This window comes from Silene latifolia, chromosome 7 (genome assembly GCF_048544455.1).
Source record: "Silene latifolia isolate original U9 population chromosome 7, ASM4854445v1, whole genome shotgun sequence".
Taxonomy (NCBI): domain Eukaryota; kingdom Viridiplantae; phylum Streptophyta; class Magnoliopsida; order Caryophyllales; family Caryophyllaceae; genus Silene; species Silene latifolia.
In genome coordinates this window covers 13,997,246-14,058,193 of record NC_133532.1, presented here as the reverse complement: position 1 = coordinate 14,058,193, position 60,948 = coordinate 13,997,246, and the positions used below count along the sequence as shown (strand labels likewise).

General features: G+C 40.8%; 5 protein-coding genes across 7 annotated transcripts; 2 read left to right on the top strand and 3 right to left on the bottom strand.

The window, feature by feature from the left end:
- The first annotated feature begins 1,990 nt into the window (after positions 1-1,990).
- Positions 1,991-3,263, top strand: LOC141589751 (uncharacterized). Its single transcript, XM_074410377.1, has one exon. The coding sequence runs from the start codon at positions 2,039-2,041 to the stop codon at positions 3,005-3,007; it is 969 nt and encodes a 322-aa protein (XP_074266478.1). The 5' UTR covers positions 1,991-2,038; the 3' UTR covers positions 3,008-3,263.
- Positions 3,264-5,476: 2,213 nt separating this feature from the next.
- Positions 5,477-9,919, bottom strand: LOC141591805 (ubiquitin-conjugating enzyme E2 28-like). Of its 2 annotated transcripts, none has more exons than XM_074412284.1 (5): positions 9,770-9,919; positions 9,069-9,142; positions 7,433-7,560; positions 6,314-6,418; positions 5,477-5,786 (listed from the first exon to the last, which is right to left on the bottom strand). In XM_074412284.1, exons 2-5 carry the CDS (start codon positions 9,136-9,138, stop codon positions 5,643-5,645), a joined length of 447 nt encoding a protein of 148 aa, XP_074268385.1. In that variant the 5' UTR covers positions 9,139-9,142; positions 9,770-9,919; the 3' UTR covers positions 5,477-5,642. The 2 variants fall into 2 exon arrangements, with proteins under 2 accessions (XP_074268385.1, XP_074268386.1); XM_074412285.1 differs by having other exon boundaries at positions 9,069-9,143; positions 9,774-9,877.
- Positions 9,920-10,467: 548 nt separating this feature from the next.
- On the top strand, positions 10,468-11,034 carry LOC141589750 (uncharacterized). The gene has a single exon (XM_074410376.1). The coding sequence runs from the start codon at positions 10,468-10,470 to the stop codon at positions 11,032-11,034; it is 567 nt and encodes a 188-aa protein (XP_074266477.1).
- A 3,879-nt stretch (positions 11,035-14,913) lies between these two features.
- On the bottom strand, positions 14,914-21,153 carry LOC141591804 (CBS domain-containing protein CBSX3, mitochondrial-like). Of its 2 annotated transcripts, none has more exons than XM_074412282.1 (6): positions 21,031-21,153; positions 19,256-19,507; positions 19,066-19,147; positions 15,663-15,736; positions 15,512-15,572; positions 14,914-15,332 (listed from the first exon to the last, which is right to left on the bottom strand). In XM_074412282.1, the coding sequence occupies exons 2-6, from the start codon at positions 19,502-19,504 to the stop codon at positions 15,190-15,192; spliced, it is 609 nt and encodes a 202-aa protein (XP_074268383.1). In that variant the 5' UTR covers positions 19,505-19,507; positions 21,031-21,153; the 3' UTR covers positions 14,914-15,189. The 2 variants fall into 2 exon arrangements, with proteins under 2 accessions (XP_074268383.1, XP_074268384.1); XM_074412283.1 differs by having other exon boundaries at positions 19,256-20,454; positions 20,502-21,126.
- A 2,691-nt stretch (positions 21,154-23,844) lies between these two features.
- LOC141591803 (DExH-box ATP-dependent RNA helicase DExH8-like) lies at positions 23,845-35,068 on the bottom strand. The gene is made up of 14 exons (XM_074412281.1): positions 34,648-35,068; positions 32,922-33,099; positions 32,140-32,313; positions 31,518-31,665; positions 29,822-30,145; positions 28,275-28,421; positions 28,010-28,190; positions 27,042-27,322; positions 26,826-26,948; positions 26,574-26,718; positions 26,241-26,497; positions 25,986-26,159; positions 24,949-25,473; positions 23,845-24,317 (listed from the first exon to the last, which is right to left on the bottom strand). The coding sequence occupies exons 1-14, from the start codon at positions 34,811-34,813 to the stop codon at positions 24,090-24,092; spliced, it is 3,051 nt and encodes a 1,016-aa protein (XP_074268382.1). The 5' UTR covers positions 34,814-35,068; the 3' UTR covers positions 23,845-24,089.
- Positions 35,069-60,948: the final 25,880 nt, after the last annotated feature.

The following is a 60,948-nucleotide window of genomic DNA, read 5'->3' as shown; positions in this document are numbered from 1 at the left end:
GGTTACTGTTAATTGATTTAAGATTGTGTTTGTTTTGTAATTGTTGTTATCTAGCTGTTGATCATCGGAGTATGGGTGTTGTGGTGACGGTGGTGATGTGGTTGTGTTGTGACGGTTGTGGTGTTGTGACAGCTGTGATGTTGTGGTGTGTGTGATTGTGGTGGAGTCACTTGCGGGAGTGGCTTCACACCCTAGTTCGCCCTCCGTGAAACCCGTCACGGGAGGGGATGTGCACATTAACGGACAGGGATTGTTAGTCGCTCGTTGAGGAGCTGGATTTGGTGAGGATGGGTTGCGGTCTCCCACTAGCGGTGTGGGCTACCTGTTGCGATGGGTAGTCTGGCAGGGCTGCACACCTCGGTGTGTAGTCGGTTACCGTGTGAGATCGGGAGACCGGGGTTGGTGGATGATCAGCTGGTTATTTATCGTACTTGTCTTATCTTAATTGCTCGGTAACTGACCCCGTATTATGTTTTCAAAACTGTGGTGATTCATTTGGGGATGGTGAGTAGTTGGCTTAGCAGGTACAGTTGGTTGTTGTTGTTGGGCATGGAGGGAATCGAGTCACCACGCTACCGGCATAGGTGTTCAGACGCATGAGTTCTTTAACAGTCATAGTTATCACTTGTATTCAGTTTTGTACCGCGGTTGTAAAGTGTTAAAGTAATTAATTATAAATGTTCTTTTATTGTCTATTTGATCTACTACCTCGGGTGACCGAGATGGTAACACCTTCATACACTGGGATGGTCCTTGGTAAGGCGTCCTGGTGTGCGGGGGTGTTACAGAACTCGCCATACTCGATCGAGTATGGAGCCTACTCGATCGAGTCACAAGACTACTCGATCGCGTGGCCTACGCTAGCACCAATATCAGGAAAGACTGGAACAGGCCCTAGATCGAGTTCCCATTCCCCAAGATCACTAAATTTCAAGTCCGTTTGTACGAAAGGTTCCAAGATGTCAAATACGTATATAAGGTCAGTCAACAGGTCCCCGACAGGTCCTGTGAATAAAACGTTCTTCAAAAACCGTACGTGGAGTAGGAACGAACAGTGAAAAGGGGCCTAAAGTCCGTTTTGAAAGGTCAAATTGGCGAAGTAAGAACTGAATAGGCTCGATAGGATTGTCTTCCGCTCGCCCAAACGCCAAGTTATTTCTCTATCTCCATATCCACCAACACGTAATAGCGAATTTCATCGACACTTGTTTATGGTGTGATGACATTTGTTAGTGTATGTCCCTTTCACATGTTTACCTTGAATGGTCATTTGTGATGATCGTTCAAAGCAGCGGCTAAAAGATTGAATCGCTTAGTTCAATTATGTTAATTAGTCATTCTAATTTGTTTGATTACGTTGCATCATGATGACTTTTTTTTTAAAAAAAAAAATTCAAAGTTAATTGCTTGTAGAAGTAAGTTAGTGAAAAGTTAAGTGAATAATTATAAAAGGGCAAAGTTGAAAGTGCATTACTAACTGTCGACGATATGTAGTAATGTGTCGACAATACTTAGCACCACCCTTTTTTCCCATAAAATCACACTCAAATTTTGAAGTACTTAATTTTCTTTTCAATATCTTTCAAATTGTAGGAGGTTATATAATCAAATGTTATCATCATACAAAAACGTTTTCATATAAGAAATTTAATAATAATATAATTTTAATTTTTTTTACGAACGTATATAAAAATTAAAGTGAAAACTCACATAAAAACAATTTAAACAAAACCGCCAAATTACAAAACATCCCCAATCATAGAAGCAATTTTTTTTAATCTCTGCTCTGCATATTTAATTTAATTTACCCAAACAGAAAGACAAGGTGCTTGAACTTGTGAATCATGTTAATATGTTCTTGTTCAACCTCAAAAATCACGTGACTTCATTCAATATCCCTACTATTTCTATTCTATAATCATACCTCAACTCTCCTCATTCAATCCATGCACAAATAATTATAAAATCTCTATTTCATTTTTTTTTTTATAAAATTCATAGGCTAGTGTTTTATTCTCTTGCATTTCCCATATTAATAATGAAAGATATCAACTTCTTCTTCCTTAAGAACTTGATGGGTGAAAAGATAAAGATGAGTTTTTCGAGCTTTTGCAATGGCGATATATCCACTTCAACTCTCGCCCAAATCGAAAAATCCTTGGAACCATTTCAGGCACCTAGCTTGTCGTCCAACATTGAAAGTGACGTTAACAATGATAGTTCAAATGTCGTGAGAAAGAGCGTCACTTTAAAAGAATTCATGCTACATCTCGAGCCAAAGGAAGAAAAGTCGAGGGAAGAGGAAGTGCCAAGTCTTAAAGATGTAGATAATCAAGATGTGGTCGAGCTTGATTTTCCTCGTAGGATGTCGTGTGTGAACCACTCAGATATCCTACGTTCAACAAGGAATGCGTTGAATGAGCACCCTCGACTCTCACTCGATGGCCGTGGTGCAATGCAAAGACTATCTTCTTGTTCAGTAAGGGATGCATTGAATGAGCACCCTCGACTCTCACTCGATGGTCCTAGTGCAATGCATAGACTATCTTCTTGTTCAGCAAGGAATGCATTTACAAGGAATGCATTGACTGAACACCCTCGACTCTCACTCGATGGTCGTGGTGCAATGCATAGACCATCTTCTTTCCATAACGACAACACAAGCCGCCAACAAGACGGGCTAAAACTAGGGAGAATGTTGCAGTTGCCTAATAGTGTAGGTGGAGAAAGTGTGATATGGTGCAGGCCAGGAGTGGTGCTAAAATTGATGGGCTTAGAGACTATGCCACTGCCTATTAGTAGGCTAAACAATTGTATACACAAGAAAAATAAGCCTGGAAAAGAAAATTTGTCCAATGCTATTAGGAGTCGAAATCTGAGGAGAAAAGTTGGAAAACTCGAAATGGAAAGAACAAAAATCACTCCAAATTCTACTAATAGTTGTCGAAACAAAAAGAGAACAGAGCACGGTGGTAGCGCCGGTTGTAGTACCAAATCTTGCTCGTAGCGGCCGGGTATTATGCTACAAGCCTATAAATCATAGTCTGCACTCGTTTCAAGGAGAGCGGATAAACAGATCGAGTCGTGTCGGGTTTGTGTTCATGTCACATGTAAACAGATCACAAACCCTCCAACCCAAACACGACCCAATTAAATTTCACGCCGTGTTCGTGTCGACCCACTTACATAAATGGGTTATCAAACGTCAACCTTAATCCGTTAATTTCGTGTCTGGTTGGTGTCGTGTTTTCATGTCGTGTCATTGTTTGACGGCTCTAGTTTTAAGTGTTAAATTCATATTTTTCACATTATTTTTCATGTCGTGTCATTGTTTGACGGCTCTTTCACATACGCATTTTACTCTTTCGTATACTTTTTTTCATAAATTTTTCATACTGTGCCCTTCTTCTACACAAAAACCCCCAAATTGGTCTCTTCTCCTTCCTCAAAATATAATCAAATTACTTCTAAAATCTGCAATTATAGGTCACCAAATGCACCATTATCGTACATAGATTATCTTTTGATACTTATTTAATCAATCAATAGAACACTTTTTTCCATGGCTATTTAATGTGCAAACCCTAGACTTTAAAAATAAAAAAATGCGTACATTGCCTTTCAATCACCATCAATAAAACACTCGAGGCAGACAAAAAATTTCATTGCCAATTAGAATTAGATAATAGGAGTAAAACATGTTTATATAATCATCATTAATAATTCTGAATAAATTTTCTCTCTTTTTTACTGTAATTTTGTTTAACAATTTGAGGTTTTCAAGTTTATTATGGGTAAAAGGTGGTTAATTTGTCAGGTGACGACATACAAGGCCTCAGACGGAGAGTGGGGTTGTTCGTCGGCGAGACGAAGGTGGCTGAGTTTTAATTGTTGTGCACAGGTGCATGGTGAGGATTGTGCGCGAATGGAGTAGTGTGCTATGTTCATACGCATAGGCTTTTCGACGATTGACGGTCGAAGATGGCAACCGGTAAACAGACCTGCGGCTGGTAGTGGTAGCCGGAGTTGGGGGCGGCTGGTTGGGTAAGGGTGTTTTGGGAGGGTGGAAGACCGGAATTGGTGGTAAGTCGTGGTGGGGTTATTGGTGGCAAGTATTTTTTTTGTTAGTGTATTGTAAAGAAAAGGGGAGAATGGAAAATTGATTGTGAAAATGAGAGGGTCAAAAGAGTAAAATGTGTATGTGAAAAAGTAAAATGCGTATGTGAAAGAGCAATACCGTTTTAAAAGACCTCACTGGCACCATGCGCGCAGTGATACGTTTTAATAAGTTAAAGACGGTGAAAAATCTTCTAAAAATCTAGTTATAATTTGCTCATATTCGTAGGGCTGTTCATTGGTCCGGACAGGACCAAACACCTTGGACCAAAGACCAAATAAGGCTGAAATGGTGGACCGTGGACCGGACCATATTAATAGGCTAGCCCTATTACCACGACACTAATGGTTAATGCCACGAAAGTAGTAGAGTAAGTGGATGCCTTTAATATTGTTTATTACTCTAATAGAGCCAGTGGCATATTCATATTTTTCGTGGATTTATGCCTCCCCTATTAATATCGGTCCGGTCCGATTTGGACCAGAAAAACACGTGGACCGGACCAGACCAAATGGACCATATTATCTTATAAACATCCAAGATTAAAACTCATAGTATGGTTCAAGGAGTACTAGTGTACTACCATCCCTATTTATAATCAGATATTCAGATGTAGGGTTTAATAATTTGATGAAGATTATAGAGTAGCCGAGAATACCAATCTAAAGTAAAGATTTGATTATATCTTTTAACTGGATTTAAAAAGATCATATAATAACAAACTAGGAAAAAACAATACTGGTAAAATTTTAAAACAATTTAGGATAAAAAAGTAAAGATTTTGAGATATTCTCTCGTGTACCCCTAAACTTTTTCGTTTTCTAAGATGTACCTCTCGTTTTTCACAAAAAACTTTGACCGACAATAATTCTCTGTTACCAGTTCAGAAAGCGATAATTTTTTATTTTCAAACCAATTATCTCGTCAAGACCTTCAATTTGAAAAAAAAAAAATTCATCGCTTTTTGAACTCGTAGCCGGTAGTTATGGTTGGTCAAACATTTTTTAACCAATAAACTTTGACCAAGAGTTGTTGACGGTCAAAGTTTTTTTGCATGAAAAAAGGGGTATATCATGGAAAATGAAAAAGTTGAGGGGTACACGAGAGAATATCCTATTTTATAATCTTATTCTTACTAGATTTAAAAATATCTAGTGAAATTATTGGTTATAAAGTTCGGTCCACGGTCCTTTCGGGTTGGTCCAGGACCGGACCGAAGACCAAAGTAGTGAAAATTGGTGGACCGTGGACCAGACCGTATATTATTCGGACCGGTCCGGTCCGGTCTTTGGTCCGGACCAAAGAGTGAACACCCCTACATATTTGTGGGTGCAAAGGATAAGGGGTATGCAAAACGGATGCAAAGGAAACTCCTAACACGGAATCGGATACATAACTTATCAAAGAAGTGACCAAGTCCTCACACAATCAAGTTGTCTTTATAGTATTCACAAAACATGGCATCCCAATTCCGATTATGATAATTAACAAAGGACTGATAGAACTGTTTACTTTAAATTCGCGTTCAACCCATGGCATACTTCTGAGTCCAGCTGCGAGCATTCTGCTCATACTTGGACCTGTCGGTCTTGTACATATGGGCAATTTCTGGTACCAGCGGATCATCCGGATTTGGATCCGTCAAGAGTGAACATATGGACAGAAGAACCTGTTGCATTTTGCAATTATTTGGTTAGAACTACTAATGGCAAGTAGACTAGTGACGAGTACAAAAAAGCATGTAAAAACAGAACGTGGACTATAAACCGAAAAGAAAACTTGTGAAAACCACGCTATTGGATTACAGTATCAACTGCAATAGAAATGCAATCGGATACATTGTGATTGCTTTAATTCTCAATCTAAGACACACAAATCGGTCAAAATCCCAAACTCCAGTCACAAGAATTGATATTAGGTTTTTAAAAGGGATTATACAGAATATTTTGGAGCGGCAAGTTGAAATGCAGTTTTCAATTCCAAGGCGAAAGTAGCAAATCAGTTTAAAAGACCACCATTAAAGTTAATTCCATGTAAAAATACCTTAACATTTGTGTTTCTAGTGTATAGGTCATTATAGCTTATGTGAAGCCATTTAAAAAGAGTTTTCTTGGGCTCTCAGTTCACCGATTTTCTCGACGAATTGCACCTATTTCTATTTTCGGGAAAGCGCAAATCACGTCAGACTAAACTAACCTTGGAAATTGTCAAAGCGGGGCTCCATTGTTCTTTGAGAATATCAAGACATATGCTCCCGTTACTGTTGATATTAGGATGATATACTTTGGTCTTGAAGGATACCTGCATAAGGAAACACAACAATTGTAGAATTAAAGAACATCGACCTTAAGAATATAAACTTCCAATAGTCAGCCAGTCACTTTTAGAGACTCTTGAGCTATAACAGACTTTAAAGTAGACGGGTTGGACAGTAGCAAATAGATATGTAGTGTCGGACACAAATGGGTAACAGCCAGTGATGGATCTCATGAACGTAGGACACCATATTGAAGCCATGCAATCATATTAACTTTAATCAGTGGTGATAGCTACCCACCCTTTGATGTCAAATATTACTTGCCTTTACATAACAAAATTTGTTGCCCCATTTTACACGGATAAAAACAGAATTTGCACTTCACTTATTAAATTACAAGTTTTTTAGAAAGTTAGTAATATAGATTTAAATCGGGTAAAGTATTAATGATATTTTGAAATATGGGTTGTTGCGATCAAAATAATACATATTTGTTTTACTATGGGCTTATGGGATTTTATTCAACGGAATAGAATGTAATTGTAATATTCAATTTTGTTTATGTAACAATGCGTCAATATGCCTATATCAAAAAACCATAATGATGGAAAATTCCCACATCACCACTTAAAAGTTAAAATACCAAAACTCGAGGACAGCCCTGATAACTCCCCTATATCAGGCCACTGATTACCAAATCAACAAGTCGCTCTATCAATAAATCTAGCGCTCAAATGACATCAAACAAAAACCACCTAACAACATAAAAGGAATGGGGAAATCTAGTTAACCACTGCAAACTATCACACATTCTTTAAACAATAAATCCCACAAACAAACACCCTTTTCTCCGACAGTATCAAAATTTTATCTACCACAACATTAACTTATGCCTTATGAGTGCTAAATCAGATACATGATGATAAGTCTTTCTCCAATATATGGAGACTTCACAAACAATTATGTTCTGAACAGTTGCAACAACCCTAAAAAGTAACTGGACCACCATAAAATTTCAGGGATCACAAGTCACAACTGAAGTTGAAAAAAAACCTTACCTTGGGAGGCTTGAATGGATAGTCCGGAGGGAAATGGATAGACACAAGAAATACACCTCCGGTGTATGGGCTGTCGCTAGGCCCCATAATTGTTGCTTGCCAATGGAACATGTCTTCACCAACCGGCCCTGTTGCAAGGAATTAACAACCATTACAGAACAGAACTGTGAAAGACTAAATTAATTAAACAGAGCCCTAAGCACTGCCAAGCCTACGGCAAAACCATACAGGTATATAATGATTTCTCCTTAACCAAGCTCGAATTTTCAAAAAAAAAAATCCACAGCATTCCCTAAAAGGCACATATTACAAAGATGTCATCCGAAGATGTAATCCTTCAGTTCCAACGGACCAATTAAAATTAAGGACTACCGAGAGAAATGTCAACTCCCAACTCTGCATTGACAAGAAGTCCGATAACACATGAAATACCAATAGACGAAGCCTATCAAAGAGCAACCCCACAGAGGTACAGACCAGAAAACAAGAAGACAGGATACAGAATGTGTTTTATATAGAAGTTAGGACACCAATAAATTTGCTATGCTAAATAGTAATTTTTCTAGCACAAAAAAGGGGCGTTCCGAAACTGATCCCACCGGCCATCTATTGTGCACGTACCTCAACAACAAGGAGAAAATCTAGAGAAGCTCTAAAAAACAAAAAAAAGGCAATGCAGTAAAATCTTATAAGTGCATTCTCAATAGAAAACAGGGGGCGTTTGGTTCAATAATATGGAATGGAATGGATTGGAATATGAATTCATAATGGTATGGGGTTCTAAATCCATTCCCTCATAAACTTGTTTGGTTCATCCTAAAATTGTAGATTAGAGGAATGGAGTTTGATACCAAGGGAGGAAGTTGGGTATGACATTCTAGGGGGTTGGAATGGAGTTAGAATCCATTGGGTATCTAACTCCATTCCAAAAGACTCCAACCAAACATTGGAATGGAGCAAATTCATTCCAATCCATTCCAAGAGAGCCAATCAAACACCCCCTCAGAGCAATACAAATCTCCAGACTACAAAGACACCACCAAAACTGGAGTATTTGAAATCAGTAAAACAAAGTTCAAAGATGAAAACAATGTGTTTATTTTCCGAAATAAACTTTACTGAAAATCTTGATGTTCCATCCTCTTGAACCACAATGACAAAAAGGAGACACCAGCAAGGCAGCAATGTAAAATTTGAACTTGGAACAAGTTACAACGGTCATAAAAGATGAACTCTCAAGCTGGAAGTAATATGCTCAATTCACACTAGGGCTGAAATGTTATGAGTCGTGGTTATTTACAATTTTTTAGGATGAGCTGAAATCATTATTAGCATATTTGGGTGCAGTGAACTAGAAGCCCTAAAGATATGGAAGACACAAGATAGCTACTGGTTAAATAGCAGATAAACACAAAAACCAAGTTCTGAACTTGAAATCGTTTAAAAAAGGCAGTCTGCTATCACTGTCATACGCCAAACGCTCATAAACTGATATGTATAACAATTATAACCATTGACACATTCAATTATTTTAATCTCAAAAACATCATCAACACCTTTAAACACATGAAAAGGGTACAACAACAAAAATCCAGTATAAAATCAATATAAGCTGTTCCTAGGTTACTAACAATACCTGCACTACATGAAGTAGGTGGGTCCTTCTGCAGATCCTTCAACTCCTTCAAAATTCTTTTGGACGCCATGGCACTGCATACAAAATCACCAATTCGTTTTCAAAAACTTGACCGAATAGCATAAATCCGACAATAAAACAGCCCATCAAACCCAACGCCTCAAACTCCGCCTAAATCAACAAAGGGCAAAAAATCAATTCTTTTGAACTCCATGAAACTACTTACGGAATCACCAATGCGATTTCAAAAATCGGCCGAATATCGAAAATCCAACAATAAAAAAGGTTATCAAGTGCGACAAATCAATGTTATCAACAACAATATCACCCCAATGCCTCAAATCACTGTTTCACTCGTGCTAACAAAAATTATCATTCCATAATTAAAACCCAGGCAAGGGTATGAGAAACTCAATACTCAGATCACAAAGCTCCAAACTTTCATCCAAAATACAACAGAAAAAAAAACCCTAAAAAATTAATACAATTCAGTAAATAGAATCAATTGCAAGACAAAAGATCAAAATTTTAACCTAGAAAATCAAATAAAACAGCAAAGTCCAATCGTTTCAGGCTATGCGAAACTTGAATTGTATGAAATAAATAAATAAATACGATGATTAATTAAAAAGAGGAAAACAGAAGGTGGAATAACATAATAAATAATAACAAGTGTTGATTAACAATTAGATTAAAATTACCAGAAGGACGAATTCTTTTGATTATGAATGTGATGATAGTAGAATTCTTTTGGATGAAGAGATCTGAGAAATTTGGAAGAATTAGGGTTGTGAATTTTTTTAATTAGGGTTGGGTAATTTGGCGTATAAATAGAGTCAAGTATCCAATTGTGATTCGAGAAAGGTAAGCGTCAAACGCCTAGATTTTTTTTTTTTAGAATAGTATTTGTTTCAAAAAGAAAAAATTAATTCCCATTAGATTTAACTTATGAAATTAGGAGGGGGTTTGGTGTTTTTAATCGCTTTTAAATTATAAAAGTAGGGGTTATGTCAAACACTATAATTTAGGAGATAAAAACTACTTTTGAAAAATCGTTTAATAAAAACTACTAAAACAAGACTAAATTGATGTTTCAAAACGGGTTCGAGGGTTTGACGGGTCTTGCCCGAGGTGCCATGATGTTGAGGAGTCTTGTATCCATGTTGTTCGGGATTGTGGTTGGGACGAAGAGGTTTGGGAGTTACTCGGTATGGAGGTCTTCAGGAGTAACAGTAGTATGCGCATAAGGGAGTGGGTGGAGGGAGTGTTGCGTGGCTTGGGAAAGGAGGAGCGTGTTCTATTTATGACCGCCTGCTGGGTGATTTGGGAGCAGAGAAATAAGTTGATATTTGATAATGGGGAATGGACGGGGGAGGGGGTTGTTAGGAGGATCTCGGATATGGTATGGGAGATGTCGGGATTGGATGGGGATAAGACCGAGGTGGGTAGGAGGGAGGAGGAGCCGTCGAGTGGTGCTAGCTGGGCTAGACCGTCTGATGGTATGTGGAAGATAAATGTTGATGCAGGTGTGAAGGAGGGTATGGGTGTAGGATTGGGTGCGGTCTGCCGAGATGGTGATGGACGGGTGGTATGGGTCGTGTCGAAAAGCTCGGGGATTTGTTGTGTGAAATCGGCTGAGGCGGAAGCTATTCTTCTTGGCTTAAAGGAGGCGCAGAGTGTTGGGATGCGGAGTATTATTATCGAGAGCGATTGCCTTAATGTGGTTGATGATTTGAAGGGCAGGAAGAAGGGTCGTGGTGACATTTTCCTTATCTATGATGAGATTTTTAGTTTAGTTCCGTTTTTTGATTCAGTTATTTTTATTTATACTCGTAGGGTGTGTAATAAGCTAGCTCATTTAGTGGCTCATGCTACGCCATGGACCATAGGTAGAAGATTTTGGACGGATAGGTTACCGCAACCTTTTGTGATTGCTGCAGAGCAGGATTTGATTAATATAAGTTAAACCACTTCGGTTTATTTCAAAAAAAAAAAAAAAAAAAAATTGATGTTTCTGCTTCTACTTCTCCCAAAAAACTCTTAGAGTATGTTTGGCCTCGATTCTAAAAAATGAGTTTTTGCTTTTCAAGTTTAATTTTCCAAAAGTGTTTTTCAAAAGCAGAAACAACAAATTGTTGCTTCTATTTCTATGGCCAAAAATATTTATTTTTAGCTTTTGAAAACTTTTTGTTTAACTTTTAGAAAATACTCCCTCCATACCACACCAATGGTAACATTGAGAATCTTGACACTATTTATGGTCGTAGAGAATCTTTGATATTATTCTTAATCTATAAGACAAAATATAGTCATGTGAGATCTTGTTTGATTTATCGTCATGAATGTTATAAGAATATCAAATTTTTATAATTTTTAATAATGTGTAACTAAAGATATTCACGTTACAAAACGTGGTTCGACAAGTGTTAATAAGTCAATGTTATCATTGGTGTGATATGGAGGGAGTAATATGTTTGGCCAAAAAGTGTTTTTGAGCACAAAAACACTTTTCAAGCTAGGCCAAACACACCCTTAGTAGGTCAAACACATCAATTTGTTAAAAAACTACTTTTACAAAAAGTTAGGCCAAACAACCACAATTTTTTCAAAAAGTAATTTATGAAAAAACTCATTCTATAAAGTAAAAGTTATTTCACATAAACTAGGTCAAACAGCACCAATGGGGTAGTACAATTTATATCTATATAAATTGTACTAGTTTAGAACCCGTGCAAAATTGCACGAGCATGTATAGATAAAGTTTTACAATTTTATATAACATTTTTTACGTAAATGATCTACATTAGATTAAAATTAACTTGTTGTTTCAGTGTGTTAATCATAACCATAAACTGATTCAACATTGACATGCAGGATTGACCTATAAAAAGAGAAAGCTATATTATATTCTTTGTCGTAATAGATTAACCAAAAGAATTAGGTGATGCTCATTCATGGACGCAAATGACCATTTTACCCCTTTTATTTCAATTCCCAAATTTTAAATTCCACCACCTCCCTCCCTCATTCCTGCCACTGTCTTTTCCGGCCTCAGCTTGCCGTCAACCACAGATTGATCGACAACTTCAGGCCACCAACGTCGACCATCTTAGGCCACCAACGTCGACCATTTGCCTCGGACTTTTTGCTTCAAGCCTTGTATCGACCACCACCATCCCCTAGGGCCTAGCACTTACCCACGACCAGCACCCTCGCTTACACCAACCCCACGACAACCACATCCCACGGCCCCACACATACGCGACCGCCGTCATGCCCTCTATCCTCCTGATGACCAGTCACCCCGATCCCAGCCACAACTTATTCCATAAAACCCTAATTGTAAAACTAAGCTCAATCAATTTGAATTTAGGTAATTTTGAAGCAAAAAAGTGATGCGTTGTTAATGGAATTAGAACAATAATTTGTTCAATATATGAATTAAGTACATCATTGATGTATTTGGTAGGATTTTATTAATTTGTTAGAGGTAGAGAAGAAGAGAGAACTTTTTTTAGGTCTCTAGGCAAATGGTATACTATGGAAAAACAATGGAAAAAGGTCCATGATAGAGTAAAACATGTACATCAAAGAGCAAATACGAAAAATTTTCCTATCAATTATTTGTTTACATTTTTTTTAGTCTTTGAGTGGTATTTTAATCAAATGTAAACATATAATTGAGACGGAGGGGTGACACAAATTGATGGATCACTAGAATGCTCCCTTATAAGCAGTTTTAGCTTGCTAAATATTGTAATGGCCGTCGTGATGTTAATATGTTCCAACTTAAACAGAACATGTTGAATGTTTGGGCCGGTTTAACTTCTCAAGCCATAATAGTAGGCCAAGGAACGTCAGTTGTCGTAGGGAATGGGAGAACGACTCTTTTTTGGGATCATCCATGGGTCAACGAAGGCTGCCTATCGGACAAGGCTACGTCGCTTATCCCTGAATCGATCCTAGGTGCTACTGTTAGTGAAATGTGGGATCAATCCTCGGGATGGAAATGGGATTTGTTCTCTAATTATCTTCCACGGGAGGAGTTGCTAAAAATCGAAGCTTTTACCTTGGCCCCAAAACCTTATGTCGAAGATGCTATTTTTTTTTTGGAATGGCTCTCCTAATGGCAGGTTTACTATCAAATCAGCGTTAGTTTTTCTAAGAGCCAACGAGCTACAACACGAATCCATTACTGTGGAGTGGCATCTCATGTGGAAATTACCGGTCCAACAGAGAATCCGTATGTTCTTGTGGTTAGCGGCTCATACTCGTCTGTTGTGCAATTATAACAGGGTCCGACGCGGTTTATCAGATGATCCTTTATGTCCCAGATCCTTGGCAGAAGACGAGACCATCGACCACCTACTGCGTCTTTGTCCGTATTACAGCGAGCTGTAGTCATTACTTAGAGTTGCAATGCCAAATGACTCCTTCTTCTCTATACCGTTCCATAGTTGGATATCCAGAAATGTAAGTAATAGTTCCCCTCGTACTTCAGCAGATTGGCCTATGAAATTCGCCATTACTTGTTGGTGGATTTGGAAGTGGAGGAATAATGTCGTCTTTGGTAGAGGAAACGAAAACCCCGCTGATCCCATTCGATTTCTTCAACAACTACTTCCTTCTTTAAAAAATGCTTTTGATCCTTTCTCTTTATTTATCTCGTCTCCTGGTTCGAATTATGAAGAAATCTTCATTAGATGGCACCCTCCACCCTCTAGTTGGTTTCTACTTAACACGGATGACGTGTCAAGAGGTAACCAGGGTCCTGCCGGGTGTAGGGGCGTTATACGAGATGACACGGGTAATTTTGTCTCCGCTTATCTTTTTTCATGTTGCTCTTGTAATTTCATACGCGCTGAAATGCGAGCTCTTTTGGCTAGGCTAGAGCATGCTCTTGTTCAGTAATGGTCTCCGTCCTCTTGTTCTTCGTTGTAAGGAGCTTATCAAGCTAGATGGACGATTAGTTCATATTGAGCACACTTGTAGAAAAGCCAATCGCGCCGCGAATTGGCTCGCTGATCAAGGAGTTGGTTCATCGTGTTCTATTACAGTTTTATCAGTGCCACCACCCGCTCTTTGCTCAGTTCTTAGGGAAGATGCTCTAGGAGTTGTTTTACCTCGTACCGTTATTACTTAATTCCGGGGCTTGCCCCTCTTATCAAGCTAGATGGACGGTCAGTTCATATTGAGCACAATTGCGCCGCGAATTGGCTCGCTGATCAAGGAGTTGGTTCTTCTATTACAGTTTTATCAGTGCCACCACCTGCTCTTTGCTCAGTTCTTAGGGAAGATGCTCTAGGAGTTGTTTTACCTCGTACCGTTATTACTTAATTTCGGGGCTTACCCCTCTTTATGTACCCGAAAACAAAACAAAAAAACTTTTTTTTATCAACATCCCATCAAAAAGTAATTAGATTTAATCTATAAGATTTCATTGCGATTCATAAAAGCTCAAAACAGCCTTGCGAGCTAGCAATGAGACATGGACAAAGTGCAGAAAGATTATACAAGCATTTGTTGTGATTGAAGCCAAGGTCGTCTCCGGATTTTCCAAGGATCACGAATCCGGAAAATCGATATTTCTATAATTCATTTTATTAACTGTTAATTTCATAATTTGTTCCTAAAGAATTCTATAACATTGATTTTAATGCGTTCCGAAGTTTCACTTAACTTTGCGTCAAATTCATATTTCCTTGCTAGTTAACGACGTGATATATTAGTTTCTCTCGTAATTTAATGTCTTGAATAAGGAGACAAACACGAACACCAGGAGGGCCGTCGAAAAACTCTACTGTCAAGTTCACAACAGTGGGCTGGGAGCCTGGGCAATTGGATATGAAGCGAACTACACAATACTAAATGCATTATTGTCAATCAAAATTCTGCAACCGAACATAGATAAGGAGCGATGATGCAATTAGTTTCACCCTTATTAGCAAAAACCCAGTTACATGTCTCATCACTCGAGACTAATGCCCAAAAAGACGAGTATTCAGGCGTACAACATTAGGAAAAACAGTACTTATATTCACAAGCACGGTTGCACAAATCTCGACTTCAAAGGTGCTCGGGAATAATCAAATAGGACACACAAGTTCATTTTCGTCATCATCTAGTAACCTCCTTGTATATAGGCGTTTAAGCGGTCCAGTTCATCTCGGTGCTCGCTGACTACTGCACGAACTACATCTCCAATCGAAACCATGCCCGTCATTCCTTTGTCATCAATAACCGGGATGTGTCTGATACGGTTATCTACAAACAATTTGGGTCAACATTCGATGCCTATCAGACCAGCGTACTAACCACGTAAGTAAATCAAGAATACGCAACTATTTGGGTGGTCTCACATGTAATCGTCTTAAATCTCATGCAAGACTCCCTTTGATAACTAGAAAAGAGTAATCGGAAATTATAAGCAACAAAGTACAAACCTGTCATGAGCTGCATTGCCTTCAGAGCCTTGGTTTCTGGAGTAACTGTAATAAGCTTGTTCTGAAAAAAAAAATTAGTATTAAACCAGCTACAATGTAAATGCGACGATATAATGAGATACAGATAAGTAGTTGACTCATAGTCTCATACCTCTTCAGTCATAATGTCACCAACCTTGGTAGACTTCGACGATCTACCTTGAACTATAATCTTCCTGAGATAATCTGAAACAGGAAAATATATGTCAGTGACCATCCTGTCCATTTCTGCTCCTAGTTAAATACCAGTATTGACAACACTGATGCCATGGTATTAAATCTGGACTGCTTTGCTTAAGTATTGAAGCTTAGCACAGTGACAATTGCTACCTAAAATCATACTTATGCCTGTAATTATCAGGATGACAACCAATGCCATTGTATGAAATATGGACCGTGACAGGAGAAAGTGCTCATCAGAAATTTTATCATGGAAGAATATGCATATTGTTCAATTCGATTAGCTAGAAAATGGGAATAACCTTCACTGTTATGGTTTACACTTCTGTATTGAACATTAGAATCACACAATGACACAAGTGCTATGGTATTTGGCGATATAGAAGTATGATATCCTACCTTCACTAGGGAATAAAATCCACTAGATGGCCCCCAATGATGGTGTGGAGGATGAGACACAGTATATTTTTCAGAAACTGAGGAAGATGCCTAGCAAACCTCGTTACATCCGATTCATAACAGACTGTGTATCTCATTCCCTTTTCAAAATGTTAAATAAATTAAGTTACTTTCTTTGCATCTAGATTCTAGCCTAAGGCCTTGTTTGGATACCAAATTAGGAGGGAAAGGGAGGACGGGGGGAAGGAGGGAAGAGAAAGGGAGGGAAAGGAAGGGGAAGGGGAAGGAGAATGGGGTGTGGGTGTTTGGAACTTTGGATACAATTTCCCTCCAAACCTTTCCTATTGGGGAGAGATTTTGATTTGGCTTGTTGAAAGGGAAATGGATCCCTCCGAATCACTCCCCTCCATATCCCGTCACCCTTAATTGCTATCCAAACAAGGGATTTTAAATCTCCTCCTCTCCCTCCCTATCTTTCCCTTAAAATCCTCCATCCAAACAAGCCCTACATGGTATGTTTCGCATCTAGTAAAAAAGTTAGGAATAGCCACTAAGAATGTGGAAATATACACACCTTTAGGGTGTGTTTGGATTGAGGTATTTGGAGGGAAAAGAAAGGAAGGGAGAGTAGGGGATTTAAAATCCTTTATTTGGATAGCAAATGAGGGTGGAGGGAAATGGAGGGGGAGAGATTTGAAGTGATCCAATTTCCCTCCTCCAAGCCTAATCAAAATCTCTCCACAATAGGCAAGATTTGGAGGGAAATTGTATCCAAACAACCACACTCCATTCCCCCTCCCCTTCCCTTCTCTCCCTTCCCCTTCCCTCCTTCCCCCTCCCCTCCCTTTCTCTCCACTTTTGCTATCCAAACACACCCTTAAGGTGTGTTTGGATAACAAAAGTGGAGGGAACGGGAGGGGAGGAGGAAGGGGGGAAGGGAAAGGGAGAGAAGGGAAGGGAAGGGGAGGGGGAATGGGGTGTGGGTGTTTGGATACATTTCCTTCCAAATCTTGGCTATTGTGCTATTGTGGAGAGATTTTGATTAGGCTTGGAGGAGGGAAATTGGATCCCTCCAAATCTCTCCCCCTCCATTTCCCTCCACCCTCATTTGCTATACAAAAACAAGGGATTTTAAATCCTCTATTCTCCCTCCCTTTCTTTTCCCTCCAAATCACTCAATCCAAACACACCCTAAGTGCTTGTTTGATTAACCATGGGAAGATAAAATTCCCCCGAAAATTAAAATCATAACATATGGGGGCATCACAATTCATATGGGAACTCTCACCTATCTAGGCTAGGTTACTTCCTACATTGGTGTAGGAATTAGTTTTTCATAGGAAGTTTTACTTACCGATTTTTGCAGCCAAACAACACTTGTATTATCAATTCCTTGGATTTTCTAATCCACATGACTAGAAAGGCAACGACACACCCCCTTACAATACTCCATCCCAATTCCCAAGGCATACAAATTACTCCATTACTTTTTTCCTTCCCTTCTCACATTGTGCATCAAACATTTAAAACTTTGACCATAAATATATGACAATTATATATTTATATTCATTATTCACACTTTTCACAAAATAATACTTCCTCTATTCCATTCAATTCTATACATTTGCTTTTTGGGCACTATTTATAAGAGCGGAGAATATTTGATACAACTTCTAATATATAACATAAAAGATAGGCATGTGAGATTTTGTTTAAATTGTCTTACTTAGTACATTGTGAATATCAATTTTTTAGAATTTTTATTAATATGTAACTAAAGATATGAACAAAAGAAAGAACGGGCATTGATATACCTATATAAAGTAAATGTACAGAATTGAATGGAAGGAAGGAAGTATTTTTTACAAAAAAAAATGTGTATATGAAAAAAAAGAACAGTCAAATAAACGTCGTCTTGGAGACTGCACAAAATGAAATGGGAAGAGATAATAATATAAAGGGAGTACAATATCCTTGTAAAGTACTCATGAGACCGTTCTAAGCACAGAAAGAGAGGATGCTGCAGAACGGGGATTACCATCAAGCCAAATGATATAGGCAACACATGTGCTCGAAGAGTCGAAGTTCAACTTAGGCATCACTTCTCAAGCCTCACACAAGTGATGTCAAAAGTTTCAGCACCACTCCTAAATCCCAAGAGAAGGGATGCCTAGTGTGAAACTCACTATTCATAAGTACTCCGTAATATTTAGTAAAGGCTTTCGGCATCCCTTTTTAAAAGTGATGCCTAAAGTTACCCTTTAGACATCACTATAAGTGATACTTCAAGTTAGTCTTTAGGCATCACCGCCTTTACAATTGGCACCTAACATCCAACTAAATGGCACACAAGTTCATTTGCATCACCTAAGTTTTTTCATAAAATTTCCAAGTTTCTACATCTCTTCCCGCTTCAAATTCTTAAAACTTGACAAAAAGTAACATTAGGTTAGCTAGGTAGTTTTTAGTGTGGTATAGCACAATGTCAACTAATTAATATGACCCATAAAAAATGAGATTTCAATCAATTTTATAAGGGAAAAACACAAAAACTTAGAAAGAGCTTTCGAGTTGAAAACATAAATTAACTATGCAATTTGATACCATGACTCAGTCTCTTACTGTCTCACCCCCATTTTATACTTTTCTTACAGAGAGACAATAACAAGATGTTCACAATTCGGCACATGGACATTTTCGAGGGATAAAGTGGACTCTGAGCTAATCCTAAAAGTGAAAACTAAAAGCAGGGTTGCCTCATTGACAATGCTTGAACAGGAACTACTACCAAAACGAAACTTTAAATTAAGAAAAAGAGAAATTTCTTCAATCGAAGTACCATAGTTTTAAAATAAGGTATGCAGTACCAAAACTCCATAAGCAATTGATTGCTAAAATATGTTGAATGAACTCTAAAACACGATTGCTATGTGTACCTCTCTCTGTAATAATACCAGCAATTGATTTCTCCTGCCCGGGCTTCACAACGACCAAGGCTCCCACATTGTGCTGGGTCATCTACAAGGTTAATAATACACAGTCATTAAACTTTAAAGTTAGTACTCAATACTCAATAATAATAATAACATAAATAATCAAACAAGGAGAAGAACTAAAAATGCACACCGATTTGACAGCGTCATAAACAGAGTCATCAGTTGTGCACCAAAGCCAAGAACCATCAGCACTTTTACCCTTGTTTTTCAAGATATCCGAGATTGTTGTTTTCTCAAAACCATGCTCATCCATGCGAGCAGCCACAGTTGTCTCAAAACGTGCCAATGCGACAGGTCTCATCCATTGATTCCCTAAGCGGCATTGTTGCAACACAGCATTTTTTCCATTTACCAAAAGTCCTCTTACCAATCCTTGCATTTTCTACATGTAAAGGTTATGTTATCACAACTAATTAACATGAAAACTTATATCACAACTAATTAACATGAAAACTTGCAGAAAGCCAGATAACACAATTTATCAATGAAGCACAAATCTAATAAACCATGTACCAGAGAAAAATTAAAAATTACAGCGTATGATTCAAATGCATAGCATAAATATATGATAGAGAGCACAGTGATAACTTCCGAACATAACTCGTTACCAGACCCACCACGAATACTGTTTATCTGTGCATCTTTGTATGCACACACTACAAAGTAAGTAGAGCTCGTTCGAGTTGGACAATATTACCTAGGAGTAGAAACGAACACTAAATTATTTTGGAACTAAGGTTCGATTGTCATTGTTGCTTATATCCTCAATGAAAGGACCCAAGTTAATATGAACCAGTGTTCCATGTCGTCATTGTTGGAAATGAACCCAAAGGTGTAACTAAAACCTTGAACATATTACATCCGTAATTCACATTAAAACTACACTGAGCCTACACAAGGCCACACATGAGATAGCTATTAAACAAAATGAGGTTTCATAGTAACCAATTAATAATAGGTGGAGTAACGAAAGAGCCTTATAACTTTTACCCCTTAGATAATTCAACAGTTCAATACGATTCTCGACTTTATTTTATTTTCATTATGGTCATCACACATGAGGAATATGCTTGAGCCAATGTATTGAGATAGGCAGGAATCTTTAAGGCACACGGTAAATACTATTGTACTCTTTCAAAAGATTCATTATTAGATAATTTATCACAACTGAATCCATTAAGTTGATTATCAATTCCAAGAATCCCAACCTACTGTTCAAAACTTAAATCCCAGATTGAAATGGTCTAATGTGCTCCTGCTACAGTTTAACTCTTTTCAACAACCATTCAAGACCTTTTGACTCAAAAATATAGTTTCAACCATTCAACACTAGTCCACACACACACAAAAAAAAACACTTCTAGTAACAAAACAACAAATCCAAATAAAAGGAGAAGAAAATGATCCAATTAGAGCTATTCTTCCATAAGGCGGGTTTACACAAACATTGAGTAAACAGATCCATGTATACAAATATCCCATGTAAGTGAAAAATTAGTACCAAATAAACCTGTTTTACAAACTTCTTATATAAGACCGTCTTACACAAGAATTTGTAAATGCCACTATTACAATCATATTTTACAAAACTATCCCAGGTAAAAATAAAATAAACCCACTAAAAATAGAACAAAACAAGTCAACAAATCATCAATAATTTTACATATCATCAGACAAAATACACAGAACAAGCACAAAAACAACCAAGTCAAAGAAAAAAAAAATTGAAACATCTTGTTAAAACACAAATACTTATCTAAGACGGTTTTACACAAATTTATCGCAAAATAAGAATTAAATAACCACTTCTATCCACTAAAAATGGGGTTATGTTTGGATCCGTTACTATAAAATCGTCTTACACAAAACTAACTCTTTCTAAAAAAAATAGAAAAAATTAATTACCTGAAAGTTGGAATGAAGATTATGAAGTCTAGAAACAGATGAAAGAGAAAGTGTGGAGACAGTTTTGCAAGTGAGGCACTCACTAAAATAAAGGTTGATGTTAATGATATAGGGACTGAAATGCAACTCTTTTAAGGAAGCAAATGAAGGGACTATTATAGTATTATGTCATTTGACAGGGACTGAAATGCAACTTTATTATATAATAAGGGACATAAAATATTACTGTGACCATGTCATATGGATAAGACCTAAAATAGTACAAAGTGGGTCCCACCTGAAATGAACGTGCTCAGATATTCCAAATTAGTACTCACTGTATAGAAATATTAAAATTTGGTTAGTAGTGGTGCAATGTAATTAGTACATCTGTTTGGGGTTTAAAGATTTGTTAAATGACGACCGACCAAGGACAAGAACCATTAGATGTTCATAGTCTCATAGATGTTAGTGATTAGTGTTTGTGACTCTGTATACTTGAATGGTTGAGCCGATGTACAATTATTTGGTGGTTAAATTTTTGTTTAAGACGGTATATCGGTTTTAAATTTAAGATAGATGAAATAAATAGAATAAGACAAGCAGAGCTCTTAGAAACTACTAGTAATAAAAGTATTATGTACTTACTGTTTCATGATACAATTGATCGAGAATTCACACTAAAAAAAAAAAAGCATTTCACATGGCTCTCATGAAGCATATACAGTACGTCAGTACCGCATTCAGGAAAAATGTCATTCATTAGCCGACCTGTGAGGGAACAATAAGTCTCTTTTGTGACGGGTATATCCGTCACAAGTTTATGACGATTAGGGAAAATCAATAAGTCTCTCTTGTGACGGTATATCGTCACAAGTTTGTGACGGATCAAGCATCACCTACTTGAGTAGATAAGACAAACGCAATAGTGTCTAGGGAATTACAAATGTCATATCTTTATCTACCTAAGTGGGTTTTATTTGAGTCATCACAAGCTTGTGACGGATATTGTTCATCACAAATGAGAATTTGTGAGGGAAAATACTCCGTATTATCTTTCGGTTCAAGATAAAATGACTAAAATGACGGTTTTTTACATACTATATTAGGACTTAAATAGGTAAATAACGGTTAATTATTTACTCCTTGTATTTTAATTATTTGTTTAATGAAAAACCCCCTTTATAAAGAAAAAACAAATGATTTGGATAAAAGAAGACGGATAGTGTCTATAAGTGGGAGGGTAAGTGGGGTACTCCATTTAATTCTCACTTGATTTGCCACTTGCATATTGTGAAAGAGAAACTATCCGTCTTCACTTTATAACGGATAATGTCCGTCTTCAATAAGAATTTGTGTTTTCAATTTGAGATAATATTAAAGCAGTATTTTCAGGTTTGTAACACAAAAGTAAGCCTACATAAATCAACCGCCTTGTAATCTGTAATTTAAGTATAAAGTTTATTAGATTATACGAGTATATAAAGTTCATCTTATTTTGATCATCATATTATCAAGTCAAGTTTTTGGTCGGTCCTTAACCAAGTTGAATCATAATATGATCGTGTTGAGACATTTTTTAGGGCCGAGTCACTATAGTTTACCAATTTGCCAGCCTCTGCCCTCTAGGTTTCAAGTGGTTTGAGTCGGGTGGGTCCGGACTGCTTGCCGGGGGCTATAGACTCGAAACTTACGTTGATTAATGTGTTCTCTTCATTAAATAAAAAATAAAATAAAAAATATACCAGCTGATGAAGGGGGGGGGGGGGGGAATCTGAAGGCTGCTTTTCTGGTAAAATTGATGCAGGGTTAATGTAATCAGCAGGAAAATCTGGTCACCTAAATAGAATCTAGCATCCTCAAATCTTGCTTCATTTTGGGACCTGCAATGGGGTTTTCCGCTCTAAGAACGGGTTCTTTCTGACTATCCCTATGTGGCTGTGTTTGGGTCTCCGCCAACAGATCACGATAAGAAACAAGAGCAGAATGTATTCTCACTAATAGCAAATTCTGAATGATTTCGCAACCAGAGCATGATCACACATTGAACCATATTAGGAGCCTCTCGGGAAAACAAAGCAAACAAAAACAAAACAAAATGCAGAACTTTGATATCAATCTTACTAATCTACATCTACGACAGTACCCCAATAGCGCTGGGGTTTTCGCAGATGACGGGGTAGAAGGGGTCTGATATACATAGCTTTATGCATTCACCCATGAGTTGACAACACATTACCGACGATGAATAGTTTGTCTTTTGTTCTATGGGAAATGAAACAACAATCTTCCTGATCAAGCATAAGAAATTTATGGGAGTCGACGAAACAATCATCGTCACAAAATGGGGACCAAATGAAAATACTTGATACGAACTTGCTTCAACATCACAGCTTAAAGTCCTTTTCAATGTCTTAGTAACTTGACCTATGCAAAGAAACGGGTCGCTATCTGAATTTGTAAAATGTATTCTTTTCATATTTGAATGGATCTTTTCTTGCTTGGCTAATCAAAGAAGAATCAATTAGAACAGTTCAATTACATATGATATTATGTTGGACGAATGAATAGTGAACAGAAAGCACATTTCTCCGAAATGTCGGCAAAAATCACTACATCAACAGCATTAAGATAATAACTCCAAATGTGTAGGGCCCTACAACTTGAAAAGCCTACTGAACCCGGGTTATCTCCCATCACCCGATTCACTACCAGACCCATCGAACCCAAGTCCAACCCCATAGAGAGAATATCCGACAAGCATGGACATTAGTGATCAATTAGTAGGGTTAGGATGAAGCGAAATACAATAATGCAGAAAACAAATCACAATCATAATCCAAAGAACAATGTCAAACTAGCATAATTCTCCAACTCCCCAGAGACGTTCTACACAGTACTTGTTCTGTTACAAAAAAAAAAAAAGCGACGCAAAAATGATCATTAAAATTTTCAGCCTGGTGTTTGTGTGTCACCAAGGCCAAAAACATGAAGAGCCCGATACATAGCAAGCTTGCATATATCACACAGCTAGGTTGAAGTTTCAGAAACATATGTACCTCAAAAGGGATTAAGCTAGTCTACTTACTGGTTACTAGTTGCTGTGTAGATGATCCTGAAAGTGCCGGAGCAAATTCCCCAACGAACTGATTAGTAGGAATATGAAGACTGAAAACATATGAAATGGGAGTGGATACTACTCCAGGCTTCTTTGTATTGACAAAATCTGGCACTGCTCCGAAGGTTGACTCGTCGAATGGGAATGACTTCATAAGAAAAAAGAGGCAATCTTGTGCCAACTTCTCTACCTGAGGCCAACCATGATTAATATGTCAAAGACCTCTGTGTAAAAATGAGTACTCGATTTAACAGTAAGAAGCTTTTAAATACAGTGTACATCAATCAATTGCCAACCATTAATGACTACAAGGTCTACGACACATTACCCAAGTGCAGTAGAGCCTAAAAGATTCCGGCAAATAGTGAAGCAAGAGCAAGTCGGATGTGAGGGACCTTACCCCTTAGTTAACAAGTAAAAGTAAAATCCAGAGGGCGCAAATGAATAACGCGTGTAATATTGCATGGAATGACTACTACTTCACGGTAAAAGAACCGCAACCATTCAGCAAGTCATTTTGCTTTACTCCTGAATCGTTGGCTCCATTGAAAATAAAGATAACCAGCCATTGAAATCTCCAATCACTAAGGATTACTCCATATAAGTTAGACTACAGAACGAAAGAATGATAGATATGGTGGAGAAACCGCATCAACAATAATATACAATAAACCACTATGCAATATATAAGAGATCGGCTAGCTGTCACAAAACACTTAAGAAGCATCATGGAAACTTGGAAATTGGAATGAAACATTATTGGAAAAGTCAAACGGATGAGAGAACGTCAAATGATAGATTTCAGTGGGAAACAATTATACCTGAAGATGTGAGAACCTGATGTTGTTCATTACAAGGATCAAATGCACGCCAATCAATCGATCAGCCAATATACGTGCAGCGAAATGCTCAAAGAAGTTTTGCACCAAACGCTTTTGCTTTTCTGAAGTTTCGTCTCCGTCAAATCTTGGAAACCAAAAGACACACTTTACTTCACTCCAAGGAATAGGATTCTCAACAGATTTATAAGTGACAACCTCCAATGGATGACAAATCTCCCAGAGAACTTTAACACCAGACAGAGATGTGTCATATATACAGCTTTCAGAAAGAGAAGTTGTGCATATAATCTTTGACGGATCATAATGTTGAGAAAAAGCCATTGAAAAATGTAAATCCACATCATCCAACAGCAGCAGAGACCCCCTAGAAGATATGGGGAATAGTTTAGTGAGCTCTTTGCCATCAACGTCTTCATTTTCAGGAACACATAAACTTGGTTGAGAGGACACAACTTGTGAAGTAAGATCATGAGCAAAAGCGCACGAATCACCATTCCGACAACCCTTCGTATCAAATCATCAGCTATTAGTCTACCAACAAGAGAAATAAACCACAATACAAATGTCTCTAGAGTGAGAATCATGAACAAAGGAAGGACAACAAGTCTACTCTTTGACTCTTGAGCACATGTGCAAATATTCATTTTCTTAGTTCGGAAGATAACATTGGACATGGTAGTGTACATTGCAGCAGTTTCCAAAAGGGAGAGAATCAATCAATAGTTTCATCTACTGATCTACTAGTTTGATTTATTTACAGTTCACTGAATCATAGATGTATGAGTTGATGAGAGTTCAAAAAACAGACAGTTACTTGTGATGGAGGATGATAAGAGACAGTGCAAATTAGGCTTATTTTAATGCGAAAGAAGAATTATTGTAGCCGTTTTATAATACACAAAATACAATATCAAAAACAATACCGCAAACACATAACTTTGATGAGCATTGCTTTAATCAATAATTATCACCCGAAAAAGAGCAATACACAATCAAAAGTATACGCAGATGAATACCTGAAAAGTGGCAAAGAATTTGCAAACAGGCCTGCTGGTTTGCAGTGAATGAGAATATAGGCAATCATCACCCCTTCTACAGTACCCTTGAAAATAGTACACACATGTAGGGGCTTCCCCATAGGCATGCTGATTAGTGTCCTCAATCAAGCCTTCTTCATGCTGAACTCGGATCTGGAATGCAGAAACTCCAACGAAGTGAGATAGTATATAAATCAAGCAAGAGAAGAATCAAGCATTGATTATACTGTATACCTCTTTGATAACAGTAGTAAACTTCTCTGCCATCTTCTGAATCCTAAAGTGATGAGAAGACACATATGGCACAGCAAGGCATTTTTTTGATTCATTTTGCTCATCTTCTACAAGGAGAGCAGCCGTTTCATTATTTGGCCGACATTCTACCACACATATATGTTTAAATTCACAAGGATCATAATAGGATGGTAATCCAGAAGATGCGCCAAGAAATTTAGGGCGATAGCGATGCACCGAACATAAAATGTCATTATCTGAAAAAGGAAAATCACATGTCAAACACTTGCCAACAGAAAAGGTACAACAATCTGAATAATCATAGCAACTTACAGATTTCAGAGATTTGATGCATGGAAGACTGCAGTACGTTATGCATAGTGCACCATTCTTCTTCAATTTTAAGAAGCAAACCTTGTGGAACCTTCACATCCTCAACACTCAGAAGCTGTTTCAAACATTGAAGACGAATCTTGTCCTTCACAGTTCACACAGAAATAATGTTAGTGAGCATGATTAACTTTCTACAAATACAAATAGATAGCTCCGTGCAAAGAGCTTTGCAAGAGAAACGTAACACCACACCTTAAACACACGTTGCCAAAATTGATAAGCACATAGATTTGCCAAGAAAACCAGTTCCTTTTTACCCATCTGGGGAGAATTTTCCCCTTCTGTAGTGTAGTATGAGTCTGTATATTCCATGAACTGCAGATCATAACAACCATTTACCAAGAGAGACACAAGCAGCTATTACATCAATTTAAAATCAGGGACTTAGACATGCTGCATAAGACGTACCAGATTTTCCTCACCAAAGGGACGAATAATAGGTTGCGGCTGCATATCCATCAAGATGCCAAGTAAAATGCCCTCCCGTAACATTCCAGCGTCGGCAAATTTGAGTATCAGCAAGGATGCATCGAAGGACAAGGAGAAACTGGCAAGTAGTCGTCCATAAAAGGTAGGCTCATATCGACCCCTAGGAAGTGTTTTCTCAAGAGCCTTTATGTGCTCAAGTAAGTTTAATGCATCCTCTACAGTTTCGACATCTGGTGCGTCCAAGGCCTTCTGTAACAAAACTGACACAAAACAAAAACATATGGAGTTAATCTTACTCAAGCAGTCAAGCTGTAGGTGACTGAGTATTTGCTATTTTGTCGTGTGAGTTGGTAAAGTTTGAGTCAACCAACACAAAAAAATATATTAAAAAAAAAAAGTTCTAGCTTCCACGAAAATCATCTTTATCAACACATGTTAATACCGTAATTACAATATGCCACAAGGGAACAAAAATTCAAAAACATAGAAACAAGAGAAACAGAGATGAGCATGATATCACCAAAATATATGATAGTCTCCCCGTCCCGATCAATAGTTATCAATTGCTTTTGGCACAAAGACCATAGGAAGACAAACAGGTAATTTTGGACTACACAAAACACAATGACTTCCCTTGCACATAGAAGATGGCCCACAAAAAACCTACCAAAAATAGACGTAGATAACTTCTCACTGGGACGAGGAGTATTAATTACTCCATATCAGAAAGACCACGACATGCACGCTACTCTAGATAGAGATGCAAGCAATCCTTCATAAATAATCCACAATTATCTGATAAATCAACCAGCAGTTAAAAGACCCCAACATGTCAGTGTCATCCAATAACGATCCTACGTACAACAAAGAAAACTAGCTCTGATAGGCATCAATTACAATATGCAAGGGAGAACCCATAGAAGAAAAGTAGAACTTCGGTACGATACCTTTTGGATCATTAATCAACTTTGACTCAGCACAGCAGATAAGAAGCACCTGTAGTCTGAGTGATAACTTGAGTATTGCAGGAGACTCGAAAGGAGGCAGCTTATCGAAAAACGACCGTGTAACCAACCTATAAACCTGGCCATCACACGTTCGACCAGTTCTACCTCTACGCTGGTCAGCCTACAACACAATTTCCTCCAGAACTTAGAATTTTAATGCCAAAAAAAAACACTTATGCAAATCCCATAATTTTCAGCCAAATACCTGTGATTTAGAAACCCAGACAAGGTCAGCAGTATCCCTTTTCCGATTCCCGTCCCAATATACTTGTAAAGATCGACAGGTATCAATAACATAGGCAACTTCTGGGATTGTTACTGATGATTCTGCAATATTAGTCGCTAATATAACCTACAGAAATTATTTGAAGTGTAAGCAAACAAGCAAAGATCAAGAGCAGCTAACTTTCACAATAAGCATACTTAACATACACAGAACAGTCATTCTGGCTAATCCTGCTCTCATGGAAGAGAGAAAAGTGATCCCCATTATATGAACGGAAAGTTGGAAACAGCCTCTCTACTTGCTAGGAGTCAGACTTACATCAAGACTTTGCCAATCCTGCTCTCATGGAAGAGAGAAAAGTGATCCCCTTTTAAAAACTATGCAGAGGCATAGAGCTGAACTTTTCAATTTTGTCAGACTCACACCAATATCACAAAGAAGTTAGTTGTGAGCCAAAAGAGCACGAGGACATAGCACGACAAACTTTTTAGAAAACATTGCTCCTCAGCATTCTCCAGATAATTTGAATTAAATGTAAATATACCGTGTATGGAACACTTCGTATTACAAAAGGCTGAGTGCATCCCCCCTACAGCACCGTAAATGGATGCCTCTGAAGCATTGCGGTGATATTGTTGTAAGACATATCTTTTCCCTAGAATGGTTGGAGTTCAAAGTAATATTCAGGTCTATGTGATTCATTGTCTTTACAGCCCTAACCCGGGAAAATTAAAATGTGCCACATGGCCTTGCTTACTCAAGTGAAAGGTAATAGAGTTTCAATTGTTGACCAAAATAATATTAAAATCATAGTCAGAACTTGATAATCATCTATCAAAACACTAAGTAGGAGGCCTTGGAGCACATCTACCTTGTTATAAAGACAAGAACATCCACAAGTGTCACCATGACTCACCAATTGAAACTATTACCATTGAATTGTTGCTAAATTGAATTGTTGCTGCACTAGTCGATATCTTTGTTTTTACTTAACCAAAATCCTACAATGCTGAAAACTCCATAATCAAGCTTTGGGACAATAAAAACTCTTTTGAGCCATGAGGACAATTAACTCGTGTTAAGTGTATGTTTATCGGAAAAAACAAACTTACGCCCTTTTCTTTAATCTGGTGTTGAGTGTATGTTTATCGGAAAAAACAAACTTACACCCTTCTCTTTAAACATTAAATCTTTCTCTCTTGTTTTTTTATTTAGTTGAGCAACAAAGGTAGTTGCAGTCCTTGCAGATACAGATAACTCAGGGCGACGTTGATGCACACTAAAGACGATTTTACGAGTTTGACACATTTATCAATTTATTATTAGCACTGCAAGTAAAAATGAGATCCAGTTGCACCTTAAAAAGCTCTGTACACTTTACTCTGTACCTATCAGTTATCGCAGCACACAGCCATTGAAACGCCTTAAATGTACACTTTGTGTTAGCTGATCTTGAGTTAGCAACCATTACCGCAAACTTCAGAAAATTTTGAAAAAAAACATAGATAAAGTAAACTAGCATGCACCTTACGGTGTGACTTTGATATCTTCATAGCCATCAGAGCTTGCTCTGTGTCCACACTGCTGTGCAAAATATGGACCTTGAAACATGAGCTGAACGGCTTTAGTAAGAACCATTGTTGCTCTAGTGAATAGTATGTTGGAAGGAAAACCAAAATGCTTTTTTCAATATCCGCCTCATTCTTATGCAGGTACAAGACAAGTTCGTGTATAAGCTTGTGCACATCAAGCTTGATATCAGCCTTGGCCATGGTTGGGACTGTGCCACAACAGTATTTCAAGGACAGTGAATCTGAAGTATCTGAATGCTCACCGAGAAGTTCAACAACCTGGAGAAACAGAGTCAAAAAAACGAATTTCTGAAGGGAAATGATAGCTAGGACCTATCTTTTCTAGGTATTAGCAGCTGGCAAGGACAATCAGCAAATACAAAAATATTTTGTTTTGGCTACAAAAAAAAAATAGATTCAACAGAGAGAGTAAGTGAACTACAACAAAAATATATTATGCAATGTACAAACACATCTCCAAAACCTCTTCAGAAGACAATTACTACCATGCCTACCAACCAATAACCAGACTAAAACAAAGTATTTGTCCCCTCCCCTAGGACACTGGCAAATCTGCGAGCGGGAGAACCTCATTTCCAGGCCACGTTTAATTCCATCCCTGCCCTCTTAGATAAAAAAGGCAGCGAGTGAATTGGCTAAACAAGATCATGCACACCAACACATTTGTATGCAGGAAAGACTCGTTTTCAGCCTAGGTTTCCTTGATATCTGATATTAGGTCTAGCCTACCTTAGGCATACCAATTTAATTTGATTGCATAGTGCAGTCAATCTCCCACCTGAGTTTCTCTTCAGTCTCCTCTAAATGGAGGTGGTGCTATTTATATTGCTGGTTTCCACATTAATTTATATCGTAGTCCAAATTTTCTTTCACTTCTTGCATCTACTTATCAGTTATCACTTTGCTCCTTCCATCAAGGAGTCAGGTAACATAACACTAGATACCTTAAAGTGAATCCACTAGCTATTTGTTTAGAAAATCAATAAGAAAATTATTTTTGAAGAAATAAAATCGTCATGAATGTCCCTTCACCTTCATGTAAACTTGGTTTCCCAAGCTAGGCTCTTAGGTCTTGAGTGAGTTGAGTCAACAAACAGATAAAAAGCTCTAAAATAAGTTCGCTAAGTCGCGAAGTCATACATCCAGCCATGAATCAAATTAACCATCAGGGGGAAAGGGCCTGGCTAGAGAGCAGCTTTGATGATGTAAGAACATCAACGACTAAAGAATAGAGGCTAGTGAGTAGTGACAATGCAATTTGAGCAACCCTTTTTCTACACCAAAGGATGACAAAATGCATATGCAGCATCTTCAATTAGAGGGGAAAGACTAAAAAAAAAATCATAGGGGAAAGGAGGGAGATATCTATACTAAGGGACTGCTGCTGGCCTGCTCGCTAAACGACTAACTTCAAGCACCTTCAAGCACGTTTTTGTTCACCCTCAGCAGAATTGTCAAAAGAAAGGGAGGTTAGTTAACAAACTTCTGCATATGTTCCTGAACAACTTAGAAGGCTATGCGCACAAATACAATAGGACAATTCCATGATAATAGAAACCACACCGTGCAGAACGTAAACAAACAAATTTGGCTCCGCTGACAAGCAATAAAACATTCAAGAACACATAACCTGGTCAAGGTAGAGGACTCTCCGCTGAAAATTTGTAAGCTGGTTGGAACTTGGGATTGCAAGGACTTCCACTCTTTCATCCCTGCCAAGATCCTTAAAGTAATCCCGATATCTAGAAATATCTGCTGTTGCAGACATCAATACCAGCCTGCCAAGTCACAAATCCATCAGACAACCATCACAAAGCCAATCCTATATAAGCAGAGTAAGGCGTGAAAAGGCCCAGGAAAGCATTAGGGAAGGCCACAAAGCAATCATAAAATATAAAATTCAGTGCAGCCGTTTAGTTTTTAGTTCTAGTTCCTTCAAAAGCTCTGTTTCACTTTGAAATAACGCTAATAGTAGTCAATAGGAATATAAGCTGATATGAATCAATAGCAAGCACACTGAGCAGAAACAGTGCACTCCTCTACGCTAGTTAGCATTGATTGCAATTTGCAACATCGAGCTCCTACAAAAGCTCAAACAATGCTAAACATAGCAATGGGTAAGAATGATCAAAAATAGACAGCACAGTGATCCAGGGACAAGCAGAAGTCGCGGTTAGATTTAAGAGCTAGGTGTGCTAAAAGGAGAATAGCAAAGCTGGAACAATATAAGTTTTCAAAAATTTAAAAAGAACCTGATGTCCTTGTTTTTCAGCAGAAACTGTTTAATGCAGACAAGAACAAGATCAGATTCTACAGATCTCTCGTGAACTTCATCCAAAATGATAGCCTTGTACTTGAGGGCATTCATCCCTTTCTCTCGCATTTCTTCAAGCAGAACACCGGCAGTTTTAAAAGCAATCTTTGAGCTGCAATGAAATAGAGATATATCATGAAATGGTGTCCTTCCAGAATCAACCGTGTAACTAGAGAAAACAACCCTGTTAAGTATACCAGTGATACATGATTTCAGCTTGTAACCGACATAACATGCACAACCTCCTTACAGATGTGGACTCAAGTTACACGACATACAATGTCCAAAGAACCCAAACCAGACAAGTTGCATAAAAGATCACGCATGATCGTTTGAGAGCATATTATGTATATGGGTGTCGCATTTAGGGTGTCTTTTTGTAAATGGCTGTCACCCCCATCATGTCTTTTTGTAGAGGGGCACCACCACTTTGTACGTGGGTGTCACCTCCTTGGTGTCCCTCAATTAATACGTAGTATTATGTTATATCAAAAAAAAAGATCAGGTCAACTTTGGCCATCTTTAGAAGATCTTTCTCCTATATCCATTAATGGTGGATTCCGATGATTACAGAAGTGTAATAATTGGAAATTATTACAAGCAGTTTTGACATACAAAACTAAATTGGTAGGTGAGACACTTCATTCTTAAGAAATACAGCTCCAAGATATTCAAGGATTCAAAAAGCAAAAGTCACACATCATGTGTGAGAAATAACACCTGGGTGATAGGACCTTAGAGTGGCCAATGTGGTATCCAACCTCCTCCCCAACTTCACACTGAAGTGCTTTTGCAACCATCCTAGCAACTGCTACAACCGCAAATCTTCGAGGTTGGGTGCAGACAACAGGGACCATATTCGCCTCGCGCAAGAAAAGCGGAACTTGTGAGCTTTTCCCTTCAAATTCCCGAAAATAACACATCAGAGCCGGTATACAAATATGTTACTTTTAATATAATAAAATGAGTGGTAACTCTGGCAAGCATAGGAAAAATTAGTCAGCCGCAATAGTATAAGCCTCCAAATGTTGCGTAGACTCTAATTCCATGCATATTCCTTCCATGAACAAAGATGACAAATCTATACTATTATACTCTCCAATTCTGTCATTTTTTCCCTCAAGTGTCAACTCTTAAGTAATTTTCTCTTTAAAATAAGAAGTTACGTATTTGAAGGAAAAATCACCAAGAAACATTTGGGATATATAAGGTGATGACACCGATAGGAGAGAGGAAGCCTTCAAAGTTTCAAACATTGCCACATTCAAAATAATTTTTGAAATATGTGTTCCTTAGTCATCATCCAAACAAACTACAGTCTCATAGCATGACAATTAGAACAAAGATTTCCTATCGAAGGACAAGAAATTAAAAATTGAAAAAAACACTTATAAATTAAAAAGAAAAATATCATAATTACGTCGCCTGCCTCAAGTCGCCAGAGAGCAGAGACAATGCAACTTTTCGATCAACCACAATGTCATTCTCACGGAATCTCACCACACACTCCCAAAGGAAAATATATACATCCTTTAATGTTTAACAATAAAATTCATAATTACACATCAATAATAAAAGGCAAACGCAGAAAATATTCTTGAAGCAACACAACATTTACTAGAAATACCAATCGCAATAAGTAATTCAGTACTTGTACTTTCATTATCGCCAAATCCAGTAGTTGATTATAAACATAAACATCACCAAATTTGTCAGGTTTCTAAAACTAAAAAAGCAACACATGAACATGTGAATTAAACAGAACAGCAAGAGTTATAACTCAAAATAGCAAAATCACATTCCCTACGCTTTCAAAACCAGCAATAATTCGGTTTATCATTCAAAAACACTAAAGAAACTGAAATTATCAAACAGCAACAAACTAACAATTACAATGCCATCAATCAACATCTTTAACTTAAAACAGCAATCTCACATTCCCGGCGCCTTCAAACCAGCAATGATTTGATTCATCATATAAATAACGCAAAAGAAACTCAATTATCAGAACAGCAACAATTAACAATTATATCACCATAACATCAACATTTTCAATCAAATCGCTTTCTCGACACCTTTACAGCCAGGAATGATTCGGTTTATCACTCGAAAAATTGTCAAACAGCAACAAACTAACTTCTTCTTAAATTAAAATAGCAAAATCACATTCGCGACGCCTTGAAAACCAGCAATAATCGGTTTATCGTTCGAAAAACTTGAGTAAAACTTCAATTACTCAAAACATCAACAAACTAACAATTATATCGCCGTAAAATCAACATTAAGAACTTAACATAAACATCGTTGCTTAAATTACTCAAGTAAGCACTACACAGTACCGTACAGTACACACAAAAGCGAACAACGCAAAGAATAAACCACCTTTAAAATCACTAAAAGACAAAAGTAGAGAGAGAAAAAGTAAAAAATTGAGTGAGAATTATACCGCAACCGGTTTCGCCGACGATAAGAGTAACACGATTCTCCATAATTTTCTCGACGATTTTCTCTCTCATCGCCATTATCGGCAGAGAAGCGAAATTCAACGCCGTGAACGGCGACAAACCAGAGGAAGATGACGGCGGAGACGACGAAGACTGCGGCGGCGCCATTGAAGGTCCGGCGAGGTGATTAGAGCGAAAACAGTACGACGAAGGCGAAAATGGTGGAAACCGCTTTCTGAGTGGTTTTTTCTAAGACTTTTGTTGGACTTTGCTCCTCAAGTTTCCAGTGAAGTGCTAAACAGTAACACTACACTCTTTTGCTTTTCCTTTTCCTTTTTATTCTCGCGCCTATGGAAAATTAGTTTTAGGTTCGGTCATTTGGCTTGAAATCGAACGTGATTTTGTTAATTATTCAACTAGTATACATTTCATGCTAGCAAGGTATTTTTTAAAAATTGGTTTATAAGGAGCATTCTCATTAAAATTATGAGTTTTTTGTCAGAAACTACCTTATATTTAGGGATATTTGTAAAAATACTACCTTACAATATTTTTTTTGTTTTCGACTACCTTTGGTTTCTTTATTTTTTGTCTGTTCCGGGTGTAATTCCGGAGCAGGATTTGTTACCACGTAAGCTTGGTGAATGATGTCTTTGCTCGTCTCTTCCTCTCGGTCTCTCCTGTAAAGATGAACAAACTGAGGGCTCGGCTTGGTACCGAGCGTACTCACTCCGACGCTCAAGTCAGTAAACTTAAAGAGATTAAGTTGTGTGTTACTTGGCAAAGTGTATTGTAGAGAGATAAAGGAGTTTATACCAGATTAATAGTGAGTTTATGGATGAATTGTGGATCGTTTTCTCAATGAAGATTGAGGAGTATTTATAGACTTTCACCTTTTGTCACGTAGTGGCCAAGTGGCTAGCAGGTGGAAAGACTGTTCTACCCTCGACCGAGGGACCCATGGCAGCCTACCGGCTGGTTGACTCCATGCCGAGGGGACTTGGATGTGAGTACGCGGATATGCCTCCCTACCGGCTAGTTGCCTAGCCGAGACCCAAGTGACAGCCGACAAAGTCGGTTAAGGCTTGTCTAATACGTTGACTTGTTGTGGATGTCTTTGACCTTGCTCAATATGTTGACTCGGTCAGCGGGTCCAGAATATGCCCCATCAATTTGCCCCCAGCGTAGTCTATGTCGTGGTATGGACCTTCGATGAGTGTTGAGCGTATTCTGCGCAAGTTGAATTTCTTCCCCGGCTTCTTCTTCCTCGGCTTGGTTCTGTTCAGGCCCCGTACCATATCCCCCCTCCACATGGATGTGTAATGGACATCCTATGTGGAAAAGAAAATGGCGCTGGCCGAGACCAAGGTTGAGAGTGTCGTTTGTACTTTTGATTGCCCCCGACCGGTGCTGTCTTTGCTTTGTTGATCACCGGCGTTAGCGAGAGATACCAAGGAGCGTGTCGAAGAAGATTTGTAACTGTATGTCGATTGACATTCCATGGCTGCATGTCTGACACGTGGCTTGGCATTGATTGGTGGACGTTTCATGGGCTTTGCTCTAATTGGTCCGCTTCATGGGCTTTGCTCTATAAATAGAGCAGTGTGCCCCGTGTTTTGGCCATCAAACTTCATTTTCTCAAAAAAATTTCACTCTCTTAGTTTTTCGAAGGAATTTCTCTCTAGTCTTCAAAGCGTTACTCGGCGTAGCACTTTTTCCAAGGTAAACAAACAAATTTTTCCAACTTTTAATTGTTAAGTATTTATTGTTACCATGTCTTCTGCGGATGCTCAACCAAGTACCTCTGCACGGGGCGAACAAGTCGCATCTCGATGAGCAGGAGCCACTTGCCGTCACCCCGATAAGGTTCGGGGGCCCCAGGTCTCCTTCTCCTGAAATTGATGAGAGATTTTTGGAGGGGATTGATGATGACGATGATGAGGCGACCCCTTCTGTCGTAAGGAGGCCGCTTATTTCGTGGCACGGCGATGCCTGCTCGATCAGTCCTGACCGTGCCTGGACGAACAAGTTCGCCAGTTGTTCCGGTTCTGAACTTTTTGAAGATCATTACTCCTTCGGCGAGGGGTATAAAATTGTTATCCCCGAGGAGGGTCGGAGCCGTCTGTTGCCCTCCCGAGGGTTGTATCGGCGTATACATCGACACCGGAGTATGGGCTCCGGTTTCCTCCGAATGAATACGTTGTCTTGCAAAGATAAAGCCATGAATGTCGCCGTGGCCCAACTGCATCCGTTGGCCATCAGGACGATTATTGGCTTTGTATGGTTGTGTCTTTTTAAAGGGGAGGCCCCAACGGTGAACCTCTTTTCGCCGGCTTCACCACCTTCGACAGATCGTCCTAGGTGGCGCGGGGTGGTATAGCATACGATCGAGGCGGGTTATGTCACCGCTTCCAAGTTGACATCTTGCAAGGACTGGAAGGGGCGGTGGGTATACGTTGAGGTTCCGAGGACTAATCGCGCCCGGTCCTTTCGTAGCCGCGTCAATTTGCGGTGTGAGAACCAAGGGGAGCATGACAAATATGTCTCCTGAGTAAGCTTAAGATGGACGCCTTGACAGGTCTATCTTAATGAGGACGAAACGCGGGCAATGAGGATGTTTGAGGCTGAGAAGGATGGCACGCCGAAGGGATGGATGCCCCCGACGCAGATCATTCTTCAGGATGAGCTGCTCTGCCACGTCGGCCTCATACCGGCCCTCGAACAGGGTGAGTGGGGTCGGTGTGAGGCCCACCCTTGCTTTTTATGTTTCTGTGTTTGAACCTTGTTTTATTTCTTTTGCTTGACTCTCGCTTCGTTTCTTTTGCACCGATTTGGCCCGAATCGCATGTCTCCGTCCTCAAGAGGTTGGGACTTGACGAGAACGGGAGAGTTGTTGAGCCGCATCCCAAGGCCGCGCCACGTGATCGCAGACCGCCCCCACGAACTTATGGAGCAAAGAAGCTTGAAGGCACTTTGGATGTGACAATGCTCAGCGCAGATTGCGTAAATGCGCGCCGAAACAAAAGACAACGTCTACGGCGGCAACGACGTCAACCCCAGCTCAATCTGCAATCCCCGTTGTCCAAAAGGAGCAGGTGGTCGTTGACGTTGAAGAGGAGGTCACCGTTGTGGAGGGTCCTCCTCCTTCAAATAAGAGAAAAGAGGCAATGCCTACTGTCATTCTAATTCGAGGCCCGGAAAGAAAAGGGGCCGATCGGCCCTCTGTCTAAGAAGGCCAGGACCGGTACGGATCTAACCCAGGGCTCGGATTTAGCGGGCTCTTTAGGCATTCCTGATGACAGGCTCTCTGATATGTCAATGAATTTTGACATGGATGCTTTGTCTGAATTTTTTGTAGATCAACCGCCGCCGGCTGCCGGTCCCACTGAACGGCAATTGGAGAAATGGCATGTGCAGACGGGCAATCAAAATGTCACCGTCGACTCCTCATCCCTGAAGGTTTCCCCCGCTCAGATTGCGGCGGAGGGTGTAAGGTTGTCCAAGAGGCTGGCGAAGTGGACTGACATAACCGGCGCTCACATTATGGAGCAAGAAAAACTCATGGCTGAGGCAGCTCCTGCGCTCGAACCCGGCTTAGGCTTGAGCTTGCTGCTTCTAAGCAAGAGGCCGAGAAGGCGAAGAAGGACTTCGTCGCCACCATAGAGAACCTCCTCACTCAGCGAAAGCTTAAGGAGGAAGCTGAGAAGCGGGTCCTAGCCGAGAGAGCCAAGGTTGAGGTGCGTTGGGCGACGCCGCTAAGTCGGGGGAGAGAGAGAAGCTTCGGGCGGTTACGATGCTATGGTTGAGCAGAGGGAAAAATGGAAGTCCCTGCATCTGACCGAGGCGAAGGAGCACAGGAACACAAAGGCCATCATTGCTCATAGGGAGAAGGACATTGAGACGCTCCAAACTGTCATCATCCCTGACATGTGTGTCCAGTACCAGGACCAGGCTGAAGATGCTACCAGGGATGTAATTAAAGAGCTCTTTCCTGAAGGCCCCTTCCCGTGGAAAGATTTTGACCGGCTTCTTGATGAGAAGGCGGCTGCTGCGGAGGCAAAGGCGGCGGAGAAGGCAAAGACGGCGGCCGGCCGAGGAGGCCGAGGCCAAGGCGGCCCATGCCGAAAAGGTGAAGGCGGCCAGGGGAGGAAGCCGAGAGGGCAAAGGCGGTGAAGCCGCCAAGTCGGCTTCGGGTCGCCCATCGATGGTGATGCTGTTATTCGCTGGGTGGCGAGCGAAAAACAAGCATAGGGAGACGGGCGGTCGTCACCGATTCACCCGACCCTTCGACGGCTTTCACTGTCGGGGCCAACTATTGAGCCTTTCCTTGCTGTCATCCTTTTGGCGCTTCAAGTCTTATGTCTGTAACCTTTTGTTGTACTTTTTGTTTTTGTTAAACTTTTGGTAGGTTGTGTTTAGTATATCCCTATGGGGACGGCCGTCGACTTTGTTTTGCCTCATCCTGTAAACATTTTTAATAAAGTTTGTTTATTTTGCCTTCATTAAGTTGTCTTCTTACGTTTCAACATATTAAGTGCTTTTTCGTTTTTACTTCCGGCTTGGCCGAGGCAGTTATAAGGCGCATCTCAATTGTACTTAAACGTTTAAACATGTTGGCATGTCGGTCGCTTCCTCCACCACCCCCGGTCTTAGCCGAGGCGGTCAGATTTGCGCTTCCCAATCACCGTTGTGAACATGTTAGCGTATCGGTCGTTGTGTCCCCGTCGCCCCCGGCTTTGGCCGAGGTAAAACGAGGTTACGGCTCGACAGCGTTCGTATCTGTAGACATATTGATCGCTTCCTCTGCCGGGCCTTCGGTTGGCCGAGGCGGCTAGATTTGCGTCTCAAATGTACTTATACGTTCCTATTAGCGTATCGGTCGTTGTGTCCCCGTCACTCCCGGTTTTGGCCGAGGCAATCGAGATTACGGCTTCGACAGCGTTCGTATCTGTAGACATATTGATCGCTTCCTCTGCCGGGCCTTCGGTTGGCCGAGGTGGCTAGAATTGCGTCTCAACTGTACTTATACGTTCCTAAGTATGTTGGTCGCTTTCGCGAGTATCAACTGCATTTGGAGTGACTGCCCGGCTTTGGCCGTGGCGTCTATTCCGGCATGACTATGAAGGGGACAAGTATTTTGATGGAAAACTTGAATTATTCTTCATAAGGTGTAATCATGCGTTGGGGTGTCCACAACGGTCTCGGACACCTCCGCCGTTATACAAAATATTTCCTTAAGTTTTCCGTGTTCCAGTGGCTCATCAAAGGAACACCCTCCATGTCCGTCAGCCGGTATGTCCCCGGCCTCATTTCTTCAACCACTTTGTAAGGTCCTTCCCAGTTGGCCGTCATTTTTCCATGGACGTTTCCTTTGTTTGTGGCGGCCGACTTTCTTAGGACTAGATCTCCTACTCTTAAGTCCCTTTTGTGGACTCTACGGTTGTATGCTCTTCTCATCCGGTTTTGATACACTGCCAAGTTGAGCCGTGCCGTGTCTCGACTTTCTTCGACCAGGTCTAGGGAGGCTCTCGTGCCTTCCTCATTTTCGATCCCAGGGTCAAAAGTTTGCGTTCAATGCCTCGCACCGCCGCTTCAATTGGCAGGACGGCCTCAGACCCATAGACAAGGTGGAATGGACTGTACCCCGTTGCTTCTTTCTCCGTGGTTCTAAGGGACCACAGGATGTCGGGTAGTTCATCGGCCCACCTTCCCTGTAGATCTTCAACTTTCTTTTTCAGCCCGTTTAGGATTGTTTTATTAGCTGCTTCCGCCTGCCCGTTGCTCTGAGGGTGGCAGACGGAGGAATATGCAAATTTGATACCGAGCTCCTCTAACCAGTTCATTACCGTGTCGCTCCAAAACTCTCGGTCGTGGTCAAATACCATGACTTGGGGCAACCCAAATCGAGTTATGACGTTCTCCCAAATCACCTTTCTTACGGCCGTCGTGGTCTTGGCAGGTACCGCGACAGCCTCGACCCATTTGGTGAAGTAGTCAACGGCGACGATTAGGTACTTCCTTCCTCCTCGGAGGCCGCCCGTCGGAAATGGCCCTAATAAATCCATCCCCCACGGTGCAAATGGTAGGGGGCTAAGTACTGGTTGCAAGTCTCGGGAAGGTGCGTGTATCACCGGAGCATGCATCCGACAATTCTTGCACTTCTTGGTCTTAGCTCTGAATCCTCCAGCATGGTAGGCCAGAAGTAGCCGGCTCGGAGAGCTTTGTGGGCTAGCGTTCTTGCCCCCATGTGATGTCCACAGATGCCTTCGTGAATCTCTGTCAGTATGAGCTCCGCGTCGGTTGGGCCGACACATTTCAAAAGTGGTCTTATCACGGACCTTCTGTATAGTTCTCCTTCGAACACCAAGTACCTTGCGGCGATCCTTCTTATCTTTTGAGAGAGACTGCGGTCCTCCGGTAACTCTTTTGTTAGTTTGTATTTCATTATCGGAGTCATCCACGTCATCTCGGCTTCGATGTCGCCCACCATGCCGACGGTCTCAGTGATGCTTTTAGCAATCCTGATATCCACCAGCACGGTTCGACTGACATTCTTGATGCTTGAACTGGCAAGTTTTGAGAGAGCGTCGGCTCGGTTGTTCTCAGACCTGGGAATGCACTGTATTTGGAAAGATTTCAATTTTGCAGTGTCGGCTTTTACCCTTTCCAGGTACCTCACCACCCCGTCGTCTTCAACACAATATGCTCCGCCCCGACAGCTCTAGCTAACTCGACTCCAGTTATCACCGCCTCATATTCGGATTCGTTGTTTGAGGCCGAGAAGGTAAACTTCAAGGCGTACTCAAACTCGTCCCCGTTAGGGCTGGTGATAAGGATGCCGGCTCCTGAGCTGTTTGCCGTGGAGGATCCGTCGGTGTATACTTCCCACACACCGAGATGTGATTCTTCTTGATATGTGCACTCGGCTAGGAAGTCTGCAAGCGCTTGCCCTTTTATCGAGGGCCTCGGTTTGTATTGAATTCCGAAGCCGGATAGCTCCACTGCCCATTTGATAAGTCTGCCTGATTTTTCGAATTTTTCTAAGGCTTTCTCCAATGGCTGGTCGGTTAAGACCGTCACGGGATGTGCGTTGAAGTAGGGTTTTAACTTCCTTGCGGCAACGACGACGGCGAAGGCCGCTTTTTCAATCAGTGGGTAATTCCTTTCGGCGGGCAGCAGTGTATGGCTGATAAAGTAGATTGGGTGTTGCTGCTTGTTTTCTTCTCTGACGATTACGGAATTGACCGTGACCGAGGTAACTGCTAAGTATAGGTATAGCGTCTCCCCCAGCGTCGGCCTGGACAGGGTCGGGAGAGTTAGTAGGTGGGCTTTCAGTTGTTTGAAAGTCGCACTCTGTTCCTCCCCCCGGCAAAAGTCTTTATTCCCCTTCAACACTTTGAAGAATGGGGTGCTCTTGTCGGCCGACCGAGAGATGAAGCGGGCGAGAGCCGCCATCCTCCCGGTCAGTATCATAACCTCTTTTCAATTCCTCGGCTCCGGCAGGTCTAGTATTGCTTGGAATTTCTCTGGATTGGCATCAATTCCCCTGGCGCTGACAAGCACGCCGGGGAACTTGCCGGCCCGGACACCGAAGTTGCATTTCATTGGGTTAAGCTTCATCTTATATTTCCTTAGTGAACAAAATGTTTCGCTCAAGTCGGCCAAGTGCTCGCTGTTAGACTTGCTTTTTACAATAGCATCGTCGACGTAAGCCTCGATGTTTCGCCCTTTTTTATCTTGAAACACTTTGTCCACTAGCCTAGTGTAAGTTGCGCCAGCGTTTTTCAAACCGAAGGGCATCATTTTATACATGTATGTGCCGTGTATGGTGATGAATGCGCACTTAGGCATGTCTTCCTCGGCCATGAATACCTGATGGTACCCCGAGAAGGCGTCAGCGATCTCAAAGATAGTGTAGCCTGCCGTTGCGTCAATTAAACTATTTATTCGAGGCAAGGGATAACAATCTTTAGGGCATGCTTTATTAAGATTTGTAAAATCAACACACATCCTCCACCCCCCTGATGACTTCTTCACCATTACAACATTTGCTAGCCACTCAGGGTAAGTACAAGGCATGATAAATCCCGCCTCGAATAGTTTGTCTACCTCGGCCTTGATGGCCTCATCCTTTTCGGCCGAGGAGTTCCTCGTCTTCTGCTTGACAGGGCTAGCGGTTGAGAGTACGTTCAGCTTGTGAACGATCACCTCCCGGCTCACGCCTGGCATCTCGGCGGCTGAGTATGCGAAGACGTCTTTGTTCTTCCTCAGCAGGTTTAGAAGATCGGCTCTGAACTTTGGGTCCAGGCCGACACCGACAGTTACGGTGCGCCCTGGGTCAATTTCCACTTCCTCGGTCTGGGCTCCTTCGACCATGCCGACGTTGTTGGTGCTCATCGGATCACCCTCCTGTTGTAAGGATGGGCTCTTCCCTTTCTCTGACTTCTTCGCCACTTTGAGGGATTGCATGTTGCACCCTCTGGCAGATATTTGGATATTGACAATTTCGTCTCTTTCGTCCTTTGAAACGAGCTTTTGCGCTTCCCCCCGGTCCAAGACATACATCAATGCCAGGGCCCGGATGGACATCACTGCATCGACCTCGCTTAGAGTGACTCGGCCTATGAGAACATTGTAGGCAGACGAACCATCAATGACCACGAACTCGGATAAAACATTCTTGGCTGCATCGGCTTGGCCAAACATCACCGGTAGTCTGATTGACCCCAGGGGTACCAGGCCGGCCCCGGAGAAGTTGTATAGCGGGTTGGTGCATGGGCTCAGGTCTTCAATCTTCAGACAGAGATTGAGAAAGCACTCCCTGAACATGATGTTTGTGTAGGCGCCTGTGTCAATCAGGCACCTTTTAACCAAGTGGTTGGCTATGTCTAAGTTGACTACGAGCAGGTCGCTGTGAGGAGCGATGACTCCTTCGTAGTCCTTCTTTCCGATGGTTATATCGGGGACGGTGGAAGCGGGGATCGCTGTTTTGGGCACAAAGTTGATGGCTTGGTATAGCTCATTTAGGTGCCGTTTGTGCCCATTAGCTGACCCACCATTCTCGTTTCCTCCGGTTACAACCTGGATCACTCCCATCCTCTGGAATACTGATTTTCTATTCGCCCCGTCGGAGCTTGTTTCTGGGCCTCCAGCTACATACTTGCTGAGGGCCCCCTTTCGGATCAGCTCCTCGATGGCGTTCCTCAGATGCCGACAGTTGTCGGTCTTATGGCCGGGTTGCCGTGGTAGTCGCAGAACTGGCTAAGGTCGCCGTCCCCCCTCGCCTTGGGGGGCCTTGCCCATTTCTGCCCTTCGTTCTTGCTTAGGGCGAAGACTTCGCCCGGTGATTTAACCAGGGGGGTGAGACCGCTGTACCGCTTTGGGGTGTATGGTCCCGAACTCCCCCCGGCGCCCGCCGAGTTCTGTTTCCTATTAAAGCTCTCAGGTCGTGACCTATTCATGTCACGGCGTCCTTCGTCTACGTTGTCCCGGCGGCCCCTCCTTTCTGGGTGCCCAGCTTCACTGTGGCCTACCTAGGTCTTGTGATAGTCCTCCACCTTTATGGCTCGGTCGGCCATCTTTCTGGCGGAGTCTAGGTTGAGGTCCTCGCACTTGATGAGCTCATTTTTGAACTCGCCTTTCGGCAGGCCTTTCATCGGTCTGCGAAGGCCGCCGATTCGGTGTTCGGCTCACGAATCTGCTGAACCTTAGCGTCGAATTTCTTGACGTAGCTCCGGAGGGACTCGTCCTCCCCCTGTCGGATAGTCAGGAGATCTGATGTCTCCACAGCCCTTCGCTTGTTGCAAGCGTATTGGGCTATGAAATTGTCCCTTAGGTCGGCATAACAGTACACCGAGCCATTAGGTAGCCCCTTGTACCAACTCTGAGACATGCCATGGAGGGTCGTTGGGAAGACTCGGCACCACACCTCATCAGGCTGCTCCCATACCGACATGTACGACTCGAAAGCCTCGGCGTGGTCGGTTGGGTCGCTATCCCCTTTGTATGATAGGGCGGCATCTTCGATTTAGTCGACCGGACTTCGAGGACAAAGGCATTGAGGGGCTGTCTGACCACGTGCCGAATGACATGCGGCGATCGGCTCCTCGCAATCCTAGTCCGGCTTCTCTCCCCGTGGCGGGAAGGGCTTCTTGTTGTCCGACTTTGGAGAGTCGGACTTCTTTCTTCATTTCTTCGGGGGTGGCCTCGTTGTTGCCGCGGCGACGCTGTCCTCCCACGAGTGGGGGAAGGACTTTGGTCTGCCACTGGCAACACGGGCTCCGTCGGCGTCCTTGCATGCCCAACTCCTTGTATTACTCCGGTCAAGTTGTTCGGAGTTACTTTGTGGGCCCTGGTCATCAGTGGAGGCGCTGCCGTCACCGTCGTCATGACAGGGGTGACCGGCGTACCACCCATCAGGTCCAGGAATAGCTTCAGTTTGGCTGCATCGACCACATGTCCCATGACAGGTGACTTGGCTCGGTGGGCGGGGTGTTTCGCTCTCTTGGCATCCCGTACTTCACCGGCTCAATCACTCGGCCGGTGGGGGACTGCCCGATCTCAGAATTAGGGAACGTGTCGTCCTGGTAGAATTCAGTTTCTACACTCACAAGTTCTGGCTGTTTTGACATCTTCTTAGCTCTTTGAATGGTTTTTGGTTTTTTTTTTTGTAAGGTAGGTGACCAGCTTTTAGTATGGATCCCCACAGACGGCGCCAATTGTTCCGGGTGTAATTTCGGAGCAGGATTTGTTACCACGTAAGCTTGGTGAATGATGTCTTTGCTCGTCTCTTCCTCTCGATCTCTCCTGTAAAGATGAACAAACTGAGGGCTCGGCTTGGTACCGAGCGTACTCACTCCGACGCTCAAGTCAGTAAACTTAAAGAGATTAAGTTGTGTGTTACTTGGCAAAGTGTATTGTAGAGAGATAAGGGAATTTATACCAGATTAATAGTGAGTTTATGGATGAATTGTGGATCGTTTTCTCAATGAGGATTGAGGAGTATTTATAGACTTTCACCTTTTGTCACGTAGTGGCCAAGTGGCTAGCAGGTGGAAAGACTGTTCTACCCTCGGCCGAGGGACCCATGGCAGGTCGGCTGGCCTGGTTGACTTCATGCCGAGGGGACTTGGATGTGAGTACGCGGATATGCCTCCCGGCTGGCTAGTTGCCTAGCCGAGACCCAAGTGACAGGCCGACAGGCTGCGTCGGTTAGGCTGTCTAATACGTTGACTTGCTGTGGATGTCTTCGACCTTGCTCAATATGTTGACTCAGTCAGCGGGTGCAGAATATGCCCCATCATTGTCAATAACTACCTATGTTAAGAGTCTAGACGGAATTAGTCAATTTTCTGGCTTTAACCTATCTCCCATGAGTCCTTTATGTTTCAAACTTGCTTAGATCATATTTTGGGATGTCATGATGTACTTACGCTTAACTTTAAGAGATGTTCGTAGTTATTATTGAAATGTGAAAACATAAATTATGCTTATTTGAAGTTAAATTGTGGTTTGAACGCACTTGATCATTGTTGTTTGGTGTTAAGAGAGTAATATGAGATAGGTTAATGTCATTAAATCGACCAAATTTCGCCATATTTTCAGTATAGGTAGTTTTTGACCAAAAAGAGAGAAAACAAAGGTAGTTTAAAACAAGAAAAATAATATAAGGTAATCTTTTTATAAATACCCCTAAAAATAAGGTAGTTTTTGACAAAAAAAAAACCTAAAATTATTTACATAAATTAAGACTCCATTTGGCAAAGCATTACAGGTACCTGTTTTGGTCAAAGTAGCTTATGTGACCAAAATTTCAGCTACCTTATTTTTTGTAAGCATTTGGCAAGTAGCTTATTTAACCAAATAAGCTACCTGAAATGAAATGCTACCTAGAGTAACATTTGAGATTTCAGGTACCTGGTTTGGTTTGATTGTCCGTTTTTACCCTTTAAATCTATAATATTAGGTAATTATCATATCATTTTACGTCACTTCATCAAAATCAGTTACCTTTTCATTTAGTTTGCCAAACATTTTTTTATATAATTAGCTACCTTATCAGTTCTTAATTATCAGTTACCTTTTCAGATTTCAGTTAGCTTTTCAGTTTTCAGCTACCTTTTCAGTTAGTTTTACCTAACAGAGCCTAAATATACTTTTAATTTAATGTTATAATGTACTTAATATAATATTAGTTAGAGGTAAAAAGGAAAGTTTACTATCATCAAAGGACAATTTAAGTTTAAGTTATTTTTGTCTTAAAATATAATAATAACACTATAATGTTAAATACTAGTTTTCTTGCCCGTGCGTTGCACGGATATTAAAATAATGTGTGATAAATTTCACAATAAAATGGAATATAGACATATAGTACATCGTTCATGTCTAAGATTTTATGTATGCCGCATGACCAACAAATAATTCTCGTTAACATAATATTGACATACGAATACAAGAATGTTTGGTTAATAAAATACTATTTTTAGGAAAATAAAACCAATAAGTTTATATATATGATACTTGGACTGAGAGTTTTTAGAATTTGTTCATTAATACCATAATCAACTCAATGATGCAACAAATATCCTTCTTTCGAATAACAACCATAATTTAATCATTGCTGGATCAAATTGTAATTATGTAAAATCATTTAGAGGTAGTCAGAATGTTATATCTCCCGGTTTATAGCAATAGCCTTGGTCCCCCATCTTCTCATTTGAAACAAAATCTTTCACACAGACCTGTATTTTTATTCCCTATTCACACACATGATCTAAGACAATCTCACTCCTTGAAAGATCGATGTTTGTCTCCGAAATTTATCTCAAATTTATCCAACCAAGTGAAAAACTATACTCCTACTTCTAGAAAAATCCACCATCCAATGAAAACTAACCCTTGCTCTCGACAATGTTTTTTTAGGAAAATAAAACCAATATGAAGTTTATATATATGATTCTTAGGACTCAGAGTTTTTAGATTTTGTTCATTGATACCTGTTTGTTTTTCAATTGGTCAAGAAAAACAATAATATCTACTTTGCATAATCAACTCAATGATGCAAAAAATCTCCTTCTTTAGATTAACAACCATAATTTAATCATTGTTGGGTCAGATGGTAGTTACGTAAAAACATTTAGAGGTAGTTAAATGTTATATCTCCTGGTCAAACTATAGACGTACCTTTGAATGTGAATCAAATTCCAACGCAATACTACATGGCTGGGGTTGTTTATGACACCCCTCTATAACAATAGTCTTGCCCCTCATCTTCTCATTTGAAACAAAATCCTTCACGCAGATCCCTATTTTTTTCCCTATTCACACACATGATCTAAAACAATCTCAACCCTTGAAAGATCGATTCTTGTCTTCGAAACTTCTCTCAAATTTATCCAACCAAGTGAAAAACTAAACTCTTACTTCTAGAAAAATCCACAATCCAATAGAAACTAACCCTTGCTCTCGACAATGTTGTTAAAATTAAAATTTTACTTTAATTTGGATTGATGGGGTCAAGATTAAGTTTATCAGTATGATCTTTTGAGGATTCTTGTTATTATTCATGGTACCTATATGTTTTAATGCAAACGATATTTTGCGGATAAATAGCCTTATTTATTATCACTATCCTCGTTAAACTCATCACCCTCCGCAAATGCACCCTCCCTCCACCCCACTAATTTACCCGTAAAATAAAATATCGGCCACTATGATTAGTTCTTACTATTTGAAATAACCTCCAATCCACTACCACTATCACTACATGTCTGCCACGTTTTACATCTAAAAAGTCATAAATCACATTCACCTCTATGAAACACCAATCTTTACTCCAAATGATATGTATCCTCGTCTCCCTTATCGAAGATAATTTATTTCTCCTTCAACAAAGAAAAGTTTAAGAAGCAATCTTCCCTCTTATCTCTCTCCCTTTCCCTCCTAGTCTTTTTCTCGTCCCCTCCCGTACCTCCATTCCAGATACTCAAACAAAGTGTTTGGGTACTATGTTTATAAACTGAATAAGTTTGAATATTATATATATATACACGAACTTTGTTATTTATTATTTCATTTTGGATAAATAAATCTTACTACCTCCATCTCATTTTTATTGTTCTTTTTTCTTCAAATTTTAGTAAGGAAAAATTTTAGTCAACCAACTAGTCGCAATCAACCTCATTCCCACTCGAAACAACTTTTAGCCCACTACTTAATCCCTTCGGTTCACACATAAAACAATCTAAAATGCAAAGTTTTCATCTCTCTCTTGAAAAGTTCATCTAACTAACAGAAAACTAACCGCTACTTTCTGAACTTCATCATTTTTACATCCCGTAAAGATCAAGTTGAACATGACAAAAAAATGCATAAACTTAGGTTTTCTCTGATAACGACAGATTGAACATTTTTTTTAGCATTTTGAGAGTTTTTACACTATTTAAATGACAAATGTGCTATTTTGAGTGTTGATCATCGACATATTGAAATAGTAGATCGTGGTGTAATTTTCTGTTTTACATTATGACCTTTAATTAGTATATTATAAGAAAATAAAAATTGAGTTTTTTTTTTTATCTCTGAGGAAATTAAAGATCAACCTTTATCTTTATCATATTTATAATTAATATTTTTCACTTAAAATATATAAATTTAAGCAAGTTCAAATAAGTTAGCTAAAAGTTATAAATCACAAATTGTACGAAGCAGTATAATCATTTTTTTTAATTAATATGAAATAAATGTCATAAACTTCATGAGAATATTAATGCGCGGTAGAGAACTATAGAAGAGTTGGCAAGTACGTGACCCCCTTTTAGGTTTAAATTTTTTCATTTATTTTTATATTTTTGCCTAAAGGTGGTTAAAGTATCGTATTATGCATGACGAATATGTCTCACCCTTCCTCAATTCGTATCTCTCCCTAAATTATAGTGATGGTGTGCCCAATTTACACAAAAGAAAATTTTATAGCATCAACAATAATTAGTTTGCTCCATATAATTGAATAGTACCGTTTTTTTATGCATGTAAATTTGTCAGAAGAAAAGGTTGAGAGAGACGATCTTCACTATGTTAGGGAAAGACTACTCTTACCATTTTATGTGTTTATCATGACTTTTTTTTAATGTTGATCGGTGTTTGAATTGAATCTTAACCTTATACATATTTCTATAATAAGTGTATCTAATTTACCTTCAAGCCTCATTAAAATCTATTTTATTACTCGTGGTACCATTTTTACTTTAACTTGTAAAACAATCACACAATAAAGTTTTTCAAAACATTTACTCATTTGTCATAATATGATATTTCGATTCGCATATTAGCAGCAACTTTCTTTATATTTTAATATTCCTTGAAAAATAGATATCAAACTTTGTACTTATCAATAATTTGTGAATATCTTATTTAAATTTTGATTAATATGCTTTTATATAATGACAAATGAATGGTAAATAATATAATAATAAATTATCAATAGAAGTTGAAGTGTATTATGAGAGAAATAACTTTAAAATTAGTAGGAGAAATACATATGACATTTGAAAAATAAACTTCGTATTATGTATAATTAAATATGACAATAGCAATAACAAAATACGTAGGGGCATATTTCAGCGTTCATTTTACTCTTTAAATGTGTAAATTACATGTAGCGTATTATGCATGCACATTTCCCAGTTCGTGTAGGGCCTTTTAGCCTCATAATACCTCATTTTTTTCATCGGAAGTTGTTATAAAATTGGATATTATAAATATATCAAAGATATTTTTCCTTCTAATTTATTAAAAAGTGAACAAATACTAATGAATAATTTTTTAATATTAATAAATTATAGATAATTAATTTATTTCCTGTTTCTAATAATAAAATTGTAAAATAATTAATTCTCATTTTTAATAGGAAAATTATATTCCTAATTATAATAGAAAAGATTTAAATAATTATTATCTCCTAATAATAATAGTATAATTAAGAAAAAAAAGCCTTAATGAATTGGTAATTTATTTCCTATTTCTAATAGGAAAATGGTAAAATAATTAATTAATTCTCATTTCTATTAGAAAAATTATATTCCTAATTATAATAGAAAAGTTGTAAATAATTAATTATCTCCTTATTCTAATGCTAATAGTAGAATTAGGAAAAAAAAAACTTTTCTAATTCTAATAGTATAATTAGGAAAAAAAGCCTTAATAAATTGGTAATTTATTTCCTATTTCTAATAGGAAAATGATAATATAATTAATTAATTCTCATTTCTAATAGAAAAATTATATTCTTAATTATAATAGAAAAATTGTAAATAATTAATTATCTCCTAATTCTAATGCTAATAGTATAATTAGAAAAAAAAGCCTCTTTTAGTTATATATATTGATATTGATTACATGCAATTAATTTATGACACCCCCCTTATCCCCCTTATAATAAAAGAATAAAAACTTAGTAAAATTTTATCACCTAAATGAATAATTCTATAATTAGACTTATTATATCATATCTACAAGTAGGCCCTACTATTCCAATTTTCAAAGAATAAATAACTCTATTCCATTTAAAAAGAGTATAATATTTTTTCAATTTTCATAGACATCCCCTATATACTAAAAGATTAGCAAATCTCTAAATATTCCCGCTTATTTATGTACTAGTTAATAGTACATAAATAATATTTTGTAAATCATTTCATTATTTGAGTAGTGGAATAGAATATTAAGCAGAATAGAAAATATTTGATAATATTACTTATGACATTAATAATACATAAATAATATTGCATAAATCATTTCATTATTTGAGCAGTAAAATATAATATAAAAGGTATACTGTAATATGCAATATACTGCAATATGCAAGTTGAGTTGTAAATCATTTATGAGTTGATTCACTTTCATTAATTAGTGAGAATATTAGGTATAATAGAAAAGATTTGACCACAATATTTGAGCGGTAGAATGGTATACATAGAATATTTATTTTTTAACATAGTGGGTCCCTCAAATCTTGGTTATTAATAGAAAAAATACACTGTAATGTGCAATTGAGCGCAAAAATGCTAGTCAGCGGGAATAGTTAAGCGGAAAAATGCTAGGTGTGTTAATCTTTTGGGTTATTTCATGGGAATAATCCAAACTATGTCTCTCCTTCTTATATTAATCCATACTAGTGTTTAACTGGGAAAAATCCCAACTTTTCACTTATTTAACTTTTACTGAACTTGTGGAAGGGAGACCTATAAAGCCGGTTACCTTGACTATGAATCTTAATAAATAAACAAAAAAAAAACCCACCCACCCAAGCACCTGAGTCACCAGCCTCCTCCATCCTACACCCACGACCAGGATCATATTTCTATCCTCAATAAACTCCAAAATCAAAAGCAAAACAGCACTAATCAAATTAAAAGCATCCCATCAAATTGACATCCATCATTAACATCCAAGTTCCAACAATTGAGATTCAAGAGAGCAAAAACCCAACCCCCTACATACGAACAGATCTAGACTAGGCCCACAAAATCCAAATGCTTTCTTAAGGGCCTTAAAAGTATGGTGACATGTGCCTCCTCAAAGATGGGCTAGAGCCAACTCTAATTTACAATATACCAACAGATCTAGGCTAGAGGACTGTGGATTTTGATGAAAGATTTCCGTCGATGCTTAGGGCGGTGGTATTTGGGTAAAGAAAAAATTACACTGCTTGGTGGTCGAAGATAAGGTGGTGGTTCGTGGTATTCAGGTGATAAGAATGGAGATTGTGAAGGTGGATGGTGGTTGGCTTGGCTTCTTGGAGGTTATAGTGGGAGTTAATAATCATTTTTTTTTCTTTTTTCTTTTTATAATAAATTTAGAAAAATGGGAGTAGTTACCTGGTTATACTGGGAAGGTTGAATACATTAAGGAACTAATTAGGTGAAAATTGAGAGAGAATTGACAAAGAAAAGTGAAAAAGAAGAGATAAATAATGATTAAGAACAAATGAAGAATTAGGAGAAAATGAATGATGATGAAATAAAAGAGAAGAAATAGAATAAAGAAAAATCAGAATAAAAAAAAGAATAAAAAAAAAAAGAGAAACAAAAACTGACATGTTGGGAAACCTTTAGTAACAGGTCAATTATTACCTGAGTTCAGTGAAAGTTAAATGACGGAAAAGTTGAGATTTTTCTCAGTTAAACAATAGTATGGATTAATATGGGAAGATGAGGCATAATTTGGATTATTCCCATGAAATAACCCTAATCTTTTAGTATATAGGGGATGTACACGAGATTTAAATTAGAGGATAATTAATGTGAAAGAGCTATGAGTATTTATTTTCATCACGACGTCTGATTTCATGTAACTTAAAAATGTTGATGAGTACTTCGTGCCATAATTCGTTAGAATATTCAATGTTCTTATGGGGAAGCATACTTAGGGGCTTTTTGGTTAAGGGTCTAAAGAAAAGGAAAAGGGAAACAAAGCTAATGATTCCCTTTGATTGACACAAACAAAGGGAATGGAGTTTCCTCCCTTACCCCCAAATCTATCTAACTCGTTACCCTTCATCCCCCAGGGGAATAAATTTTATTACCCCTCTATCCCAGTACTTATCCACCCCCGTCATCCACCACTTTCATTCATAACCATTAAACTCCGATCGTCACCACAACGGTCTCCCTATCACCACCCCAATTTCTTCGTCGTCGCCATCCCCATCCCTATCTGCACCTCTAACAACCCACGATGACAACCTCATTGCCTCCGGCTCTAACATCCGCCGCCACCGATACATATCACTAACGACACCCCACCACCGTCGTCGGCGATCCCCTGCCCCATCCGTTGTGTTCCTGGTGTGATTCCGGAGCAGGATTTGTGACCACGTAAGCTTGATGAATGACGTCTTTGCTTGACTCTTCCTTTCGCTCTTTCCTATTTAAGATGAACAAACTGAGGGCTCGGCTTGGTACCGAGCGTACTCACTCCGACGCTCAAGTCAGTAAACTTAAAGAGATTAAGTTGTGTGTTACTTGGCAAAGTATATTATGGAGAGATAAGGGAGTTTATACCAGATTAATAGTGAGTTTTTAGGATGAATTGTGGATCATTTTCTCAATGAGAATTGAGGAGTATTTATAGACTTTCACCTTTTGTCACGTAGTGGCCAAGTGGCAAAGTGGCTAGCAGGTGGAAAGACTGTTCTACCCTCGGCCGAGGGACCCATGGCAGGCCGGCTGGCCTGGTTGACTCCATGCCGAGGGGACTTGGATGTGAGTACGCGGATATGCCTCCCGGCTGGCTAGTTGCCTAGCCGAGACCCAGTGACAGCCGATCGGCAAGCGTCGGTTAGGGCTTGTCTTAATACGTTGACTTGCTGTCTTTTGGCTTTGACCTTGCTCAATATGTTGACTCGATCAGCGGGTGTAGAATATGCCCCATCAATTTGCCCCCAGCGTAGTCTATGCCGTGGTATGGACCTTCGATGAGTGTTGAGCGTATTCTGCGCAAGTTGAACTTCTTCCTCGGCTTCTTCTTCCTTGGCTTGGTTCTGTTCAGGCCGTACCGTATCCCCCCTCCACATGGATGTGTAATGGACATCAAATGTGGAAAAGAAAATGGCGCTGGCCGAGACCAAGGTTGATAGTGCCGCGTGCTTTTGATTGCCCCCGACCGGTGCTGCCAAGCTTGGTTGATCAGCTGGCCGTTAGCAAGCAGATACCAAGGAGCGTGTCGAAGAAGTTTGGTAACTGTATGTCGATTGACATTCCGTGGCTGCATGCTTGACACGTGGCTTGGCATTGATTGGTGGACGTTTCATGGGCTTTGCCGTGATTGGTCCGCCTCATGGACTTTGCTCTATAAATGGAGCAGTGTGCCCCGTTTTTTGGCCATCAAACTTCATTTTCTCAAAAACATTTCCCCTCTCTTAGTTTTTTCGAAGGAATTTATCTCTAGTCTTCAAAGCGTTACTCGGCGTAGCACTTTTTCCAAGGTAAACAAACAAATTTTTCCAACTTTTTAATTGTTAAGTTTTTGTTGTCACTATGTCTTCTGCGGATGCTCAACCCAGTACCTCTGCGCCGGGGGGCGAACCGTCGCGTCCTGATGAAGATGAGGCATTGGTTGTCACCCCGATAGGGTTTGGGGGTCCCAAGCCGCTTTCTCCTGAAATTGATGAGCAATTTTTGGAGGGTTTTGATGATGACGATGATGAGGTGACCCCTTCCGTCGTAAAGAGGCCGCATTTCTCGTGGCACGGCGACGCTTGTTCGATCGGTCCTGATCGTGCTTGGACGAACAAGTTCGCCAGTTGTTCCGGTTCTGACCTTTTTGAAGATCATTACTCCTTCGGCAGGGGGTATAAAATAATTATCCCTGAGGAGGGTCAGGCCGTCTGTTGCCCTCCCGAGGGTTGTATCGGCGTATACATCAGACACCTGGAGTATGGGCTCCGGTTTCCTCTGAATGAATACGTTGCTGCCATAATTAAAGCCATGAATGTCGCCGTGACCCAACTGCATCCGTTGGCCATCAGGACGATTATTGGCTTTGTATGGTTGTGTCTTTTTAAAGGGAAGGCCCCAACGGTGAACCTCTTCCGCCGGCTTCATCATCTTCGGCAGACTACCCTAAGTGGCGCGGGGTGGTATAGCATACAGACCGAGGCGGGTTATGTCACCGTTTCCAAGTTGACATCTTGCAAGGACTGGAAGGGGCGGTGGATATACGTTGAGGTTCCGGAGGACTACTCGCTGCCCCGGTCCTTTCAGAGCCGCGTCAATTTGCGGTGTGAGAATCAAGGGGAGCATGACAAATATGTCTCCCGGAGTAAGCTTAAGATGGACGCCAGCAGGGTCTATCTTAATGAGGACGAAACGCGGCAATGAGGTCATTTGAGGTCGAGAAGGATGGCACGCCAAAGGGATGGATGCCCCACGCAGATCGTTCTTCGGGATGAGTCGCTTTCTGCCACGTCGGCCTCATACCGGCCCTCGGCCCGGGTGAGTGGGGTCGGTATGAGGCCCATATTTGCTTTTTATGTTTCGTATTTGAACCTTGATTTATTTCTTTTGCTTAACTCCCGCTTCGTTTCTTTTGGACCGATTTGGCCCGGAATCGCTGTCTCCGTCCTCAAGAGGTTGGGACTTGACGAACGGGAGAGTTGTTGAGCCGCATCCTAAGGCCAGGCCACGTGATCGCACCGCCCCTCACGAACTTATGGAGCAAAGAGTTGAAGGCATTGGATGTGGCGGCGGCTCAAGCGCAGATTGCTGGTAACGCGCCGCGCCGGAGACCAAAAACAACGTCTACGGCGGCAACGGCGTCCACTCCAGCTCAATCTTCTGTTCCCGTGGTCCAAAAGGAGCAGGTGGTGGTCGTCGATGTTGAAGAGGAGGTCACTGTTGTGGAGGGTCCTCCTCCTTCGAATAAGAGAAAAGAGGCAATGTCTGCCGCTGCTGCTGTTATCGAGGCCGGGAAAGAAAAGGGGTCAGCCGGTCCTCCCACCAAGAAGGCTAAGGCTGGTACGGATCTAACTTACAGCTCGGATTTAGCAGGTTCATTAGGCATTCCTGATGACAGGCTTTCTGACATGTCAATGAATGTTGACATGGATGCTTTGTCTGGATTTTTTGTAGATCAGCCGCCGCCTGCTGTCGCTCTCACTGAACGACAATTGGAGAAGCAGCCTGCGCAGACGGGTGATCAGAATGTCACCGTCGACTCCTCATCCCTGAAGCCTTCCCCCGCCCAGCTTAGGGCGGAAGGTATAAGGTTATCCAATAGGCTGGCAAAGTGGGCTGAACTAGCCGGCGCTCACATTATGGAGCAAGAAAAGGTCATGGCTGAAGCTGCCCCTGCGTTTGAACGGCTTAGGCTCGAGCTTGCTGCCTCTAAGAAGGAGGCCGAGAAATAGAAGAAAGACTTCCAGGCCGCCATGAAGGACTTCCTTGCTGAGCGAAAGCTTAAGGAGGAAGCTGATAAGGCGGTCCTAGCCGAGAGAGCCAAGGCCGAGGTCATGAGGCCGACGTCGCCAAGTCATGGAGGAGGAGAAAGCCAAATTTGAGGGTGGCTATAACGCCGTGGTTGGGCAGAAGGAGAGATGGAAGACTCTGCATTCGGCTGAGGCAAAGGAGCACAAGAACACAAAGGCTATCCTTGCCCAGAGGGAGAAGGACATTGAGACGCTGAAAGCCGTCATCATCCCTGACATGTGTGCCCAGTACCGGGACCAGGCCGAAGATGCTACCAGGGAGGTAATTAAAGAGCTCTTTCCTGAAGTCTCCTTCCCGTGGAAAGATTTGACTGGCTTCTTGATGAGAAGGCGGCTGCCGCGGAGGCGAAGGCTGCGGAGAAGGCAAAGGCGGCGAAGGCCGCTCAAGAAGCTGAGGCCAAGGCGGCTCAGGATGCCAAGGTGAAGGAGGCCAGAGAGGAGGCTGAGAGGGCAAGGGCACGTGAAGCTGCCAAGCCTTCTTCTGGGCCGCCCACCAAAGATGATGATGCTGCTGCTGCCGGTGGCGAGCAGCAATAGGCATAGGGAGACGGGCGGTCGTCACCAGATTCACCCGGCCCTTCGGACAGCTTCAGCTATTCGGGGGCCAACTATTGAGCCTTTCCTCCCTGCCATCCTTTTGGCGCTTCAAGTCTCTATGTCTGTAACCTTTTGTTGTTCCTTCTTTTTTGTAAGCTTTGGTAGGTTGTGTTTAGGCTATCCCTATGGGGACGGCCGTCGACTTCGTTTTGTATCACCTGTAAACATTTTTAATAAAGTTTGTTTATTTTCCCTCGGCTTGGCCGGGGCTTTGATCACAATCCTTCATTCAGTTGTCTTCTTACGTTTTTAATTGAGCGCTTTTTTTTCGTTTTTACCTTCGGCTTGGCCGAGGCAGCTAGAATGCGTATCTCAACTGTACTTAAACGTTTTTAAACATGTTGGCATGTCGGTCGCTTCCTCCTTCACTCTCGGTCTGGCCGAGGCGTCAGATTTGCGCTTCCCAACCGCCGTTGTGAACATGTTAGCGTATCGGTCGTTGTGTCCCCGTCACTCCCGGCTTTGGCCGAGGCAATCGAGGTTACGGCTCGACAGCGTTCGTATCTGTAGACATATTGATCACTTCCTCTGCCACTCCCGGATTGGCCGAGGCGGTTAGATTTGCGTTTGTCAACTGTACTTATACGTTCCTAAGCATGTTGGTCGCTCTCGCGAGTATCAACTTCTGTTGGCAAATCGTGTTTCCTTCGTCACTCTCGGCTTTGGCCGAGACAATCGAGTTTACGGTTCGACTGCTTTCCGTATCTATAGACATATTGATCGCTTCCTCTGCCACTCCCGGATTGGCCGGGGCAGTCAGATTTGCGTCTCAACTGTACTTATACGCTCTTGTACTTTGGTAGTGACTCCCCGGCTTTGGCCTCGGCGTCTACTTTGGTAGTGACTTCGGAGGGGACAAGCATTTTGATGGAAAACTTGGATCATTCTTCATAAGGTATAATCACGCGTTGGGGTGTCCACAACGGTCTCGGACACCTCCGCCGCTATACGAAGTATTTCCTTAGGTTGTTTGTGTTCCAATGGCTCATTAGAGGAACTCCCTCCATGTCTGTCAGCCGGTATGTCCCCGGCCTCATTTCTTCAACCACTTTGTAGGGTCCTTCCCAGTTGGCCGTCATTTTACCATGGATGTTTCCTTTGTTTGTTGCGGCCGACTTTCTTAGGACTAGATCTCCTACTCTTAAGTCCCTTTTGTGGACCCTACGGTTGTATGCTCTTCTCATTCGGTTTTGATAGACTGCCAAGTTGAGCCATGCCATGTCTCGACTTTCTTCTACCAGGTTTAGGGAGGCTCTCAGGCCTTTCTCATTTTCGACTGGGTCAAAGGTTTGCGTTCTGAATGTCGGCACCGCTGCTTCAATTGGCAGGACGGCCTCAGACCCATAGACTAGGTGGAATGGACTGTACCCCGTTGCTTCTTTTTCCGTGGTTCGGACCACGGGACGCCGGTAGTTCATCACCCATCTTCCCTTTAGATCTTCAACCTTCTTTTTCAACCCGTTCAATATTGTTTTATTAGCTGCCTCCGCCTGCCCGTTGCTCTGAGGGTGGCAGACGGAGGAGTATGCGAACTTGATACCGAGCTCTTCTAGCCAGTTCATCACCATGTCACTCCAAACCTCTGGGTCGTGGTCAAATACCATGACTTGGGGTAACCCAAAACGAGTTATGATGTTCTCCCAAATCACCTTTCTTACGGCCGCCGTGTTCTTGGCAGGTACCGCGACAGCCTCGACCCATTTGGTGAAGTAGTCAACGGCGACGATCAGGTACTTCCTTCCTCCGGAGGCCGTCGGAAATGGCCCTAGTAAATCCATCCCCCACTGTGCAAATGGTAGGAGGCTAAGTACTGGTTTCAAGTCTCGGGAAGGTGCATGTATCACCAGAGCATGCATCTGACAATTCTTGCACTTCTTGGTCCTAGTTCTGGAATCTTTCAGCATGGTCGGCCAGAAGTAGCCGGCTCGGAGAGCTTTGTGGGCTAACGTTCTCGCCCCCATGTGATGTCCGCAGATGCCTTCGTGAATCTCTGTCAGTATGAGCTCCGCGTCGGTTGGGCCGACACATTTCAAAAGTGGTCTTATCACGGACCTTCTGTATAGTTCTTCTTCGAACACCAAGTACCTTGCAGCGATCCTTCTTATCTTCTGAGAGAGACTGCGGTCCTCCGGTAACTCTTTTGTAAGTTTGTATTTCATTATCGGAGTCATCCACGTCGTCTCGGCCTCGCTGTCGCCCACCATGCCGACGGTCTCAGTGATGCTTTTAGCATTCCTGATATCCACCAGCACGGTTCGACTGACATTCTTGATGCTTGAACTGGCAAGTTTTGAGAGAGCGTCGGCTCGGTTATTCTCCGACCTGGGGATGCACTGTATTTGGAAAGATTTTAATTTTGCGGTGTCAGCTTTTACCCTTTCAAGGTACCTTACCATCCCGTCGTCTCGAGCCTCATACTCTCCTCTGATTTGATTAGTCACTAGGAGTGAATCTGTCTTCAACACAATATGTTCCGCCCCGGCAGCTCTAGCTAACTCGACTCCAGTTATCACCGCCTCATATTCGGATTTGTTGTTTGAGGCCGAGAAGGTAAACTTCAAGGCGTACTCAAACTCGTCCCCGTTAGGGCTGGTGATAAGGATGCCGGCTCCTGAGCTGTTCGCCGTGGAGGACCCGTCGGTGTATACTTCCTATACACCGGGATGTGATTCTTCCTAATATGTGCATTCAGCCAGGAAGTCTGCAAGCGCTTGCCCCTTTATCGAAGGCCTCGGCTTGTACTGAATGCCAAAGTCGGAGAGCTCCACCGCCCATTTGATAAGTCTGCCTGATTTTTCGAATTTTTCTAATGCTTTTTCCAATGGCTGGTCGGTTAAGACCGTCACGGGATGCGCGTCGAAGTAGGGTTTTAACTTCCTTGCGGCAATGACGACGGCGAAGGTCGCTTTTTCAATCAGTGGGTAATTTCTTTCGGCGTGCAGCAGTGTATGGCTGATAAAGTAGATTGGGTGTTGCTGCTTATTTTCTTCCCGGACAATTACGGCACTGACCGTGGCCAAGGTAACTGCTAAGTATAGATATAGCGTCTCCCCAAAGATCGGCCAGACAGGGTCGGCAGTGTCAGAAGGTGAGCTTTCAGTTGCCTGAAAGTTGTGCTCTGTTGCTCCCCCCAGCTAAAGTCTTTATTTCCTTTCAGCACCGTAAAGAATGGAGTGCTCTTGTCGGCCGACCGAGAGATGAAACGGGCAAGAGCCGCCATTCTCCCGGTCAGTGTCATAACCTCTTTTCGATTCCTCGGCTCCGGCAGGTCTAGTATTGCTTGGACTTTCTCTGGATTGGCATCAATTCCCTTGGCGCTGACAAGCACGCCGAGGAACTTGCCGGCCCGGACACCGAAGTTGCATTTCATTGGGTTAAGCTTCATCTTATATTTCCTTAGTGAACAAAATGTTTTGCTCAAGTCGGCCAAGTGCTCGCTGTCAGACTTGCTTTTTACAATAGCATCGTCGACGTAAGCCTCGATGTTTCGCCCTTTTTGATCTTGAAACACTTTGTCCACCAGCCTAGTGTAAGTTGCGCCAGCGTTTTTCAAACCGAACGACATCATTTTATACATGTATGTGTTGTTACCGGTGATGAATGCGCACTTAGGCATGTCTTCTTCGGCCATAAACACCTGATGATACCCTGAGAAGGCGTCTAGCAGGCTTAGCATGGTGTAGCCTACCGTTGCGTCAATTAAACTATCTATTCGAGG

What these genes read in the sequence shown, in the direction of transcription:
- LOC141589750 (XM_074410376.1), top strand. Translation starts at nt 10,468, where the DNA reads ATGGTATGGGAGATGTCGGGATTGGATGGGGATAAGACCGAGGTGGGT.
- LOC141591805 (XM_074412284.1), bottom strand. Translation starts at nt 9,138, where the DNA reads ATGGCGTCCAAAAGAATTTTGAAGGAGTTGAAGGATCTGCAGAAGGAC. An exon ending in ACCTACTTCATGTAGTGCAG is followed by an intron (nt 7,561 to 9,068) that starts GTATTGTTAGTA and finishes TCCTTGCAACAG; the next exon opens with GGCCGGTTGGTGAAGACATG. An exon ending in ATCCATTCAAGCCTCCCAAG is followed by an intron (nt 6,419 to 7,432) that starts GTAAGGTTTTTT and finishes TTCCTTATGCAG; the next exon opens with GTATCCTTCAAGACCAAAGT.
- LOC141591804 (XM_074412282.1), bottom strand. Translation starts at nt 19,504, where the DNA reads ATGCAAGGATTGGTAAGAGGACTTTTGGTAAATGGAAAAAATGCTGTG. An exon ending in TTTATGACGCTGTCAAATCG is followed by an intron (nt 19,148 to 19,255) that starts GTGTGCATTTTT and finishes TTAACCTTGTAG; the next exon opens with ATGACCCAGCACAATGTGGG. An exon ending in GTGACATTATGACTGAAGAG is followed by an intron (nt 15,573 to 15,662) that starts GTATGAGACTAT and finishes TTTTTTTTTCAG; the next exon opens with AACAAGCTTATTACAGTTAC.
- LOC141591803 (XM_074412281.1), bottom strand. Translation starts at nt 34,813, where the DNA reads ATGGCGCCGCCGCAGTCTTCGTCGTCTCCGCCGTCATCTTCCTCTGGT. An exon ending in TATCAAAGTCACACCGTAAG is followed by an intron (nt 28,422 to 29,821) that starts GTGCATGCTAGT and finishes TAATTTCTGTAG; the next exon opens with GTTATATTAGCGACTAATAT. An exon ending in AATTCTTTGCCACTTTTCAG is followed by an intron (nt 25,474 to 25,985) that starts GTATTCATCTGC and finishes TTTGATACGAAG; the next exon opens with GGTTGTCGGAATGGTGATTC.
- LOC141589751 (XM_074410377.1), top strand. Translation starts at nt 2,039, where the DNA reads ATGAAAGATATCAACTTCTTCTTCCTTAAGAACTTGATGGGTGAAAAG.